The 56,201-nt window shown below is 37.3% G+C and overlaps 1 protein-coding gene across 1 annotated transcript; it reads left to right on the top strand.

The window, feature by feature from the left end:
• The first annotated feature begins 2,422 nt into the window (after window positions 1-2,422).
• Window positions 2,423-54,988, top strand: LOC126767268 (uncharacterized). Its single transcript, XM_050484832.1, has 6 exons — window positions 2,423-2,541; window positions 2,749-2,886; window positions 33,461-33,658; window positions 38,387-38,481; window positions 38,545-38,808; window positions 53,508-54,988. The coding sequence occupies exons 2-6, from the start codon at window positions 2,823-2,825 to the stop codon at window positions 54,552-54,554; spliced, it is 1,668 nt and encodes a 555-aa protein (XP_050340789.1). The 5' UTR covers window positions 2,423-2,541; window positions 2,749-2,822; the 3' UTR covers window positions 54,555-54,988.
• Window positions 54,989-56,201: the final 1,213 nt, after the last annotated feature.

Raw genomic sequence — 56,201 nt, 5'->3', positions numbered from 1 at the left:
TGGACACATAGTTACTAAAAGAAATGCCCCTGTGAAGGGTATATTAGCTTCGGTGCAGCCGAAGTTAACGTTTGTTCTTGTTTTTTTGTTATAAAGGCAATATCGCATACGTTTTTAACAGTTAATCGTCTACATTTGCACACTACTAAGAATTTGACCGCAGCTGTATATATACAGTGTATGCATGTATGTGTAGGTCGCAAAAATTAACTGTAATTTTGATTAGGCTGCGTTTTGTCTATAAACAGGGGAGCTGCATCCAACTAATTTGCGTATATATGTATGCATATGTATGTATATGTGGGGATGTATAATCGTATAGCATATAAGTATGTATGTATATGTTTATATGGTTATTAGATGCCTACTTAAATATAATTCTCATGTGTTTATACATGAACACTTTTCGTAATACAATTGTTATTAATTTGCCGGTGTTCCATTCAATGAGCCGCTTGCATATGTATGTGTGACGTGCATATGTTTTTCAAAGGGGGTTTCAATAGGAACGCTACAAAAATAGACCCATAGGGACAGCAAACAATGCCATATTTTTCCCGCTCTTTTGACATTTATCTTCAGTAAGGTTTGCTATTTTATCATGGAAAAATATACGATCCAACAACGAGTCGAAATTATTAAAATTTACTACCGAAATTCGGAGTCAGTGGCCTCAACTTTAAGAGCGCTACTTTCAATTTATGGACGTCATAAGCGTCCTGTCAGGTCAACAATTGAGCGTCTTGTGGAAAAATTTGAATCCACACGCACAGTACAAAATGTTTTGGTGCCAGTGAGACAAAGAAGTGACCGTAGTGTCGGGAATATTGCTGTCGATGGCGCATCAATTAAGGAAGACTGAAGTCAGTCTCTCACACGTCGTTCTTAAGCGTTGGACTTCTCTGCGACGTCGTTGTGGCGAATTTCGCGAAAAGATCTTGATCTACATCTTTACAAGATCAAATTAACGCAAGAACTGAAGCCGCTTGACCACCAGAATCGTAGTATGTTCGTGAATTGGGCTGAGCAACAATTTGAAAATAATCCGAATTTTCATCGAAAAATCAACTTCAGCGATGAGGGTCATTTCTGGCTGAATGGCTTCGTCAATGCAAAACATGCGTTATTGGTCAAACAGCAATCCACACGTACTCCATGAGTCACCATTGCATCCCGAAAAAATTATGGTTTGATGCAGTTTATGGCCCGGTGGCGTCACTGGGCAGTACTTCTGCCGTAATGATCAAGACCGGCACGTTACTGTGAATGGAAATCGCAACCGCTCAATGATAACTAAATATTTTTGGGCCAAACTGAATGATGTGGACTTGGACAATATATGGTTCCAACAGGACGGCGCCACAAGCCACACAGCGATTGTCACAATCGATTTATTGAAAACCAAGCTTGGTGAAACGTGTTATTTCACGAAATGGCCCAGTCAATTGGCTGCCTCGGCCGTGCGATTTGATGCCGTTAGACTATTTCCTGTGGGGCTAGGTCAAGTCTATGATCTATGCCAACAAGACAGCGACGATTGGTGAACTTCATACGAATATCGCACGTGAAATTGCAGTAGTATCGGCCGATTTATGCTTGAAAACCGTCAAAAATTGGTTTCAGCGTCTGCTGGACTCTTTGGACTTCTGCAAACGTGCCCGTGGTGGCCATGCAAAACAAATCGAGTTCCATACATAATGGCGTCGAATGCACTTTCACAGGAATAAAGAATTTCATTGATATCCCAAACCGTTTTTGTAGCACTCCTAGTGAAAAACCCGTTATATTTCGCTTCTGCATGTCTCTAAATTAGTCAGCGCCAAAAGCTTGTACATTTGTATGTATGTGTGCACATACATTCAACCATTAATTTTTGTGGATTTGAGCCAGCGACTGCATTGAAAGAGAGTGATGAATTAAAATCACTGTTTGTATTGTCATATGGCTGCTAGAGCAAATACACATATATGTATGTATGTATGTATGCAAGTTTGTGTGTGACGTCGCCGTCAGCGCTGACTGTGACAGTGAATGTGCCGGCGCGCACTTTTTTCACTACAACTGAACTTTTTTATTTATACTTTGTTTATTATTTAGCGTTTGTTTTGTTGTTTGTGTTATTGCCTGTGTGCCATACGTTCTGCTTTATTCAATAAACGCGTAATAATAAAACGGAATTGTGAAAACAGAAAGCCCCAACAAAGCTAAGGTGCGGAGGAAGTGAATATAACAGTGCAAAGCGCTGCAGTTGAGCGGGCAAAACGGTGTAACTAGTATATAGAAATATATATAAATATATATTACATACAAATATACAACGAATTGTAGCAAAACACACGTCAGCCGCGCGTCGCGTCGCTGACAGCAAGCAAAGTCGCTGTTGGTGTGGTGACACCAGCGCCGCTTAACGCTTTAACTACTCGCTGCCGTGCCCGGTGCTCGCCATATCGCCATAGACATCAAACGGGTATAGACGAACCAAAGCTTGTGCAGTGCAAACGGTACTCAGTTCTAAAACTAAAAACACTAACTGCTGAACAGGTAGTGTGCACTTGTTATGAAATATTCCAGAAAATTAATATTTAATAAGCGGTTTCAATAATTATCGCCCATAAAAGCTACAAATTATTGTTGTGCTAGTCGCTCGCTAAATTGCATAGCAAAAAAAACAACAACTTTTATATTGTTGTGTAAAATTTTATATTTTTTCTAATTGTGTTTAAACAAATTTTTATTTTATTTTCAAAGTTCATAGTATATAATATAAACAACGTTTGTGTGGCTGTGTTTGTAAAGTGTTGACAAATAAGAAATCACAAACCATGAAGTTCCTCATCGGATTACTTGTTGCATCTCTAGCTGTGGGCGGTGTGCTGTGTCTACCGGGTGAGTAATAATGACTCGAAATAAATAAATATTTAGAAAAATATTATATATGTTTATATTTATATTTATATAAGGATAATGTGATATTGACCTGGTCTACGAAAAGGGGGCTTAGGTGCGAAAACTAGTTTTCTGGGAAAAACTGTTAAAAATAATCGCCAGTTTCTCGTTATCTCATTAATTGTTCTCCTTTTTTTGACACCTAAGCCCCTTTTCGTAGACCAGGTTACATATATAATATTATATAAATTGCTAACTTTTGCTCTCCTTAATCATTTCTTAGTTAAAAGGGGACTTACGCTTAGAAATATTTAATTCATGAGCAGAAAATGGCGCATTGCTTTTAGTTTTATTTTTAGTAATTTATTTAATTCCTAAAAAAATAGCTAAATATATAACAAGTTTCTGAAACAAAGTTCAAGCTATATTTTGCATAAACTAAATATCGTAGAAAACAAGCAAAAAACGTTAACTGCGAAAGCACAGAAATTATATACCCTTCACAGGTGTATTCCTTACAGCAACTATATGCTTAATTAAGTTCAAAAACGTAACCGGCTAACGGTTTACATTGAACAGAAATATTTACTAGTTCTTTCTAACCACGTTCATTGAAATAATCAACCTTGAAGTCGAATTAAGGTTACTTAATAAAGAAAAAATATTTAAAGCGTGATCTATTTTGAGATTCCCTACATTTTTTAAAGAAAAAACGCAGAAATTTCAAATTTAACAAGAAATTTGTTTTTTGAAGATTATCTCTTCCAAATGTTGACGGAGGCTACGTCTCAGGTGGTCGATGCATTGAGTTCAATTTTCGATGTCTAGCTCGAGCATTTCGGCGGGTAACTGGCGAAGGACACTCGCCATGTTTTTTTCCAAGGCCTGAATCGAAGCGAGATTGTCCGCATAGACTTTAGACTTTACATATGCCCACAGGAAAAAATATATCGGTGTGATATCACACGATCTTTGTGGCCAATCAACCGTTCCAAAAAAGTGAAATTATCTGTTCACCGAAGTGTTCTCTCAATAAGTCCATTGATTGATGCGATGTTTTGAGAAATGGCGCCGTCTTGTTGAAACCAAGTGTCGCCGAGATCACCACCGGCAATTCTATTCATCAAATAGTCGGTTATTATGGCGTGATAACAGACGTCAATGACGGTTTATATTCTCACTGGCATCACTCTTCAAATAAAATTGGATCGATGATAACACAACACCACAAACCGCAACTAACCGTTGTTTTTTTCTGGATGAAATGGTAGCTCTTGAATCTCTTCAGGTTGCTCTTCGTTCCAAATGCGGCAATTTTGCTTCTCTACATACCCATCGAGCCAGAAATGGTCCTCATTGCTGAACAAAATTTTGGCTCGAAAATGTCGGATCTTCCTGGAACTTCTCAATAGCCCAAAGAGCGAGGCGATGCCGCTAGGAAAGGTCGAGCGGTTTCAATTATTGCATAAGCTGTATTTTATACGCTTTCAATTTAAGATCTCGACGTAAAATTCGCCGTGTCGTTCCATACATCATACACAGTCCGAGTTGCTGCGAACGGCGCCGAATCGACTCTCAACGGTCTTCGTGTAAACTCTCAGCTACGGCTGCTACATTTTCTTCATTGCGTGCTGTGTTGAATGGAGAGCCTCAAGATTTATTAAGGTGTTGGAAATAGTACGCTCAGTAGGCTGATTATGTTGACCATAAGTTGAGCGATGCGCGCGAAACAAATTCTTTACAGAACGTGAATTTTCGTAATAAAGTTGAACGAACGAACGAACGAACGAACGAAATATAACATGACCGCTTGACACGACTCAGGTGTGATCTGTCAAAAAAAAAAGGTTATTGAAAAAAGTACCCGTACTTGGATTACCCGTTATATAATGTCTCAGAAGTTTCCTTCAAGGTGTTACAAAATTCATGACAGACTAAATATACCCTGTTCAGGGTATATTAAGTGATACTGAATATTAATTAATATAAGGTCATCTACAGAGCACATAATAGTAGTTTTCCTTGATTGGAAATAAACGATCGTAAAATTATTACAAATTAATTTTATGGCTGTAAAGTGACAATATGTGTAAATATGACAATAAAGCTGATAATGAGTGATAATTGCATAAATTTGACAATGGAATAGACTGTAGTGTAAAAAAAATAATTTTAGGCAATATTATTGCACTTTAATGAGGCTTTCTTGCGCAATTTCACATGCGGCAAATAGCTTGAAAAATTCCCACTTTAATAAAGAAAATTAAAATTTACAATAGGTGGCTACCTAGTGCAAAAATATAATTTAATTCACGACTTCTATACTATTTTTGATATTTATAACGCTTATATTGGGTAGTCTAAAAAGTCTTTTCGTATTTCTAATCAAACTTCATTTAATTTTTTATATTTGTATTAATAAATAAATAAACAAATATACACTATTTTGGTCGACCGTTTTTTGCCATTTTTACGCTACAGACATTGTTTCATCTGTGTAAAACGCTCATCAGTTTGAATCGAAGTTTCGAAATTTCCAACGAATTTAATTTCTTTTTGGTTAAATGAAGCTTAAAATCTCACCTTTCCAACACTAGATGGTTATAACATTGGTTATTGCCTTCAAAATAGACTCCTCTGGATATAAAGTTGGGATGGCCTTCAGTGACTTCAGTAAATTGTAGTTTTTTCGGTTTCCGTTTCAAAATTTCGGGGCGCTATACCCTAGATTGTTGGACAGTTTCGAAGTCGTATTCATATACCCTCGTTTCGTCATCAGCATCATCACTGATGCATGACAAATGTAGGGTTCTCAGCTAAGTTGTCGATCATCTCTTTGGCGACCTATAGTCGACTTCGTGTTGCAAAATATTCAATTCTCATTGACACGCTTCATACACAAAACTTTAACCAATATGTGCTCAGTCCTTGGTCCAAGGTCTTGAGGTCCTCTGCTATCTCTCAAATGCCAACACAAGGGTTTTCAAGCACTATTTCTTTAATGTTTTCAATGTTATCGTCAAGTAAAGAAGTAGTTGGACAAATCGCAAGAGATGAGTTTTCGATGACTTCACGATCTTCACTGAATGTTTCGTTGCACTCAAGCATTTGTGTTCGAGATAAAGAAGACTCTCCAAAATACTGCTGCTGTTTACATGGAGAATCAACAGTTTGTTTGGTCATCCTTCGTTATTGAAAAATGGTGGTCGCCGCAAGGTCAATGCCATCTCCAAATTTTCAGGTTTGTCGAGAGAAGTATCTAGTATAATGTTCGCTCGACATCGCTATGCTCTTAGTGCAACGATCACCCTTAATTGTATTATTCTGCTAAGAATATAACAGAGTAGAAATTTGATGAGATTTGTACCGCCAGCTAGAGTCTATTGCGCCCTTTCCTCCATCAAATGTACTCTCATAGACCAAGTACTCAGATGAATTTCAGGTACCTGCTGTGGTTTGGTATTGAGCCTGTGAATAAGGCGTTTTAAAGTTTCCGGTTATCGAATATACCAAGCATAGTCAGGTCTTTCTCCGCCTGATCTCTACACTGGATTGGGGGTCTTTCTCTTCTCTGCTTCCCCCGGCGGGTACTGTATCGTACATTTTCAGAGCTGGAATATTTTCGTCCATACGGACGACATGACTTAGCAGCGTGGCCGCTGTCTCCTAATTCGCTGAACTTTCCGTTGCTGATGGAGCTTTTAGTATTGCTCAACGTCAGTGCATTCAGCTGCATTAGTTTTGCGGGAATATCAAATTCAAATATAGCGGCATAAAGGCAGCTTCTTTTCGTGCTGTCAAAAGCAGCTTTGTAATCGACGAAGAGGTGGTGCGTGTCGATTCTCTTTTCACGGGTCTTTTTCAAGACTTGGCGCATGGTGAATATCTGGTCGGTTGTTGATTTGCCAGGTCTAAAGCCACACTGATAAGGTGCAATCAGTTTGTTGACGGTGGTCTTTAATCTTTCACACAATACATTCGATAGAACCTTATATGCGATGTTGAGGAGGCTTATCCCATGGTAAATGGCGCAGATTGTGGGGTCTCCTTTTTTGTTTATTAGGCAGATATTACTTAAATTCCAAACGTCGGACATGCATTCATCCGACCATATTCTACAAAGAAGGTGACGTATGCTCCTTATCAGTTCTTCGCCGCCGTTTTTGAATAGTTCGGCCGGTAATCCGTTCATTGACCGTCGCTGCTTGTAACTACATAAAAACTCTATCATTTCAAGAAGTAACCCCACAACTTCTGACACACTTAAATTGCGAAACATTTTATGCATGAAAGTATTACATAACTGCACTCGAAATATTAAAATCAGCTTACAATGGACACATTTTTTTTGCCGCTTAATATTTAATACTTTCTGACAAATTTGCAGAAAGTAATGAAAAAACATTAAGCCGTGGCTAAAATCAATAACTTGAAAAAATATTTTCATATTATCATACATCAGCAAAAACATAAACAATAAAATAATGCGACGAGTACCTGTGTAATAGCAACACAGGGACAGGGTAAAAAACAAATAATGATACGACAGCAACAACCTCAACAATTCAACAATCCAACATTGCCATCGATATTCACATTTCCATTTGCATTCACACTCGTATTCGCATTCGTATTCATATTCGCTTTTTGCATTTGCATTTACAGCGGCGAACTCCTGATTACATATCCCCCCCACACACCGTGACGCAGTCGGCAAGCGCTTTGATGCGTTGACTGATGCAGCGATTTACGGTGAATAAATGAACGAGAAATCACCGGAAATTTCAAGTGTGCAATTTCGTACATACATATACATACACATATACTTTTTTTCGATCGTTGATTTTTCATGCCAACGGTACTAGTACTTACCCAGTACTTATCAGTATTTTCGTACTGTATAGTACTTGTAATGAAGTATCTCATTTGCAGTGCACTACAACATTTGGATTACAATGATGGCAAACTGTGCAAATGATTTCCACCAGATAGAATTTTTAAATCCATAATGTTGTTGTTGTCTTCTTCTATTGCATTCAATCATTTATTGATTTTTTTGTTCGCATAATGCTCGCCAGAGATTAAACATTGATGCACTTGTGGACTTACGTAGGTATTTATAGCAGTACAATAGCGCCACTCAGGCGTTGCTTCCGTGTTTAATATTATGCCCATATATTTATATTCATATATATTTAATAAACCGATTTTGTTTGTTTTTTACTAGAAATCAGAGTCAATTTACAGAATAAAGTTCAAAGGTTAGTCATAAAAAGTTGCACAGTTTTAAAGATAGAAAATACAATATTTTGTGATTTACATGTTTTGATGTTTTGTTCCAAGGCCTGAATCGAAGCGGGATTGGTCGCATAGACTTTAGACTTTACATATCTCCACAGGAAAAAAAACGGTGTGATATCACATGATCTTGATGACGAATAGACCGGCACAAAACGTAAAATTATCTGCCCACCGAAGTGTTCTCTCAATAAATCCATTGGTTGATGCGATGTGTGGGAAGTGGCGCCATCTTGTTGAAACCAAATATCGCCGAGATCACGAGCTTCAATTTCAGGCATCAAATAGTCGGTTCTAATGGCGCGATAACGGTCACCATTGACGGTTAGGTTCTCACCGGTATCATTTTTGGAGTAAGATAGACCGATAGTTCCACCGGCCCACAAACCACATCAAACCGTTGCTTTTTCTGGCTAAAATGGCCACTCTTGAAACTTTTCAGGTTCCTCTTCGTCTGGCAATTTTGCTTGTTTACATACCCAACGAGCCAGAAATGGAGCTCATCGCTGAATAAATTTTGGTTTAAAAACGACGTATCATCTTCAACTTTTCAAGAGCCCATAGAGCGAAACGATATCGCTTGGGAAAATCGAGCGGCAACATTTTTAACATTTACATTTTCAATTTAAGATTAGGCCGCAAAATGCGCCAAGTCGTTACATACGTCAGTCCATATTACTGCAAATGGCGCCGAATCGACTCTCCATCTCATGATCTTTGAGACAAATTTGATATTTTTCTCACCCTATTATTAAACTGCCGTTTCAGGTATATGTCCTGTTTTTTTTCTCAACTCTTGGCTTTACTGGTTCTTGTTCGGTAATTAGTACCAATATTAAACTTGCCTAGGTTTCGTTGAGTTTGCAAGAAAAGGCACCGCTCACCGAAATCCATTAGGATATAAACGAATTAGGGTTCCTCAGCTCAGCAAACGTTGGAAAGGAAGCAGCACTTGAGGGTAGCGAAAGCCTTTAGGCACAGGGTGGAAGATGAATGGTCCATTGAACTCTCCTGACTCCAAACGGGAAACTGTCCCATTGGGACTCACTGGGTGAAATACTTTGTTCTCCAGCTTTCGAAAGACTAAAGTTGAAGTATCTCAGTTGCCGGCTAATTAAGGGGTTATTCTGGTCTAGACGCATGAATTTTAGGCATTTTTTAAACTAAGAAAAAAAAAAAATTAAAAACATTTTTACCATCCTTCAATACTTCAAATAAAATTTTTTTGGAAATCCAAGGCAGACACGATAAAGCATTGTATAAAGATGGTATATATCAAATTTCAAAGGAGTCGGTTCAGCAGAACTTGAGATATCATGTCAACCACCTCAAAATAAGTAGTTTCGAGAAAAACGCGCTTAAAGTTTAGGAGACAATTCTAGTGAACACCGACGCCACGTCACAAAATCGGCTGTATCTCCGAAAATAATTCGAATTTTGAAAAATCCTTCCAAGGTCATATTTTTGTAAGTCTAAACTTTCAAAAGATGCAAAAAAAAAAAATCGAGTTTTTCAAAATCCTAGACCAGAATACCACCTTAATTGTCAAGAATTTATATTAGCTGGCTCAATCAAATTGTTGCAGACGCTAGATGTTCTGTTGATATCCGACGTTCCTTTTGATCTATTACTAGGGTCAGGCGTCTCTAGCTGTCCAAGTAGGATTATGAAATATCAGCTTATTTATCTAACCTAACCTGCTCGAAATGACTCTCCTATTTTAAAGATGTGTCAAGAGCTCACAATCGGCGAAATCAGTGGTAGATCATATGGTGTTGACATATTTTTAAGAAGGCTTATTCCTCGACCTGAACTTTTCGCAGCTTTTGTTTTATAGAGTTTAGTAATTGTTTGATAAATTGTAACACAATATCTCTCGTTTTTACTGTCTCTGCCATAAAAAGTTTGGTTATGATACTCCAGAATAATATTTTCAACCATTTCTTTGCTGATATTTGGGGTATGTTAACTTATTTTCAGTTCTGCTGGTTTTTTATTATCACTAGGAGTTTCTCTATAACTTCTCTATAACTTTTTGGTACACAATACTTTACAATCATTATTGTTGACTCCCACTCTCAATTCCCGTATTGACTCTTCTGTGGCAAACCACACAACACTTTGGGTTCTTATAGTCCACATGCGTAAATATATTTGCATGTCTGCACCGCTAACCAATTAATTAAATTAAATGAATACTTGCGTTATTTGCAAACGTACTTACATATATACTTACATACTACATATACACAAGTTTGAGTATTTCCTTTAGAGTCGTGTCTTCCGCTGCCGGCCCACTTCAGCGTGTTGGCATTCATATTTGCCCTTTTTGAAGGTAATTTATGATGCGTTAATCAGTGTGATAATAAAGTGCACAATTTTTGTGAAATGCTTGTCACAATAAAATCCTATAAGCATAAATATCGCCGTCGCCGCGGCACACCAGCATTTCCATGGAAGCCGGCCAAAGAGTGGAATCACTGCCGAGGTGGTATTGGTGACTTTTCGGCTGCGGTAGCCATGCACAATTCATGGCAGGCATTTAAGCAGACAAACATATACATATATACATACAACAACAACAATAACAGCAAGCCATATTTGTTGGGGACTTTAATTCTTTTGCAGCGGCAATTGCTCGCACTGCAGTCTGTCCATTCTTGTTGCTGGTTGTTCAACGGGTTGCTGTTATTGTTGCCGCTGTTGTTCGTCATTGCATTTATTTGCAGATGCCCCGTTTCGGCGTAGTTAACTGCGGATTTCGCATAACGAATGTACTCGTACAGTACTTGTGTGCATGTTTATGTGTGTGTGTGTGCGGACTTTCATACTTGCGCCTGCAGTTGACAACGAAAGCGACAGGCAAATTAACTTTTTAAAATTTATTTCGTAGTTCTTATTGTTGCTTTTATTCTTTATGCCTTGTCCTCGGCATTTTGATGCGCGTACGCCATTGTTGTTGGTCACGGCTTGTTGCTGTTATAATTTGTACTGCTCTAGAGCGGTGTCGCAACAGTTTTTTGGTTTCGAGGCTTAAGATTATAAGTTTATATACATATGTATATATGTAGGTATGTACATAAGTATGCATATATTTAAATAGTTATAACATATGCAAATATGTTTTTTTGCGTGATTTTTTTTTCTCACTTAGATAATTCTTGTTTATCCTTGCGTTGGCTGACTAACGGTACTAATTATAGGCTTATGTATTAACCAACTGCTGCATAGGATTATATGAAGTAATTAAAAATTTTGCTTTATTAGGTGACTTTGTAGCTTGAATAAGTTAAAAATTCAGATAAACAAAAACTACACCTTTATTTGTGATATTAATACATATGTAGATCCATTTCGAGGTTCCCTATTTTTTTTTTAAGAAAAAACACAGCAACTTCAAATATATTGAGGAATGTTTTTTATTATTCGAAAGAACATTCTTTTGCATTTATTTTTTGAAGATCACAGATGGTCCATCCGTTGAGTCCAATTTTCAATGTCCGCAAAGACTTTAGATTTTACATATGTAAGCCCACTGTATGCCTACAGGAGAAACTCAAAGGGTGTGATATCACGATCTTGCTGACCAATCGACCGATCTTGATGATGATTGACGCGAGATGTAAAAAGTGACGTCGTCTTGTTGAAACAAAATGTCGTCGAGGACATGAGCTTCAATTTCAGGCATCATATAGACGGTTATTATGGCGCGATATTGACTGTTACGATCTCACCGGCATCATTTTTGAAGAAATATGGACAGTTGATTCCACCGGCGCAGAAGCCAGACCAAGCATTTGCTTTTTCTGAATGAAATAGCAGCTCTTGAATCTCTTCCGGTTGCTCTTCGTCCTAAATGCGGCAAGTTTGCTTATTAACATATATATACGGGGCCTCATCGCTGAATAAAATTTGACTCGAAAACGTTGGATCTTCTTGGAACTTTTCAAAAGCCCATAGAGCGAAGCGATCTCGTTTAGGAAGGTCGAGCGGCTTCAGTTCTTGCACAAGTTGTATTTTATACGATTTCAATTTCTCGACGTAAATTGCGTCAAGTCAGTCTGTGTTGCTATGAACAGCGCCGAATCTTTGTGTACACTATCAGCTTCGGTTACTATATTTTCTTCACTGCGTGCTGGAAGAGATCTATTCGGTCGAAAATTATCCAATAATGAATGCTGGGTCTCAAGATGGGTGATGGTGTTGCGAATAGTATGCTTAGGAGGCCGATTATGTTGACCAAACGCCAGCGAAGCGCGCGAAACACATTCTTTACAGAACGTGAATTTTCGTAATAAAGTTGAACGATTTGTAAACGCAGCTTAAGTGTAAGTGTTTTCATGATGGTATACCAAAGAATACTGAACAAAAATAATATGAGAGTTTGACACGACTCACGCTGGATCTGTCGAAACAAGGCAATTGAAAAAAGTACCTCTAAAGGATCACGCGTTAGTTCTGATACCTTTTCTACTCGATTATAAATATTGACAATAGTTTTTGCGCATTCTCGATCGAAGAATTTGATTTTGTTCAAACAGTGTATGGAAGCTATATACTATAAAGGTCCTAACTGGACAATTTACTGTACTGTGTACTGTATTGTTGCTTTGGACCAGTCAGTTTTCGTGAAGATAACTCGTTAAATAAAAGAGTTTTCTATACAAGGAGTTGATTTTGATATCTCATTTCATTTTGTCATCCTAAAAATGAGAGACTAGTGGGCGTGTATAGAAACAGATGGACAGAGAAGTGGACAAGAATAAATGGCTCAGCTCGTTACGCTGATCACTTAGTATATGTGACCTGGTCTATGAAAAGGGAGCTAACGTGCGAAAACTATTTTTCTGGGAAACAGCTGTTAAAAATAAACAACTCGTTTCGTCAGTTTCTCGTTATCTCATTAATTTTTTGACACTTAAGCCCCCTTTCCGTAGACCAGGTCACATATATGTATTTTATGGGGTATCCGATGTTTCCTTCTTGATCTCCAACTTCTTGGCGAACTTAATGCATATATTCGGTAAGTGGTATAAAAACCATACATTTTCAAGCTTTGCGAAATATATGTATATACGTATATGTACATATAAATATACATATATATATAGTAGCTATTTCCTCCAAGGTGCATTCATAAAAATTACTGATATATGTAATTAAAGTAATAATGATTGCGTGTTTGCTCAGCGAGGCCTATGCAGTGACAATGTCTCGTGATGCGAGATCGCTTTTGTGGAGACATAAAAATAGATACTTATATACATATACATATGTATGTTTATGTAGTGAAAATATTTATACAAATACTTATAAATTATTAGAAAATCAAGGCAGTGACTCAATTACGAATTATGCAATTGAGAACTATTTCAAATCAACTGTACTAATTGGAGTATGAGTCAATAAACTCAACCTTCATTAGTTATTAGCAAATTGTAGTAAAAATCAGTAAATTATACCCTCCTCGCCCTGTATTGAACGACGTTATTTACATAAGTACTTAAACGTTAAAAACTAAATGTTTTTGTGCTTACGTGTCTATGCGACTAATTTTCACTTTGCCGTTAAAATTTTGAACAATAGTGAATTCTAGAAACCAGTAGTCTTCAAATTTTAATGCCTATTAAAGTCACCGCGTGTTAATTACTTCGTTAATTTTATCGCAAGTCATGTAATGCAAAAATACAGCAAAATAGCAGCGATGAATCATCTCACCACTAATTAGTGAATGCATTCATTAAAAGATTTGCATACAAATATACATATACTTGCATATGTGTTGTGTATGTGTGTCTTTGCATGTTCGTTTGAGCGTAACTACAGGTTTAAATTGAAAATAATGAGATATAATTCAGAGCTAATCGTTTCTGAAATCAGCAGAAATTAATTTACAGAATTGTGGAGATTATTTTATAACATATAAATCTGCATGTGCTCAAAACCGCTAGGCATAACGAGCTTTTCTTTGTACAATTTGGGGGCTCGCAGTGATTCCTAGAGTTATATTGAATGTAATTTATTATAAAAACTACAAGTAATTCTCGCTTTTTGTCGAAATTTCAATGCATTAAATATTTATATATGTGCTGAAAATAATTTTCAACAACTCTAAAATGATAATTTTGCTATTGTCATAGGAATATATGTATAATAAGTATGTATGTACATATGAGTTTATTAGATGCGGCGTTGTACTTTAGTACTTGACTAGCCCTTACTATTGCCACTTTTTATGCTAATTCTTAACTCGAATATTCGTTTAAAACTGTAGCGATGAGACACTCCTTCACTAAAAATAATGTCAATTATATAAACTATAAAATTGAAAAAAACTGAATATGGATTATTCTATGTATATGACTTACTTTTGTTGTTTTAAAAAATGTTCTAAGGGCTAAGTTCATAATTACTTGGGATCAAGTATTAAAATACAATATTATTTCTGCTATTATCTAAGTAATATAATACCAGTTGTTTCCTTTAAAAGATAAGCATATACTACCATGAGCAAAAAATAGTAAGACTTTGTTCATAACTTTAAAATTAATAATTTAGCCTTCAAAATCTATGTCGTCTCCCTCAAAGTAATCCCTCTTGACCCCTATATATCGCTCATTTTGCAAGACCGGCATAAGTCAAAAAAATTTTGCCAATACGCGTTCGAAAGTTTTCAAGTTGTTAAAGTCCATTTCTTCTCAAGCGGAGCATATAGGTATTCATATGAATTTTTCACCCAACATGAAGTATGATATAACGAACAATGCTGCATCATTAACTCAAAAATCACGTTTTTTGATTTATGCCGGTCTTGCAGCAAATGAGCGATATGTACTTTTGCTAACGTTTTTTCCAATACTCGAAACAGTTGTTAAAGTCCATTTCCGGAATAGCCTTCAATGCGCGCAGCGATTCACGTTTAATGTCTTTAATTGACTCAAAACAGTTTCCCCGGAGCGGTCTTTTGAGTTTGTTGAACAGCCAGAAGGCACACGGAGCTAAATCAGGTGAATATAGTGGTAGCGGAACGATATTGGTTGAAAATTTAGCGAAAAACTGACGAAGAATCAATGCAGTATGTGACGAACCAACATCTTTGGTCACATCGCCTTTCTCTTCCGTCTCGGTGTAGGCGCAAATCAGCGATATATTGAAGAACTTCATATTAATGCGGATTGCCGGGGATTGCACCGGGGTGAATGTCAGGGCTCGGAGACGGAACCTCTTTCCCACCATGAACCCAACACCGAATTTCCGCTCTTTTATATGGTCCCTGCAGAAAATGCCACAAAGATATACTCATCTCAGTCCTTTTCCTATCTATCGCACATCTTGGACAGTGGTGACGTCAGTCTTTGAGGATACTAACCAGTTGGGTGCGGCACCTTTTGAATTAGGGGAACGGACATTCTCTTAAATAGTAATCCTTAACATGCTTTCAGTGGTCGTCATCAAAAGGAAGGTTCTTCTTCCGAGGCTGTTTTGTTCTTTTCATTATGGATGGTTTTTTACGTCGCGGCTTCTAAGCTTAGCCTACAAACCTGAAGAGGGATATTTTGCTTTCTCACTTTAGCTCACCTTGGTACTTGGTCTAAGTCAAGAGCTTTCCTCACTTGCGAGAACTTCTACACATGGTTCCATCCTAGTTGAATGGTTAGGTTGGGTCAAATGTGTCGATCCTAATGGAGATCACACTTGGACAGTTTAAAATGCCAGTCCGTTGTAGTACCTAAAGCTGCCATTAAGTTAATCTTAAAGACCAACAAATCGACCAAGTCCGTAGAGGCTATCGTAGAGGTCAATGCCAGTTCTGGCTATGTCTACTGGTTCGTCGAAGGTATAACTGCCGGGATTTTTCAGCTTCAGCCTTGCAAAAGTGAAAATGCCCGGATATTTCCCTTTTATATTAAGCTTATTTGCTGATACAACGGGTATGTAACCGTGCTTAGAGGTAAGCTATTAGAAGTGTCATCTAATCTAACGGCCACTTCAGAAAACGAACAGTTCCTATATAGTAAATAGTCCGAGTTGGTACTCGTCATTATTATAGTCCGAGGTGTTCAGACTACTACGAAAATAATACTCGAGAGGCAACTTGAACTATTCGTCGGCGTTTGAGGATTCTTTGATTATCTGAATCAAATTGATTGTAGAGCTTGACTACTTCTTTCTGTGGCTTCATGAGATTTCATATGTTATTAGTCGTAAAAAAAGTGTATCGTATCTCAGGATAATCGCTTTATATAAATATAATATGTTGTTTTCGGGAAACATTATGAGACTTCATGTCACTGCCTGAAGCGTTGTATTCAAGCTTATAAGCTGTAGATCTATTGGATTAACGCAGAGTTTCAGACTATTTCAATTAGATGAAAGTTATCGATATTTGGGTATCGGTTATAATAAATCTTTGCAAATATATGGATACAGAGTTGTGCCAACTGGATTTTCAATCAGCCTTGCCTTCGTTTAAGGAGAACACTTTAATTGCTGAGCTTCAAGTGTATAAGACATTTAATATAGTTTTATAACCTAAAAATTTATAAAAAAGTTTCAGAATTAGTTTTTACACACTCAATATTTTTATATACCGTTATTTTTTGAAACACAATGTGAAAATCGTACAGTTTCCTGTCACTTCGTTGACACACGAATACATACATATATCTCCCATACACTCAAACGTATCTACATATGACTATCTGTATGTATGGTTGAAGATGAGCACACATGTCCCAGCTGAACATTCGAATATTTGGCTGAAAACCGCAAATTGCTATTAACGAAAATCTAATCATAACCGGAAATTAATTTGACAGAAATCTCATTAAATTTACAACGACCACAAGCGTAGTAACCTCGGCGGCTATGCTAGTTGACGAGGAAAGTGGCAGCGCCGATGCCGGTGACAAATGCCGGAGGGCGTCAGCGTAGCGGGTGACATACAGCTGGTCGGATTGTGCTGACTGACCGACCAACTGGACAAATTCATAGCTAAATACTGCCAACTTTTGCAAGTGTTGCGCAATTCACCGATGCATTTGCAACCGATGCGTCGGATCAATATGCGGATGTGCGAGCTTATGTTTGCGTGTGTGTGTGTCGATAGAATCTAGATTTATTAACACATGTAAATGTATGGAACCATATGTGTACATACATAGTATGTATATATAAAACGGTGTATATGGATTTAACATACACATATAAAGAGGGCGAGGGGCAGAGCATTAAATACAAACATACAAATGGGCTTTGTAACGCACCTTTGAGGATATACAAACCTAAGCACCCACAGACATATATTTGATATACATATATGTATATGTATATATTTACCATATACAAATATATTACTTGTGTGAGTTGCACGAGTTATTATCAGTGATAGCGGTCTTCAACATCAAAAGCGGCTGCCTCACTGTGTTAGCCGCACAGTGTACTCTTCGTTGGTTTGTGGGGATTTTGCTGTTTGTATTATTGTTGCTGGCAATGTAGTTAATGGCTGTGGCAACAGTGGTAATCGAACAAGATACGGTGCATGGCTTAGCATTGATAACGTGACTCCATTAAGCGGCTTCTGTGTCCCTTTGTCGGCAATGTTAGATCTCTATGTATATATCCGATATGAAAAAGGACGCTTATAGGCATTATCAGTCGCTAATAAAGCAAAGAAATTAATTTTTCAAAATCTTATGTTACTAAAACTAAACTCCCGCTAAGTATTATATAAAAAGTCGGTAGAAAAAAAGTGAAATTTTCGAAAAGCTATTTTGTAAATTTTCTATAGAATTTTTGTAGCACTATAAAGAAGACTTCAGTCGCCAGTTCTTTTCTGTGAGCATTCTTTTGAGATCTAAGCACAGAAAAAAGTTTCTGGGATTCAGACCTGAAGACAACGATGGTTTCGGTAACTATTCAAAGTTCAATTCAGGCAATAACGCTATCGGTACAATTACTTTGAGATACTTTTATAGCAAGCTTTTGTGGCTTAAACTTTTAAGGAGCTTTCGCACATCCAAATATTCAAGAACTAGTGAACGAGTCAAAATCATTTTGTGTTCATGTTTTAATGTTTTAGTACCAAAAAACCTCTTTTCGACAGTAGACTGCTTAATAGTCTCTACGACATTCTGTAAACCACTCTCAAATGAGGCCTTCGCCTGGCGTAGTATCCGGTGAAAACTCATAAGATCAATTTTGAAAATTAAGTAAAAATTTTTCAACGGTAAAATATCGATATCAATTTGAAAAGAATATTCTGGTAAAGTTTGTATATTTTTGAAATATTTTGAAATAGTTGCCACCTGTTTGAAGTGTATAATTTTCTTACATATAACCATAAATAGTAGATTTGAAATATAAAGCATTTGAGTAGTATATTTCTGAAAAGTGTTTTGCTAAAAATATAATTTTACCGGAGTTGCCACCTTTCCAAAAAAAAATTATTAAAATGTTTTATAGCACATAAAATCCAAAACTGGTGCGAAATTCCAATGCTGAAAATTTTTTTCAAGAGAGTTGCCACTTTTTTCTAAAGTTAAATTGTCTGAATTTTCGTAATAAAACAGGCAATCCACGCATCATAAAAAGATAATTTACGTACATATGTATATACAAACATACAAATATGTATATTTGTATATTTTTGAAATATTTTGAAATAGTTGCCACCTTTTCGAAGAGTAAAATTTTCTTCTATATAACCATAAATAGTAGATATGAAATGGGAAGTATTGGAGAAATATGTTTCTGAAAAGTGTTCTGCTAAAAATATAATTTCACCGGAGTTGCCACCTTTTCAAAAAAATTAAATAAACATTTTTATTTTACACAAAATCGAAAACAGGTCGGAAACAATGCGAATGCTAATGTTTTTTCAAGAGAGTTGCCATTTATTTCAAAAGTTAAAATGTCTGAATTTTCAATATATAAAAAGCAATTATCGTATCTTTAAAATATAATTTATTTACATACATATGTACATATGTATATACAAATATGAATATTTGTATATTTTTGAAATATTTTGAAATAGTTGCCACCTGTTTGTAGAGTATAATTTAAAATAAATAAAAATAAATAGAAATAGTGGATATGAAATGAGAATTCTTTAAAAAATATATTTCTGAAATGTGTTCTGCTAAAAATATAATTTCACCAGAGTTGCCACCTTAAAAAAAATTCAACATTTTTATTACACATACATACAATCGAAAAGAGGTTCGGAATGTTAATGCCTAAAATTTGTTTCGAGAGAGTTGCCACCTATTTCCAAAGTTAAAATGTTTGAATTTTCGAAATATTAAAGGCAATTCTCATATCATTCAAGGAAAATTTACAATAAACATTCGATTCTCCACTTTTTTTTATGTTTGAGTTCTGTTCTCTTTTGTCACGATATTTATATATGAACATATGTATATTCGGAGGCAACAACAAAGTTCTTCTGTTGAATTCATTACAAGAGTGTATACATATGAGCACTTATACCAGTTGTGTGTTCGATTCACCTTTCATCGCACTTTGGAAAATAGACTTTAGCATGGCTCTCATGGTGAACTACTTATGCGGGCAACAATTTACAATAGCTAGATGGTAGTCCTCATAATCAGTGAATTCTCTAAGCCCCACGAAATCGTGTTTGGACGAAATTTCAATAAAATGTCTTGTATAATCATTAAGAAAACGATATAAGGTCACAAATAGAGTGCTCTGTTCTACATACTCTACAAAAACACCAAGAACTTACACTTTTTTAACCCGAGTTGCCACATGTTTTGCACATACATGTTCTACAAACAAGAATATTTGTACTAAACGGCACATTTGATGTCAGTAAAAGCAAATAATTGCTCTTTTTTTGTATAAACGGCACGCCAACAACATGCAACATGCAACAACCTGTTAGCAAAATTTATGAAAGTTTGATGGCAAAGCCTAAAATGAAATAAACATTTGAAATATTCGATTGTCAATAACAATAAATACACACGATTTGAGTTTTATTATCTTGTGCAGGCACACATACACTCATATACGCATGTATTATGGCATATCTCTGCTTATATCTACATACATATATGTATATGTATGAGTGTGTGTAAATGTGATTAAAATATGTGCGTGTGTAATTGTTTTACGTGCCAATAATCGTGCAGATTATGAAAACAATAACCTCTTTGCGTTTAATATGAATAATAGTCTATTGTTGTTGTTGTTGTTTTGCGTTTTGTTTTTGCCTATCATATTGCTCATGATTTGCCATGCCATGTCAGCGAAATAAAATCGTGCAAAATTGTTTACTCATGATTGCATTTGATGCGATTATATTGTAAGCCACAGCGTCAACACGACGAAAAACTCCAACAACCACCTACCACCCCCACCCAGCAGCGGCTAAATAAGCACACCGTCACCGCCACCCCAACCCTTTTAATGCTCTCCGGCTTCACATGTTCAATGGCCTATATCTCTGTGAGGATAGCCGCAATCGAGTGAAATGTACGCTGCGGCCGCTCAACTAAACTCATAACGGTATCTAAATATAATATCAATGTGCGCTGGTGTGTGTATTTACACATCTCTCGGTGTGCGTGTGCACTTTTCTATGCAACATTGCTTGCAGCCGCAATGTTGTTGCATATTTTGCGGTTCTAATTGCATATCTACAAAGTCAGACTTCCACATCAATGCGTTGCGAACTAATTATTTTGATGGCATATTGAAATACTTTTAAGCACGGGTGGTGCACCATGTGTGTGTGAGGCGGTATTGATGGGTGGTTACGTGTGTAAACATATTGCTTACACCATTTACCGCTACTTATTTGCACGGTAGATACACATGTAATCATTTGGTTTATATATTTGACAAAGGTGTATTTATCTAATATGTATATACATATACGCATCACATATAATATAAGTACTTAAGTACATATACATAAAAGCAGTTGTTCGAAAGTGTTTTACGTTCAATTAGAATTTCTTAGAAATTAAGCAGCAAACGATGATAATGCAAAGCAAATTCAAATTATCAAAGTTTGAACTTAAATTATCTTTTGTGGTCTTTTCAATACTGATGATTGCCACCGCAAGCTCAAACAGACCAAAATTTTTAACTTTTCCTACGTATTATTGGATTAATTTTTGGAAACAACCCTCCTTACTAAGACACTTCCACTTCGTATGTTTCGTAACCTTTAAAATTGTTCCCTTACTTCCGCAATATGACGAGGTCTCGCGTGTTGATGCTCATTAACGAGCAAAGTGGCTCTGCTAGGTGGCACAAAAGCTTTTGCTTGTCGGGAGGTCTTTAAGTGCATCCATTTGTAGGTGTAAAGGCCAGCCGAGATTCACCCAGAACACATTCAGGTTGACTGCACATACAATAACTTGATTTTGAACCGTCAATTTGTATGCCAGATAAAGGATGATCCACTTCGAGGTTCCCTACTTTGAAAAAAAAACACAGAAACCTCAAATTTAGTGCGGAATATTTATTATCATTCGAAGAAAATTATTTGGCATTTATTTTTTGAAGATTATCTCTTTCCAATGTTGGCCGCGGCTACGTCTCAGAACGTCCATCCGTTGACTTTCTACATCCCCACAGGATCTAATGGTGTGATATCACATAATCTTGGTAGTCAACCGACCGGCCCGAAACGTGAGATTATTTGCTCTGCATAGTGTTCTCTCAATAAATTCATTGATTGATGCGATTTGTGGCAAGTGGCGCCGTCTTGTTGAAACCAAATGCTGCTGAAATCTCGAGCTTCAATTTCAGGCATCAAATAGTCGATTAGCAAGGTGCGATAATGGTCGCCTTTGACGATTACGTTCTCAACAGTATAATTTTTCAAAAAATATGGCCCACCTGCTCACAAATCACACCAAACCGTTGAGTTTTCTGGATAAAATGGCAGCTCTTGAATCTTTTCTGGAGGTTCTTCGTCCCGAATGCCATATTTTTGCTTATTTACATACACATTTAGCCAGAAATGAGCCTCATCGCTGAACAAAATTTGGCTCGAAAACGTCGGATCTTGTTGAAACTTTTCAAGAGCCCATAGTGCGAAGCGACGTAGGTTTGGAAGATCGAGCAGCTCCAGTTCTTGTCCAAGCCCTATTTTGTATATTTACAATTTAAGATCTCGACGCAAAATGTGCCAAATCGTTCCATATGTCAGTCCGAGTTGCTGCGAACGGCGCCGAATAGAGTCCTTCACGGTCTTCGTGTAAACTCTCAGCTACGGCTGCTATATTTTCTTCACTGCATGCTGGACGTGGTCTATTCTGTCGAATACTATCCAATAATGAATGCTGGGTGTCAAGACGGGTGATTTCCCTGGATAATAAAGCGTTGCTTTAGATAACAATCTAAGCCAAATTTCGTGAAATAACCTAATGAAGTTTACCACACAAGGACTTGAGTTTCATCGGTCAGTTGTATGGCGGCTTTATGCATTAGTTGTCGGACATCTTCGGTTCTGAGAAATGAGCAGCTTCTTAGTAGAAATAAATGTCGAAAATATTGAAGATAATATAAGTAAGACAGTTACTCATATTTCTCATGGAAATCCCATTACTGACTAGTAAAAATTGAAAAGAAATTAATCGATTGTATTCAGTCTATAAATACTTTGAAGAAAATCATTTGTGAAGGATTTCAAAAGAATAGAGAAATATGGATTGCGACAATTTCTCTACGTATAGTTCGCTTTGTAGAGTTAGTTTGACAGCTAAATGTTTAGGCCATGATGTCAGCGAAGGAAAAAATGACAACAGTCCTGCTGTTTACAACTACTATGAAAGTTTACAGTTTCAGTGTTGTTCCCTCTCATGCTTTCTCCTCTGACGTGACAGATAGATAGAAATCAATTTGCTGGGGCAAAATCAATTTGCTGTGCGCGATTTCTGTCCACGTAGTTGGATCCAAGAGCCTTGAGCCTGCTTCTACAAATTGCTGGGCAAACTAGAATCTCTGACATTCTATTACTGTGTTTGAAATGTAAGGTGAAATTATTGTTTAAGACACCCGGTCGTCAGAAAGGCAGGTATGTTTTATGTGATTGGACTGTCTGTAACATTTGGCAAGCGTTGGTTTGTCAAACGGTTAAATAACCTCCGAGTTGCACGGGTTTTTGTAAACAACCAAATGTGAGAGTTTCGATTTTTACAATGTTCGAGATTCTTTCGTAAAGAACTTGCTTCAAATTTTGTTTACTGAACTGAAAATATTGCTGAAGGTCTTTGATGATCAAACTAATGGCATAAAGAAACGTTTATAAGTGGTAACGGGATCAAAGTGGAACGAAAACAGGTTGAGGACTAACCAAGCGAAGGCCATGTGCGTATTTCGTTCGAATGTGGAATATTTTTTCAAGTAAACGTTCATAGTATTTAATGTTATATACAGCAAATCATCGAGAAAATATTTTAACAAATACTAAAACATATATCTTCCAGCAAATACATATATGTCTGTCGATAATAAGCGTTGTCACGACAGTTCTAGAAAATATTAGCAACAAAGTTATTTTGTAATTAGCAAACATTTCTAAGCAGTCTACAAAAATTTATCACAGTTAATGATAAGAAATATTCCAACAATTTTTGAGCATTACCTCAACTGAACGTCGTCTGTTTTTTTCTAAGCTTCTCTGAGTCAGTCACAGCTCATAAATCATAAATTGTACTTTCGATTTGATAAATTCGGTATGCGCGTGACAAATAAGTGCACGGTTTAATAACTGGGTTGGCAGGTTAGCCAACAGGCGTCTAAAAACAAAAGCTCAACGCAAAAATATTCAAATTATTTGTAATTTTATTGATGTCACCTTTTCACAAACTGTGTTTTTGTACTCGTTCTTATCTCTATATATGGCAAGCAGTGACAAAAACGTAAAACGAGTGCCAAGCAGGTGTTTTCAACCATGACCATACTTATAGTCCGCATGGAAGTAAAGAAACAGCTTCGTGCCCATAAATCAGTTATTCCGTTTTTTCGCCATGCAATTCTACTTCAACGCTGTTCGTAATAAAGTAACACATTACGAGCGTTTTGCGTAATGTAAAGAATATGCTGGAAGACACTTATATAGAATTATCGGTTACAAGGTTCCTCTATGGTGTTTATGTGGGAAATATATTATCGTAAATTTCACTGGTGACTTTCTATTTTATTTAAAACGGAAGGGTCATACATTTTTAGACAGCTTGCTGAGGTAATTTCTAATCTAAGCATGGCGTAGACTTCTTTAAGTACAAATTTTTGATACGATTCGAATTAAATCAGAACTATAATCAAATTTAGACAGATATCTTTAAAATTGAAGAAAGAGTGAGTGTACGTTCAAACAAATAAATGTGACGCCGAAAAAAGTTCAGTCATTCATCAAGTTTTCCTAATCTTTTTCTAATCACTACATTCAAAGGAGTTCCTTATACAGGATTGACTAAGAAAAGGAGCATGAGTTACTAGATCTATACCTGCTTTTCTTTTTTCTTTATATATCGCATGAAATTTATGGAAAACCAAGACAAAACGTTACTTTATTTGGACCAAGGCTAAATGGACTCAACTTGTAAAGCTGATGCTTTATATGTATATATAACGGGGGTTTCAATAGGAACGCTACAAAAGTAGACCGATAGGGACAGCAAATGACGCCATATTTTTTCCGTTCCTTCGACATTTCTCTTCAGTAAGGTTTGTCACTTTTTCATGGAAAGATATACGACCCAGCAACGAGTAGAAATCATTAAGATTTACTACCAAAATTCGGAGTTCGTGGCCTCAACTTTAAGAGCGCTACGCCCAATTTATGGTCGGCTTAATCATCTTGTCGGATCAACAGATGAGCTTCTTATAGAAAAATTGAAGCCACAGCACAGTACAAAATGTTCCCATGCAAGTGAAACAAAGAGGTGACCGAAGTGTCGAGAATAATGCTGCCGTTAGCGCATCAATTAAGGAAGACTGAAGTCTGTTTCTCACACGTCGTTCTGAAGCGTTGGACTTCTCTGTGCCGCCGTTGTGCCGAATTTCGCGAAAAGATCTTGATCTACATCTTTACAAGATCAAATTAACGCAAGAACTGAAGCCGCTTGACTCACCAGAATCGTCGAATGTCCGTGAATTGGGCTGAGCAACAATTTGAAAATGATCCGGATTTTCATCGAAAAATCATCTTCAGAGATGAGGCTCATTTCTGGCTAAATGGCTTCCTCAAAAAGCAAAATATGCATTATTGGTCAGGCAGCCATCCACATCCACTCCATTAGTCATCATTGCATCCCGAAAAAATTACGGTTTGGTGCGGTTTATGAGCCGGCGGCGTCATTGGGCCGTACTTCTTCCGTGATGATCAAGATCGGTACGTTACGGTGAATGGGAATCGCTACCGCTTAATGAAAACCGAATATTTTTGACCTGAATGGAATGATATGTACTTGGAAAATGTGTGGTTCCAACAGGACGGCGCCGCAGGCCGCACAGCGAATGTCACAATCGATTTAATGAAAACGAAGTTTGGTGAACGTGTTATTTCACGAAATGGCCCAAACAATTGGCCGCCTGGGCCGTGCGATTTGCCGTCGTTAGATTATTTCCTGAGGGGCTAGGTCAAGTCTATGGTCTATGCCAACAATCCAGCGACGATTGATGAACTTCATACGAATATCGAACATGAAATTGCAGCACTATCGGCCGATTTATTATGCTTGAAAATCGTTGAAAATTGGGTCTGGACTTCTGCAAGCGTGTCCGTAGTAACCAAAAAATCGTGTTTTATACATAATGGCCTCATAGCGCTCTTGCAAATATCGAATGCAAAGCAAATCGGACCTTCAGTACGATCATACGGTATAGCGCCATCTAGCGGTTCAAAGCTTTACAGTCATACTTTACTTTCCAGTTTTCATATATGTACTTGTATGCATATGTATATGGAAAGTTGGATATTTCAAATTGAAGTAAATTTGATATATGAATGGTTTTTTAGCAAATATTTTCAAAGTTGCATCAAAGATAGCTTAGCCGCTGTGAAGCTTTTTGGTGACATATGAAAATTTTATTTTCATAATTCTTTCTTACTATATTTGAAATGCTCTCAATTACGGCAGTTATTCACTCCTGTCCTCACCCAGTCGTGATATTCTTTCCATCGTTAAAATAGAAAGTGTTATTCACCACAGGGTTTCAGGCAATATATGCAAATTAGGGCACATCAATCAAGGTGGAGTGCGGAATAACTGTTTTAAATGCGGAATTTATTCAAAATCATTCTTCACTTACCCCAAATACATACATACAGACATATTTACATACATAAAAATACACATATACATTCTTATATGTATATACATATGGACATCGTTTTCTTTATATTACAATAATACAGATTCCTGACACAAAAATAATTCACGCCCAAAAAATCTGCATAGCTATCTACCAATCGAACAAAAATATAGTATATGTATGTATATATGTAAGTATAACTGTGCATTTCTTTACATTATGAATGCTCGTTTCATTTAACGGTTTCTTATGTCTATCAAATGGAGCCGCGCGACGCCACAAACGTGTGGTGTCACAAGTGCTGACAGATGACGGTGAGCTGGTGGCGTTGGCGGTGGCAGTGCTCCGGTGTGTGTGTGTGTGTGTGGTGTGTGTCTGTGTCGCTGGTGTACGTGAACGTGACACTTGCAGGAGCTTACATTGGCATTTATGTGTCAACTGCACTTTTAAGCCGATTTAACCAAAAACAAAAGACAAGAAAATCTCTTCGAGATTCCAAGTGTTCGCATTTTAACTGTTCAGTGATAAATTAAAGTAAAGTATGAAAAATGTGGGCCATCCGCTGACACACATGCAAACACCACGCGCGCTCCAGCACATGTTTACATACATACATACATGTGTATGGCCACCGTTTATTGTGCGAGTGGTGCACCTTGCACACCGTTGACTGCAAATATTTGCTACTTATAAATAAAGTGGAAAAATGGCTCGCAATATTTTACTGCTGGTGAATAAAAAGTTTTTGCCCGAATTGCCACTTCAGACATGCGTCGGGATAAAATACGCTAGAAGAATTACTCACGGTGTAGGTGTAGCTGGGTATGTGGCGCATGGATTTACATATGTGTGTGTAGTTATGGGTCTATTATATATGAGCATTTTTATTGAAAATCACGTATCAAACAAACTAGAAAAAGAAAAAAAGTAAGGAAGTGCTAAGTTCGGATGCAACCGAAAATTCAAAGCCAGGGAAATACCTTAAGCTGCAAAACGTCAACCAGAGGATTGGAATCTAAGCAATTATATATATATATCTACATACATATAGTATGTCTAACTTATACACTGACCGACCTATTAGACAAGATTTGTTAGAAAAACGAAAGTCACATATCACATATGGCCCAAGCAGCTCACGATTTCCGATCTTAGACCAAGTATCTTCTGGGTAAGCACAGAACATTCGTTTGAAGGCGAGCTGAAGGGAGAAGGCGAGTCATTCCTCTCCTGGGTTTGGGACCCGCCACGTAAAAGACGCTCCCAATGAGAAGATGAAATCAGCCTACGACGAGAGACCTCCCTTTTTATGACGACCATGGCAAACACATTAAGAATTACGATTTAAGAGCATGCAGCTGAAATGTCCGGTCTTTTAATTGGGAAAGTGCGCCTGCCCAGTTGGTTGATGTTCTCGTAAAAATAAAGGCTGACATCACCGACGTCCAAAAATTGCGATGGACCGGACAAAGACTAAGGCGAGTAGGTTCTTGTGGCATTTACTACTGCCATATAAAAGAGCGCAAATTCGGTGTGGAATTCGTGGTGGGAGAGAGATTTCGTCACTGAGTTCTGGCAGTCCCACCGGTGGATGAACCTCTAGTCACAATCCGCCTCAAAGCGAAGTTTTTCAACATATCCCGGATTTGCGCACACTCCCCGACAGAATGGAAGAACGATCTGACCAAAGATGTCTTCTATATGCGTTTGAAGCGCAACTATAAGAGTTACCCCGCCACGATATCAAAATTGTGCTTGGCGACTTTAACGCCGGGGTGGGCATAACAGTCCGCCAGCCTCCATGATGAAACATCCTCAAATGGGTTGAGGCTAATCTACTTCGCCGGAGCCCGAAATAGGATTATCTGTAGTATTAGATTCCAGCATAGGAAAATGCATCAAGCTACCTGGCTGTCTCCGTATGGAAAAGCCAGCAACCAGATCGCTCATGTCGTGATAGACGGAAGATACGTCTTCAGTGTTTTCGACGTCCTCACGCTCAGAGGTCCTAACGAAAATTTGCGAACATTTCTATAGGTAATGTATTGTCTAAAACTTTAAACTCTTATATAATTTAGGTGTCTTCGATTCGACCAACCAGGAAAGTGGTTAATCGAACAAGTAACTGGCATAAATCAAAATTACCAGCTTGGAAATGCAGATGCAGAGATTGCATGGTAAGAGGTTTATCATTTATGATGTGTCAACACACTTTCGTGCGTTAGATTCAGCTGTCAATTTTATTAGGAGAGAGCTAGACAATGCTGAATATCAATTGATTAATCAAAATGGACCATTATTTTCATGACAAGTGTCCGATTTTCTATTTAGTTTTTACAAAATATTCTGTTTGGAGTCACATAGGGTTCGTCAGTAGTAATGTAACTTAATACTACTTTGGTGGCTTTCTTTTAATTCTAAAAATGAATTTTTTCTAATAGTGAACTCATGACTACGATCTACCTATTATTGAGCTTAAACTTTTTCACATTACGCGAAGAAATATTTATATTTTTCCGAATGATTACTTAAAATTCATAGCCCATTTTGCAGTCCTCACTATATGTGTACTTTATTAGCAAAAAAGCTAAACATGTTCGTAGTGTTATAGTGTTTCTATTTCAGCACTGTAACATGTGGTGACTCTAATGAGGAATGTCAATATTTATAATACAAACAGAGAGTATTTAAAATATAGTTATATGCATATATAAAACACTGATATTGAATAAGGTTTAAATATTATATATTTACATGAATATTTAGTTAGAACAATATGGCGTGAATGTGTGGGCATACCCTGTAAGAAAAGTATAACTATGTGACAACGAGAATGAAACTATGCGCGATATTCCAAAATTTTGAGAGTGGCGATTCAAACAACCAACTGGTTTAGATAAATATCTGTAGAATAAGAAGAGATTATAAAGATAAGAGGTTTAAAATAAAAACTGTGCAACTGTTTGTCGCAGTTGCCTCCTTCATATGCAATATTTTTTAAAAGAAAGTGATGCTCCAGTTTAGTGAAATGTAAGATTTTATTTGGAAAGTGCTGATTTGAACATCCACCTAGTATAAATTACATAATTTATTTATAATTTGGTATAAGGAATAGATGTACAATGGAAGCATGTTATAATGCAAGAGGTTGGAAACAGCGCCAAATTCAATTTTAGCGAGCAACTAAAAATTTAAAAAATTGATCAGAGAGCGCTGATTCGAACATTCAACTGGTATAACTCAAGTAGTTTGGAGTAACAAATAGCTGGAATAGTAAATGATTGTACTTACGAGTTGAAAAGACTAAAGTACTGCATGGCGCAGTTGACACCTTTCCAACAATAGTTTAAAAGGAAAGCAGAGGTCAGTTTAGCTGTCAATGGAGTGGCGAATCGAACACACTTTAGGTTTCATTTGATCAATTCAGTACAAAAACTTAGCTTCAATTTCAGAGTTTGAAAATAGAGCCGAACTGAAGTAAAAAGTTTAAAAAAATGTTTAGTGTAGAGTGCTGATTCGAACAACCAACTGGTATAAATCAAGCAGTTTGGAGTAACAAATAGCTAAAATAATAAATGAATATACGAGTTGAAAAGATTAAAGTACTGCATGTCGTAGTTGACACCTTTCCAGCAATAGTTTAAAAGAAAAGGAACTGGAACTCTACTATTTAAACTGGCAATGAAGTGGCGAATCCAACACGCTTTAGTCTTCATTTATTCAGTTCAGTATAAGGACTCTACTTCAATACAATCAATATTTAAGTGAATTTTTCTCAACTGGCCTTTACGATCAACTCATAAATAATCACCTGCTTAACTTCGGTTGTCTCTATTGTTTCATGTTCAGGTTTTTGTGAGTTTTCATATTGTGATTTTCGTTGTCAGGGTGATTAAATTTGAAAATAGTATGTATTTTGGGCGTAAACAAAGTCTACCAAATACATTTCGTCAACACATTAATACCCTTGAATATGTGAAAATGTGTGGCAACCTGCGATATTTAATTAATTAATTATTTGCAGTGCATTGTGTGCGAAATTCATAATTTGTGAAATAATATTTGTTTTCTGTTAAATTGTGTGTATATAAATACTTAAAAGCTATCTGTGTCGCACAATGCCTTTTTAATTGGGTGCTTAGTTTGATATAATGCACATATTTGTGAAATATTTAACTAACAAACTAACAGAATACAATGCAACCGATGTAGATTTATGATTATGAGTGTGAGATTTTAGTGCTACTAAATGAAGAGGTTTAAATATTTCTATTTATTTAATTAAGTGCATTGACTTCGAACTTAAATTAGTGAATCCAGCTTTTGGATTGAAAATTTTTTAAACAGTTTAATAAAGTCAATCCTTCGTTTTGATTAACTAAAGCCAGAGTAGCATGGAATTTGATCTGGTACTTCTAATTGAATGAGGGTCTTCGTGTCCGTTCTCATCGTAATCAGAAAATCCAAATCTATCCCTGAGAGTGTAGTACTCAAAGTGATGGAACCGTCAAGCGCCAAGGCTTATAAAAGAGCCGGTGCAGAGTCCACCACTACACTAGTCTTACTAGGGAAGGAAAATACCAAGCAAGTTGGTAGAAATATACTAACTTTATACCATATTAGGGCAACTGTATGCTTCGGAATCGCTGGTACCAGCTGGGGAACAGGAAACGAAAGTCGGAAAGTGGTTCAAACGTCAATCAAGCGGAAAAACTCACTTCAAGGAAAAAACTCTCTCGAAAAAAAGACGTGTATGGAAAATGGACTTCACAAGCTCATAAGGTGGTCCGATGAGCGATCTGCAGTTCTTTACAAAGACGCAGTGTTTTTATGGGAGAGATGTGGAAAGGGGCCAGATTGGAGGTGGTAGACAAAGAAGATTTTCCACTGCGCTTTCGTGCTTGGCTCTGTCTCGTACCCGAACTTTCCTCTACAGAATAAATTGAGGAGTTTTTTAGGTATTTTGCGCTGTCCACACACGAATGACGAGTTATACGGCTCGAGAAAATCAAAGAACCTTATCAACAAGCGCTGGTATTGCGCAATGCGGACTCTCTTGGTACTCTCAAGAAGTCCAAGGAGACCCTAAGGTGTGGAGGGGCTCTAAGGATCCTTCATACACACTAGAACGGATGAACCTCAAACTCCTAGTGGGGAAAAAGGAGAAGGAAAGAGACGACCTAGGGAGGTGTTGAGGTATACAGGGTTTTACCGCATGAGTTCCTAAACAAGCTCTTATTTCAAAGTAATATGACGCCAGTTATACGATATTCCTGAAACCCAAAATAATAAACTTGGTGACGACTTCGGACAAGTTCAGTAAATAATCCAAAAAAGAACAAACTCTTTCGAATTTAGACACTATACTAAGTCCAAAATCATTCTAAAAGGATCTATGTAACTTATTTAATTTAATTATATATTTTAAAAGTTTCAGTTTCTGTAGCAATTGTGTCATATACATACATATACGTACTGTATAAGTCTCATAAACAATCCGGACAGAATACTCTTGTCATAGAGACAACTGTAGAGGTCTTGACGTTCACTCATTGTCAACTTGTCTATATCCCTATAAACCTAAAAAATACAGCATTAATGAGCTTACTAAGACCGTCTGCTCGTGGAAAGGTAATTAAAAGCCACAATCTGCTCCTAAGATGATCGAAGTCGGCATCTCTAACTGATTTCAATTTGTTTTGTATGAGTTTTAACAATATATCAGTTGTTACTGCGGTGGCAGAAAAGTTTCTTGGAATAATTTTTGGAATTTCCGGCAACCAACTCAGCAGGCGGACGATAAAAACTCTATTCGACGTTCTTCTTTATTTGTGTAGACACCGCTTAGCGGTTCTAGCCGAGTTTACAACAGCGCGACAGTCGGTTTCCTTTTCTCTATTGGACGCCTTGGTACTGCGGACCACTCCACCGTAGCACCTGTTGGCAAGAGTGATTCTACGTTGGATTTCAAGTCTGATGATGTTGTTCGTGATTTCAAGATAGTTGAAATTATCAACGACTTCGAAGTTATAACTGTCAATGTTGACGTGGAAACCACACCGCGAATGCGGCGACTGTTTGTTTGATGACTGGTCCTCGTTCACTACCAGACCCTTTTGCTTCACTTCTTTGCCCAACCTGTAGAAAGCAGAACTCGACATTATAATGTTGAAAACATCCGAACTAAATGCATTAGATTTCAGCAAAATTGTTTTTATTAGCTGACAGCAGAAGACTTAAGATTTATGAATCCACATAACAATTCCACAACAAGTGAAGCTCGCATAAAAGTGTTTTGAATCACGGTTTCGTCATGTGTGGCTGCCGAAAAATGTGATGAATGGGCCGGAAACATTATTCCTGCGTACGCCTTTCGTTGCCGTTTCTAATTATGCGAAATTTTTGGTTTTGCTAAACACCCATACATATAATCAGGGGGTAATGAGGAGCTGAGACCGCCGCGAAATAATTGAGAGAAATGATGATGCGGAAAAGCCAGTGATTAGAGAGCGGTGTGGGTGCGGCAACACAAAAATCGTTCACATTTAAGTCACGGTAATATTTAGTGCACAAACCGCTGACGTAGCGGCGCGGTACGCGTAACGGTTCGCCAACTGACGGCTGTTTGCCAAGGTTCGCCTAAATTTCGCGGCGTCAAAATGTGCCACAAGCGTGCGAGCGTTACATAATTTGTTAACGCTACATCCCTGGGGAAACGTGGAGATTGCAGGGCGGGTGATTTGATAAATTTTGCTAAATAATTTTTGAATACGCTGACATGTGGCAAATTAAATGTTGTGCATTTCTGCTGAATATTAATTCGGTATAAAGCTCGCACAGGAGCATATAGACCGTTTTCATATGTAGACATACTAATATTGCCGCCATAACAGTTAATTAGCTGTGTTGTGTTAGCTTGATTTGCATTTGCAGGCGTTAATTGATTCTTCTGTTCTCTTTCTCTTTACAGCCGGTTCACCAAGCGATGATGCTGAGGTGATTAATGTGCCGCGTCGTCATTCAACTGACGACTCGGATGAAAGCTCAGCCGGTGAACCTGATTTCAAAGATTTCAGGGGCGTCATCGATACTGGTGTGGGCTATCCGTTCCTGCAGCCACATCCGTTGCCGTTCTCATTCAATTTGGGCTTCTTCGATGCTTTTGAAGGTACGTATTTATTGTCTATTTTGGAAGGGTTTGAAAGTGATACGAAAAGGAAATTTTATGTACATTTTTAGTAAATTTAGGCTTAATATAATAGTTTATTCATATGAGGTCTTTAAGATCTGTCAGACTGAGATTGAAATATCGCGGTAGGCATACTTTTGTCGAATCTAAGGAAGTGGCTGGGATTGATACTAACCGCCTTAATGAATTTGTGGCAAGGTCGAAGCACTATGAATATCTGATCCACGTTTAGCTGTTTATGGATAACACAATCTTGGATCAACCCAATTACCTAAACTAATCATCCATTATAATAATTCATAGCCTCCTCATTCGATCAAAAATATTGCTTTGCGACTGACATTTGGAAACAAAAAGAAGACACACGGTACCAAATCTTGAGAATACGTTATATAGACAAAGCTTCGTGGTAAATTCGACAATTTGGTCATGCCGACGGCTGGAACCTGAGCCGATACGTTATCACGGTGAAATATCACTTTGTTCTATCGTTGGTTAGAGCCCTTTTTTCTGTAATTCGGCTTCAAATTTGATTAAGAACTCGGCTTAGCTTCAACCTTCTCAAGGTATTTGATGCCGATCACTGAAAAGCGGTGGAAGAATATCCTTTATTGTCTGCGGAGCAAATTTTCCGGACTATGTTCACAGTTTCGGTGTATACCGAGTGAGCCACATACCAATTTTTGGACGGTAGCTATGGAAGGAAAAGGGTACCATATACTGCAGCTAAGTGTTGTAAGGTTTCACTAGCAAAAACTATCGAATGAACGAGAGCTGGACAATGAATTACCTCCATTTTCGTACCGAAAGAAATCGATGTTGCCGCTGTCAAAATAAAAAACATTCGATTCGTCTTTTTTGATCACATTCGTCATATACGAGGATTTGCTGTCTGTTAGTTAAGTGTCGTGCGATAATCCGGCCATCCGGCTTAGTAGGCTTCGAAGGAATATAAAATTTTCGAAAATCTGGCTTCAATGATAAACAGTATGTCCAATTTCGTTTTGCGCAAAGCTTTTTTTCTAATTTCTAGAAAGTGCTAGATTGTTGTCGCTGTAAAAGAAATTATCAATATATATTCACACTCTATTTGTCTCAAAGAGGAATACTGTTTCACAAAGTGCACGACTAGAATTGAGTGCTCTAGTGCTTGTCTCATTGGTTCCGATTTTCTTATTACCATATATGTAGTATATACTCTTATGTATTTATATGTTCATACATACATATGTGAGCAATCATGCGGTATACGCCTTAGGTGAAGCCTTCAAACATCCAAATGCCGTAGAAAATTAGCCTAAATAGTTTCTTCTCCACACGGTGTCGTGCAAAATCAATTGTGTTTTGTAAGACGTCCACTGCCGTCCACTGGAAATTGAAAAATAAAAAACGAAGTACAATAAAAATAAGAATAACTAAGCGAAGCATACAATGCAAGCCCTCGTAACCTTTAAGAATACGGTAGACTATTAGGCACAAGGCTAAGAATAGAAACTTGGACATAGAAAGACAACAAATAATCACGCAATGCAAATAAAAAGTCGACAAAACAGCTTGCAAATGTGCACGCAAAGTCCATTTCCTATAAAATATAAATATATATGGTACTACTTTGTACATATGTACATACATACATATGTAATGGACTACGCATTATAGGGTGGGCTGTTTTTGTGACTCAGAATTGTTTACTTGCGGTTTAAAAGAAAATACAATCAGGGGTTTCATATAGACTCATAAAGTTATAAGTTATGACAAGTTTGAAAATTAACGATTTTATGATCTTACGATGCGTTATGACAAGTTGTGAGTCCGCTAAATAAAACAAGAAAAACGTTAACTTCGGTTGCACTACTCCGAATCGCTCTGTTTGTATGATAGCTATATGTTATAGTGGTCCAATATCGGTGGTCTTCACAAACGAGCAGCTTCTAGAAGCAAAAAGACGGGTGCAAAATTTCAGATCGATTTCTCAATAACGGAGGTATAAATAAGTTCGTGTGTATACAGACGGCCAGAGGTCAGGCAGACTATATCGATTCAGCTCGTCATACTTATTAAATTATAACTAACAGTTCAATTGAAAAACCCTCGTCTTTGTTATTGTGAAAAAATTAAAAAAGAAAGGGAATTTCGCATGTGGATAAATATTGCCTTTTGAAGACAACAAATATAGTTCACGAAAAATTTTGGCTTGACGACAAGTTTCCGCATATGGAGCTGTAAACCAGCTATGCTAAATTTGTAAAATATTTTGAGACAAAGTAACTGGTATAAAGTGACATAATAAAACTGAGACAGAATAGCAAGCAATAAATGCTATTTTTGGACTTCAAAACAATTGAAACTCAGAACACATTCCTCATTACTTCAAGTATTGTATTTCGGTGAATTCGTGGTTGCATATGTTATTTGAATTAAGGTCATAAAGAAGCTTCTTCACAATTTTATTTTTTTAACCCATACACACATATATATACATACACGTATGTCTTTGTCTTGCTTCTTGACGTTTTAAATTCTTTTGATTCATGACAATCCTACTGCCCCACATCCGCCAAGACTCAAAATGGGGAAATACTTCTCAAAGTTAACAATGAAAACATTATCAACAAGAAAACAAAGCTTTGGAATAAATAAAAATGTCTTACTATGTACAAGAGTATGACTTTACTCTCTTCAAAATCGGGTTTAGAGAGCACTGCGTATGGTATGAGTAGGTGAATACTCCATTTTTATGTATGTTATATAACATAGGTTTCAAGCTTAATAGTCTTTGGGAGCGCAATGTGAGTTTGTGTACAATAATAAAACCTTCCTTTGAGATAAATAAAATAACTAAGAAATATCCGGTATTCCTGTGAATAATAAATCACAAATTGTTAAATACATACATACATATATTTTAAAACGAAAATATTTGATTAGTCAGCTACTCTTAATGCGTACTGTTTGGAACTTTTTCGAAAAATAATTTGTTATTTCATTTATTATTTACAAAGAAATAATTTCCACTTGTGTTCATTAATCAAATCAGTGTATAATATATTGTTTAGGTATTACATCAGGTTATCTAAAAGCCGTAAATTTTGCAGCAAGCAACTTTCCTTTGTACCAGTTTGAAGAAATTTCGAATAATTTTAGTGAAAAGCTATTTTTTTATTTAACCAGTAATGAACCAAATATTCCCTCCCATGTTTGAATCAACCCTTTCTCACAATAGCTCCCTAATTTAAATGAGTACTAAAAGCTCAATTGAAAAGGCCTACCATAGTTAAACACATTCTTTTGGCAAAATTCGTTTTATTTATTCAAGTGTGATACTCTGATTATAGCGGCACTCCAACTTTCCGCTACCATAATTGTAACTCGACTTGTTCTTTGTTTCAAAATAGGCCTCAGTCTCGGTGTTTCCCTCTTCATTCGACGAAGCAAGCGTTCTATTTAGATCTGAGGACAGGAAATAGGGGCTGTAGGTCAGATCTGGAGACTACGGTGGATACGGAGGCAACTCGAAGCCCAACTCATGGATTCTTATCATCGTTTTCACTGACTCGTGGTGGCGATTTCGTCCTTCAAGCGATCCAATAACACTATGTAATAGTCGCTGCTGATAGTCCAGCCTTTTTCATGTTAGTCAATAAAAAAATATTTTTCTTAACATTGCCAGCCGACTGTTGAATTTTTCTACGCTTAGGAGTGGGTTCATCGTGTATCGTTCACTCGGTAGACGGTCGATTGGACTTTGAAGTGAAATAATGTAGCCATGTTTCTTTCATTGTCACATATCGACGCAAAAACTCGGGTTTATTCCGCCTGAACATCTGCAAACACTGTTCCGAATCATCAACTCGTCGTTGGTTTTGGTCAAAAGTGAGCTCGCGCTATATGCAATTTTGCACAGAGCTCTTTCATACCTAAATATGCGTGAATGATATGATATACACGTTAAGATGATATCTTAAGACAGCCTGCTATCTCGATGAACTTCACTTTACGGTCAGCCAAAATTATTTTGTGGACTTTTTCGATGTGTTTGTCCCAAACAAGCTCGTTTGGGAGTCCATTCTGTTAACCGTCTTCGGTGTTTATTTCACCACGTCTTAACTTAGCATACCAATCCTTGATGTTAGGTTTTCCTGGGGCAGTATTCGGAAACTCGTCATCAAGTCAAGTTTTTGCTGCCACTGTATTTTTTCCCCTTCAAAATGCAATATTTTATCTACACTCGAAAAAATATCAATTTTTTCAAAATAACAAAAGTGCTTTCACTCAAAATGATCTGATTCACAAACTAATGATTCGACAGCTGTCAAATTTTCCGCCTTTTGCAGGTTAGGGCTAACTAAAAATGAAATAGATTCGATTCTAGTAGCGTCATCCATGTGTCAGTCATTCAGTCTGATTGTGAAGGTTCTGTTCTGGGTAGCCAAAAAGTAATGCAAGCTAAAGTGAGAAGACAAAACATGCTCCCCAAGGGTTGTGCGCTGGGTTTGGGACCCGTCACGTAAAAAAAGAACACCCCCAATGAAAAGAATAGAACAGTCCCGGGTGAGAGACCCCCCTATTGCAATTTCTTCGGTTAATTAATATTTAATGTAGCAAAATAGCGTCGAATTGAATGAGCTAATATATAGTATATGTTCTACGTATAGTATATACTGATATCGCAAAAAATATTTATTATATGCTTTTTCGTCCCTGCAGATATTTTCCGTCGCCTGAGCAGCCAAATTTGGTCATCAACCGACGAGTTGGGCGCCTTCGACACCTCGAAAGGCAACACAACTTCAACTGTGAAGGTACCGTTAATTGCATAAGTACACCTTTTTAGTTTGCAACTAACGCTTTTACCGCTACTTTAGGTTGTCGATGGTCATAAGATCGAAGTAAACGAAACCGTTTACGGCGATGCTGATAATCTCTACAAGGTGCGTTTGGTCAACATTCGTCCGCTCGAGTCGGGTGAAGACGTTGCCGAAACACCCAACGCCAAGGCCGGAAATCCTGTAACATCCGCACCAAACAAAAAGAATGACGAAAGCGAATCGGATGAACGTCGCGAACCGTTGGAGAAGAACTCATATGAGAATGAGATCAAACACAACATCGACGATCCCGAGGTAAAATATTAAGCGCTGGAGCAACTTTGCAATTAACGCAAATAAATCTATTAATGCAATAACATTGTAAAGTTTTGTATATTTTCATTATTTTTTCGATTTTCAAACAATTAATCTTTACGCCAAGTGTAAAATTCCGAAACTAATTTGATTTTCTTCGCTGCTTTGTATCATATAAATTTCAATATTTTTTCGATATACTTAAACATATTTACATTACATTAGCTTGACTATATTTGCTTACACATATGTGAAAAAATATGAATTTCCAGATGTGTGTACTTATATACAACATTTATATATATATATCGAATATGACAAAATCTCAAAGAGGCATTTACGAAAACTACAATTTTTTAAATGCATTATTTAGTGGCTTTTATGGTTTTTGAAAATAAAAAAACAACAATTACTAACATGTATGCTTGTATTGAATTCTACAAAGTTTTACCGCAACTAATATTTGTATTATATATTCTTAAATATATATAGCTACTTAATAAAATATATAACTTTGTATAGTTTCATAAAAAAAACCGAAAACGATTTTATTTTTAAACGAATAAAGTTGTTTGTATTGAAGTTATTTTTGAATATTTTTGAACTTGTAAATATGCTTTTGCTGGAAAATTAATTTAAGGCATAATCGCGGGCTTAGCTGATATGCATACATATGTACATATATATACATACATTTAAGGCATACAATAACATATATACAATATACAGAATATATATATATTTACATGGCTGTACATATGCATATGATTGAACGGTTAATAAATATAACAAATCTGGTTTGGGCATAATTTGGTAAAGGTAAGCTGTAAATAGACTCATAACTGTAAATATTTCTAAAAAAATGTTTTTGAAAAGAAAGTGGTGAGTATTGAGTAGCATACTAATATTAGCAAGTTCCAAGAATATACTGGTCTAGTTATTAAGTTAAAAATAACGTTTTCATAAGAATTGCATGATGACCTTTCTTGAAATCTTCAAATTTTTGATTATCTACTATTTGAAAGCTTTGTTTATTTCGGTTTCGCTAATCAGAGGGTTTAAGATGAGTAGGTGATTAGCCTTCTGCATCCGAGCCTAGAGTTCTGTGGCTGCCGGTTTCGCCTCTAGGCAGGCAATGGCGTGGGAATTTCCTCCTCGCAGGTTATACCGCCTTTACTCGGTCGTCAGAGCCTCGTTCGTAGTGAACGGGGGGTACCGCGCGAAGGTGAGGTTGACGTTTGGGAGGGATAGGCTATATATTCGCATCACCAACCCCATGTGCCCATTTTGGTATTTGAATAGCCTTGATTTATGAATGGATAGGATAAGTTTTAGGTTTTGATCCAAATTTTTGGGGCGGTTAATAATCAAAGCCGTGTCTACCAAGATATATCGATCTCAGTCTGGCAAAAGCAGAGTAATACGTATAGAGGTAGAAGAAGAAGTAGGAGGTTAAGGCTGCCATGTCGCCTTTCGCCATATGGCACTGACAAAGTTCATCCGGTCAAATATTTAGTCGTTCTACGTTTAAACCTATTGGACAGAGTCTAGTGAACACACTTATCATTACGGGAAAATTGAATTTGGTAAGAGCCAGTAGTTGGAGGGTCTTATAACGGTTTACTCTTGTCTAGAAGGATCTCGCAGTCGCACAAGTTCTGGTTGTTCCCCAGCGCTGGTTGGGCTCACAGGAGGTTGAAAGCACCAACGCCAAAACGTAAGAAGATCTCAAAATAACGACTCGCTTTAAATCTTCACTAGTAAGCTCAGTAACTGGCGATTTTGCTTTGACCGGGCACCCATACAAGTCTAATATCAAGGAAGCTTGAAGTGATTCCTAATGAGATCATACACTCCTTGACATGTTTTGAGCGCACAGTCAGGGAACTCAAAGCCGGTGTAGTCGCTCGGTTATCGAAGTAAATGCACACTTCTCTGAACTAAATCGCACTTCGGAGAAGTGCACCTATTACTACTTTAATAGCAGCCATCTCCATTTGAGAGATGCTATTGTGGTCTGATAGTCTGAATGAAGAGCCTTCGACACCTCCTACTCTCCGTCTTCACTTCGCGCAATCTGTGGAAAAGCTCACTGCACACCTTCAACGGCTTCGGTCCGCCTACAAATACTTCACAGTTGTGTAAGCTGAGAAGAAACAGCCAGAGGAGTTTCTGCGATGCAGTGATCTAGTGTATCTAACTCTAATAACAGCCTTCGCCGCCAAGCGCCAACCCCACTTCTTTCCAATTCCTCACTCTGTTTTCGATGTTTAGTTTCAAAGAGAACTTCCTATCCTTGGGGCTTGAGATTAGACTGTTAAACTTTTTGAAAATATTTAATAGTAAATTTAAATATTTTATTTGTTAATGCACTATACATTCAGTATAAACTCAAAAGCTTTAGACTCCAGATTTTCGAAAGTTAATGAAGCCGGAAGTTATTATTATTATTTCTACACCTCTGTTTTGGGGTTTATGCCAAGTATTGTTGGGACTGCAGTACATTATTTAGACTAGTAAGAAGGAGGCATAGCTAAAAGAAACATGAAATTCTGTCTAATAGTTATAATAGTCTCAATGCAGTTGATAGAGAACGAAAAGTAACTTTTTGCTCAGAACTCTTTTGCGTTGCACGTGTCGTATGAGTAACATTGCAAAAATATATTAGGAAATTATTGGGTATGTCATGTCGTATGAGTAAAGTTCGTACAAAAAAACCGAATGAATGAATGATTAATACTATATCGCAATGACTGGTAAATCTTTATTTAAAAACATACTTTGAGAAAACGTCGCTAACTTCTTGCACTTGTGTGGTTGTTATATTTGTGCTAGGTGCAATAACCAACTAAAAATCACAATGTCATCCTATGATTCCGTGCCAGAAAATCAGTATCGGTTCAGAACTTCGCCTAGCAACGTATATCGAATATAATGAGAAAATATTTTGCTCTTTTCTGAGAATTTTTTTATATTAAATAAGGACACATGTGCAGCAGGCCAAAGTTAACGAGGATAGAGATAATGAAGTAATATATGCAAACAGAAGTTTTCGTTATTTTATATATTATTTGTATATATTTTTTCTAAGTGTATAAAATACTACTCAGAACTGCGCAAAATATTCCATTTGTATTAAGAGGCGGGATGCACAGTTCGTCAGCTCATATTTTCTTTAAGAAAAACTCTTGACTTTTGTCAAACATGTATTATTAGCAAAATTCGATTTACTTATTCAACATAATTGCCATTGACGGTGATACAACGATAGTATTGACCTTCAAATGTTTCGATACCAGTTCTGATAACAAATTGCCTTCAGTTTCGGCGATATTTCTCTAGCAGCAATTCCCTTAAGGTTTGAGAATAGAAAAATAGTTTGTGATTATCAAGCCTGGAATAGCATATGATAGATCACAGTGACCCAGAATTTTTAAAATCAGCGAAATCGCCACTGATGCATACGGAAGCAATATGAAGTTCGATTTATGCAGCTTTGCTATAGTTTTCATTAATTTGTGAAGCAGGGCTTACTTCTTCCTCAAATGACACCGTCGTTTCCGACCGGACGGGTTTTTCGTGTCCGGTCGTTTGAGTTTGCTGAATAGCTAGAAGTCACGCGGGTCTAAATCAAGCGAATACGTTGGTTGCGGAACGATATTGGTTGAAAATTTGTCGAAAAACTCACGAATGACCATTGCAAAATGCGGCGGTGCATTTTAAGCATGCCCATAATTATGACTTGTTTGTAATAATAGCTTCGCGCAAACGACGCATAATACTCAAGTAGTATTCCTTCTTAACAGTTTGGTCGGTCGGAAGGAATTCGGCGTACACCACACCTCGATAATCGAAGAAATTTGTCCACATAACCTTTGTTTTTGATCAGCTTTGACGTAGTTTTTTCGGCTTCGGCTCATTTTTGCCACTATATTTGGCAGACTGATCATCTGTTTCCGTGTCGTAAGCATAGATCAAAGACTTATCGGCAGTAATTATACGTTTCATGACATCCTGATGGTCGGAACGCATTGTTTCGCAGCCGTTAACGCGACCATGTTTTTTGAAAAAATTGAGTGATTTTGGGAGCAATCACTTTTCCTAGGACCAAATGGTCTTTCAAAATGGTGGTCACTGTTCGTTCCGATATTCCAGCGACGCCGTTAAGATTGCTGACTGTTAATCGTCAATTGTCAATCAGCAACTCCTTCATTTAATTGTCATGTTGATCATGAGTTGAAGTTGATAACCGTCCTGGACGAGTTTTATCGTCATCGCTTTCTCGAGCCTTTTTGAATAGTTTGTAGCAAACAAAATCACTTGCTAGTGACAAACAATCATCACCGAAGGCCTTTTCCAACATTTTGAACTTTTTGGTATCAGAAATTCGGCGCCGCGCAAAAGAATTTAATGGAACTTCTTTGCTGAATAATTACGCTCACTGTAAATATCGCCGAATGAACTTTATATACTTCAGAAAGACAAGCGTATAATAAGCACGACAGATTAGAATTTTAATGAAAAATTTGGCACAAATGTCACTGATAGTCATACCAACCCAAAGAAAAACCTTTCGACGAATGAATTTCTCTTACACTATTTTTCTCAGAGTAGTATATGCACATTTCTTGAACAGCTGCAACTCTGAGAACTGCCAAATTTGTACCCTTGTCATCTGAAGGTTAAAATTATGGATTCATAATTAGTGAAATTCTCTCATAGAAGCGACACGAACTCTTCTCCAGCCTATTATATTTCTGTCTGTGCAAACAATTTCAAAATACAGAAAATTTTAGCTGTCATAAAATGACCATTGTATTAAAATCCATTTTCTATTGCAGAAAAACATTAGTGAATTGCTATTTTTTAATTTATTAGAAATAAAGAATTCTAAAAAGAAAAGGTGGGCGCGAAAGTGCGCTCTGAGACCTTTGTTGCACACAACTATATACATACATGTGTGTGTCTATACATACTAATATTTATGTAGCAACTGGTTCTATATCGATATTTATGGAATGCATCGTTTGGCAGCCGTTATAAAAAATCAAATCAAATTTATGAATCCCCTAATGACAGCATATTTGTAACTGAAATTGAAAACATAGCTCTAGGTGTAACGGTATCGACTAACTTGACTACCAGCAAGTATATCGGAGTATATATGTATGTATATAGTATAAATACAAGGTTTTGAACGCCGCGAATATCCGCAAATGCATGCGCGCTCGTGTATGCCTATGAGACCCAGCACCGACGACTCAGGGAAGGGCTTGTTTGCCGCCCATACGCACCTACAGACATGTGTATTGGCAATTTATTGCCGTTCGCTGGGCAAAAGAAGCAAATTGTTTCAATATGACGGCTGCTGGCGCAAAATATCTGCTGCGTTGTTTTCTCTACAGTTAATATTTATGGCCATAAATATGAAATGTCCATTCGCACAGCGACAAGTACAAACATAAACATAAATTCATATACATACATAAATATGTGTATATTAGGGTGGGGCTATCATATTCATGTAGGTGCATTGCTGCGCAGGTGGCTGTCAGACTCCGGAAAGCTGGACAAGCTGAGGGTCTCAGAGAGAGACATTCTTAGTTCTCGCTTACTTCGACTGCAGCCCTGGAACACTGCACCGCGAAAGAAAAGGCCCAGTCGCATTTCCGGATAGATCAAAGCACAAGGGGAATGTTGGAGAGGAGTTTTCTGTCGGTACCTCTCAATAAACTCTCGTTTCAAACTGCCACACCACTGTAGTAGCTTTCAGGCAGAAGCGACAGCCATCAAGGTAGCAGCAGATAGACTTTTCTTCTCTACTGTTACGAAGGTAAGCATCCACTCCGATAGCAGAGCTGCTATTCTGTCGAAACCTCTCAATAAACTCTCGTTTCAAACTGCCACACCATTGTAGTAGCTTTCAGGCAGAAGCGACAGCCATCAAGGTAGAAGCAGATATGAGTGCTGGCACACACTTCTCTTCTCTGGAAGGATGCATCCACCTTCCGGATAGGCCCATCTAAAAGTACTCTGGGTCCGACACCCTATACAGTGCGACTCCACATTGGACAAATGCCCTTCCTCGTACAAACCACAGCCACACGAATCTGAGGCCAAACCCAATGAGCAGACTGGAGCGAACTCAGGGGGGCTCGGTGACTATGAGCTCAAAGCTCTCCAGGGTCTAAATGACCGCATTAGCAGTAGCAATATATTACTTCCATATTGAACTTGTCTGGCTGCTAGCCACAGCGGAGTCCTAGAAAAGAGTAAAGCCAACGAGCTTTTAAGATAATAACTACCGGATTCCATGAGGTATCTCAGTATTCGAGCGCTGGATCTATGGGCCTTGTGCGAGCTCAGTAATCTTGGGCGGCAACCAGCACTTGTGAGATTGTGAAAGCCTTCTGCCACAGAGTGAGGTCTACTGAACTGCTAGCTTCTGGCAAGGCTCATAAGGCCGCAATCCTAACTGGACACTGTCCCATTGACACCCACGCGTTGGGATGTAGGCAGAGGACGGAGCTTGTCAAAGTTGCAATGAAGATGATAAGGTGGAAATAACTGGAGACTTTCTCGTCCACAGTTCAGTCTTCGCCAGACTTAGGTTGAAGCATATTGGTTGTCATACTTTTAATGAACCCGGAAAGCTAAAGATGGGATGTAGACATAGGATGCAACTTGTCAAAGTTGCAATAAGGAAGATAAGGTGGAAATAACTGGACACTTTCTCGTCCACAGTCCAGTCTTCGCCAGACTTTGGTTGAAGCATATTGGTTGTCATACTTTTAATGAACACGGCGAACTAAAGATGGGATGTAGATGAACCCGCCGAATTGGCTGGTGTTGATACTAGCCGCCTTAATGAATTTGTGGCAAACTCTAGGTGTTTTGTCGATATGCGACGGTCTATTTGATCTGTATCTAAGAGTTCTGACATCACAACGGAGAAGCAGACAGTTCGCCGTTCCATCGACAGTTGGGTCTATGTAACCGGAATGGACCCGGAGTTTTGTTTTTTTGTCAACCCGGAAGAGTTCTGCCTCTACAACAACATTTTTTGCGACCTCACAAGAAATCAAACTATTTACCTAACCTAACCTAACCTATGCTTAAGCCATGACTTCGCTCCGTTAGTTGTCGACTCACCCTAATGCATATACATATGTATACGTATGTGTGCGCTGCTCATAACAGCGGCTAGGTAACAAATCTATACAGCTAGATAAAATGTGAAAAATGTAGGTGTTGCATGCCACAGACAGCGTAAAACATAAAAATGATTTGGTGAGCGCGTTTGCTGCGCTGTGAGTCCGCATCAGAATCCCTTAAATGCTGCCAAAAGGTCAGCAAATGCAAAAAATCGAATCAAAATTTGCTGCAAATAAATATGAAAGGCTAACGAAAAGGCTGAAAATTTCATCTATGCCGAGATTTCAATTGAAGTGTTATTTCATATAAAAATTCGTTAATTTCAGCAGTGATTTATTCATGCAAATGAGCAAATTCAAACATGGAAAAATTTGTATTTTTTTGTAAATAATCAAATCTTTTCAAAACCAACTGTGGACGCGTGTGACATTTAATGTCATTAAAAACGGCGGTTGGCGGCAAAAAATATATAAATTCTATATTATTTTGCTACATTAACGGTTAATATTAAATTAATGTGATGTGTTTATTATGTATGCGCGAGAGTACCGTTAGCACATATTTGCTTGCTGATTGGATTATATACACACTCCTAATGACATAAATAACTCTTTGAGCAAATGCCCGCATGTGTGTGTGTGTGTGCGTAAATAAGTTGGCGCAAAAACAGGTGAAAGAATTCTAAAATATTTGTATAATTAACAACTCACGCCGCAGTAATTTGGAATATGCGGTGAAAAATTTAGAATTTCATTTTATGTACTTTATTTTGTTTTTGTGATTTTGTTGTTGCTGTTCGTTTTTTGCGACATTTGGTTGCAAATTAATTTCGTTTTAATGAGTGTCATTCATGCTTCGCGCGATAATTGCGCATTTACTTAGTACATTTTCATTTGATAATTTAATAATTCATCGCATCGCGCAATTTTTACAGTAATTTTTGACCATTTAATTGCTGGCGATATTTTTTCTGCACACTCGGTGACATTCTATTGCATAGAAAAAATGGTAATTAATTTTTAATACGTCATTTGTAATTGCATTCATAATTAAAGCATTTCATAGTAATATTTTTATTATTGTGGCTTTTGTATGTCATTGCTATAAATCAGTATGCTGCATGGCCACGAAAAAATCATTAACATTTGGCTCGCTAAAGGGTGCATCAATATGGGCGCTTTGAAGCGTGTAAATAGCCGTCATCGATTCGGCATTTTCCAGCTCGCTATTGTGGGGCGGTGCATGCTTGTCAAATTTGCATGGAAAAGCAAACGTTCTAAGAGCACCAAATATGATAGGCGAGTAGAATTCATAACAAGATAGAGGGAGCGGATAAAAGAGAATATAGGATTTAATGAGGTAAAGTGATATAATCTCCATCATCACCTACATCGCAATGTTGCACGAGCGGTGGTGGGATAGTTAGCGAGAGTTGAAGAGGGAAACAAGACGCATATGCAGAGAAAAATCGAAAGAGTACGAAATGCGTGAATATAAACAGTTTGACAAACTGGCTGACAGAGGTAATGTTCAAAAATTATACAAAAAGATGCGGCGACTAACAGAAGGTTATAAGAACGCAGCATACTCTCTTAGAACCCCCAGAGTTGATCTAGAGGTTTTTTTTATTCGGTGCAGATGGAAGTTATGGAAGGAATACTTCTACAGCCTGCTGAATGGAAGTAAAAGTGTAACAATTGTAGATGGCGAACCCGAGTTCCCAGAAGAGGACTATGGAATAGATGTTCAATTGCCCGACTGAAGTTCGATGATAAAGTTCGAATAGCAATTGCCCGCCTGAAGAATAACAAAGCCGTGCTATTCAAATATGGCGGCAAAGAACTAACAAGGTAGATGCATCAGCTTCTTCGCAAGTTATAGTATGGTCGAATGAAAGCATGTTCGAAGATTGAAACCTAAGTGTGCTCTGCCCAATCTACAAAAAGGGGGACCCCGAAATCTGCGCCAACTACTATGGTATAAGGCTCCTTAATATGGCATATAAGGTTCTATCGAGTGTAGTGAGTGAAAGACTGAAGCCCACTGCCAACAAACTTATTGAATCTTATGTGTGTGGCTTTAGACCTAGAAAATCTACTACCGACAGATTTTCCCCGTGAGCCAAATCTTTAAAAATACCCATAAAAGAAAGATCGACACACTCCACCTCTTCATCGATTTCAAAGCCACCTTCGACAGCACGAAAAGGAACTGCCTCTATGCCGCTATGTCTGAAGCTGGGTATCTCCCCAAATATAATACCTTTGTGTAAGCTAACGTTGAGCAATACCAAATTAATGTGGCGAATGAAACACCACAATATTATAAAATTACAGATTATTTATTAAGATAACTCAAAAGACTTCTTCACTTGTTGGCGTCTGTACAAGAAGTGACGCTTCTTAAAACTAAAAGCTTAGAATTCAGTTGAAACTGTAAATTTCCAAGAAGAATATAAAGAGAATGAAATAATAGAATAACTGACAAAAAGTGCTGCCAGATGTGATACGACTTGTCTGTGTGCCCACAGTACTCCCCCTCAAATAAAGTCCTGCTGGACTTATTTAAGGTTGAGTTCCTTTACTAGGTCCTAGTCCCGGTGCTTGGTGCAGTTAGGCTGGTTGATGTATGTAGCGAATTCATTTGCTTGGTAAGAGTACGGCTGTGCGGCGTACTGTTGTCACTAGCCAATTGGTATGGTTAAGTAGTTGTTGCGAATTTATTTGCTCGGTTCAGGAAGGACCTCTCCGCGCCGTACTATAGCAAGCTATGTTTCAGACAATGAGATTTTCTATCGTGTGACTTCTTCAATCAATTGCTGGAGAATATAATACGTGTTGCAGAACTAAATATGGAAGGTACAATCTAAGATTGATGAAATTGATATTATTGGCCTCAGCAACCTCACTGTCAGTTCTGTTTTCTCTCGACTGGACAAAGAACAAAAGCGTATAGGTCCGTAACTGTCATCGCATTCGCGACTTGGTTAGCACGCCACTGTTGGCAGCCATAACTTTGAAGTCATCGATAATTTCGTCTATCTTGCAATCAGTCTCAGCACAAATAACAATGTCAGCCTACAACTCCCACGCAGAATCATTCTTGCTAACAGGTGCTAATTTGAACTGAGTGAGCAATTGAAAAGTAAATTCCTCTCTCGATGAACAAAGGCCAAACTTTACAATTTACATGTCTATCAAGCAGTCAATAAGATTTTCCATTTCTTGAGTTTCCGAAGTACATACTTTTTCTGGAAGCAGCAAACTCAGTTGAAGTCCAACCAATACTTTTCTAGAAAAGCACGTCTTCAATTCTTCGCCGAATTTGAATTCACTAAACTTAAAACCAACTGAAGTCTCTTACACGATATCACCGGTTAAGTATTAGTTCGTCGTAGTGGCAAGACAATTTAAGCCTCTTCAATTACTCGAACTGACGGATGCAAATCTGTTGAAACAGGCTCAGTTTTGTCACGGTGGCTATTTTTCTCGCATAGTTATAGTTTGATTTCTCATTATTACTGAGTGCATTACTTTTGGTAATAGAGTAATTGCTTTTCGTGACTGCAGTTGTGGCTGTGAAGTAATCTCAAACTTCCCTATGGGTGATCAATATTCTTTCTTTCACATACCTGGTGCTTATGAGCAAAACTTTTGTTTTATGCCCAGCCGATTCCAGGTGGGTGCGGTTCAGGGTCAACGTAGCCCAAGTATTTAGAATTGATCTAGGTTAACCCATAATTCGCTCGACGATTCCTGCATTCTTCTTCTAGGGCATCATTGTGGAGTTGTTGTCCGTATCTGGTGAAGTACGCTTCGACGAGTAGAGGGATGCTGTCAAATTCAGTAAAAAAAAAAAATCTATTAGATTATTTACGAAAAATTTTTCCTTAAAGATGTTTTAACATTCAATTAATTTACTTTCATGGTGCCATGACTGAAGACTTTTTAACTTTGTTCAGTTTAGATGTTGTCTTTCTAATTACGATTGCCAATTATCTATGTCGCAGTAGACGAGTACATCGACGATGTCGTCTTGTTAGATTTGATTAACATTTTCGGCTTAGAAGTTTTATCTCCAAAGAGCATCTTCTTCATAGGTAAATCGCTATTTATCGCTTAGTAGCCAGATCATCTCGACGATATTGATATAGTCGAGATATCTATAACGAGAAAACCTATGACTGACCTGACCATGTGAAATGACCTGGATAAGTCAAGTTCTCTTAGAACGTTGCAATCGTAAGGTCATTTTTGATTGATCCTAGTGATTATTCGTGACATTTTGACTTTAAAAGATTGATATTATTATTGTTGTCTCTATTGCGGATCTGAATCTAGTATGAGACAAATGCAACTGATGGGAGGAGAGTATCTCTATAGCCGTATAAATAGCGATCAGTGATATGGCAGCGAGAGTTCAGTTGTCATTACCAAACTTTGTTCTATTACTAACAAGCTACTCTCAGCTTCTTAAATATCTCTTTGGATTAAACTAAATAAAATGTATTGAAATAGACATAGTACCATATGTATAGTTCTTTTAAATTCTTGACTTCCAAGAGGAAAGAGTCGAAAATTCGATCAACAACTTAATACAATTAAAAAGCAACGATTGTCCGGTCGAAAAAAGTAATAATAAGGTTGTAAGAAAGGCTTTTTAATAAAATATTTCCCAGTGAGTCCTCTGCAAAATACTTGTAACTACAAGTAGCATACGTAGCGGGCTCGCACTTACGACTAGAACTTCCAAAGCTATCAAAGTTGCTATGGTATATATTGGATAGGTTAATAGTATACTACATCTGAAGAGGCTGCCGCTTATAGAGCAGAAATGAGAGAAACCGTAAAAATAGTTCAAGCCTCATAAAATGAAAAGTTTCCAAAATAAAAAGGCGTTTTAAAAATACGAAACATCTCATATATAGTACCGCTCTTTTCATAAAATATGTATATTTCTTAGTCTAAAGTCCATCCAGCTTCATACTTTTAATTTTCACAATTCAGTCGCATGCAATTTTTTTTGCACACGTTTTATTTTGCGCAAGCCGCAAATCATCAATATTTGTCTTTTATTTTTGTTGTGCTGCTTACGTCCAAAAAAATGCCGGTGATTAATTTGAAAAAGAACGATATTTTTATGATTCCACGAAATTATAACGAGAAATGGGTGAAAAAGCAACTAAAATTAAAATTGCTCTCAGCTTCTCAGCTACGCTTGTAAACGCGCTTGTAGCACACCTACTTGTAGAGAAACATACGTATAAATGTATCATTATTTTTGTTGCCATACACTATATACCCATATGCATTACGCATGCCTACCCAGTAGAGAATGACTGTGGCTTTGGTCAATTGGTGATTGTTAACTCATAATCATATTACTTTGATCAAAAAAGAGTAAGACTTTGTTCAAAATTTTAAAATTCTGAATTTATTTTTCAAAATTTATGTCATTCATCTTGGCTCCAATAAACTTGTGCCAACATTTGTTTCAATTCTCGAAAGAGTTGTTAAAGTCAAGTCAGTTTCCGGAATAACATTAACTGTATTCATGTTCATGTTTTGTTGTTTAATGTGTTCAGTTGACTCAAAACGGTTTCCTCGGAACGTTCGTTTGAGTTCGCTGAATAGCCAGAAGTCTCACTGAGCTAAATCAGATGAGTATGTTCTTTGCGGAGTCCTCCTTGTTGACGATTCGGCCAGTCGGAAGGAATTCGGAGTACACCACATCTCGATAATCGAAGAAAACTGTCTGCTTTGACGTAGTTTTTTGGATTTGGCTCCCCTTCACCACAATATTCAGCCAATTGTTCGCCTGTTTCCGGGTCGTAAGCATAGATCCAAGACTCGTCGCTAGTAATAATATGTTTCATAACATCCTGGTAGTCGAAAAGCATTGTTTTACTGACGTTAACGCGACGCTGTTTTTCGAAATATTTAAGTGATTTTGGCACCAATCGTGCTTTGACTTTACTTAGGGGCAAATGGTCTTTCAAAATGGTTTCCACTGATCCTTCCGATATTCCTACGATGCCAGTGAGATCTTTAACTGTTAATCGTTGATTCTCAAATACCAATTCTTTTATTTTATTGACGTGTTGATCGTCAGTTGATGTTGATGGACATACTGTTCGCGATTCGTCGTCAACGCGTTCTCGACCATCTTTGAATATTCTATAACAATACCAAAAACACTTCCTCGCGACAAACAATTGTCACCGAAGTCCTTTTCCAACATTTTGAACGTTTTTGCACCAAAAATTTGATTTCGCACACAAAATTTAATAGAACTTCTTTGTTGAATAACTTCACGCTTCGTAAAGATCTCCCAATGCACTTTATATACTTCAGAAAGACAAGCGTATACCAGATAGTAATGATTATTTTGATGTGACATATGACATAGATGTCTGTTCTGTGTTCTGTGAATAGGTTTTCGCGTGAATTTTATACTCAAAAGTCTTACTATTTTTTGCCCAACGTTTTAAAACCTAACGCTTTTCTTGCTGGGTACAGCATAATAGCGACAAAGCACTTGTAAAGTGATCTGTCGCTTGAAACGTCATACTAAGGTGACAGCTAACAGCTACCAGCCAGCGGCATAAGTTACTATACGACGCGACTGTGGTTAGCACTTGGCGCGTAGGATTTTTGAAATTCTTGACTGTTCAGGAAATATGGTAATTCGGCGTCGTTGAAGGTGACTCACGGCAACGCAGCGGAATCTTAATGAGTAATGCCAAGAGTATTAAGTGCGCTACGCAAAAAATTTTGATGAAACAATAATAGAGAGTGCAAATTGACTACAAGTATAGCTTACAACAATAACAAAACAACTAAGAGCAACATTGAAGCGTTGTTTGATGACTCAAACCTGCTAAGAGCGGTTTTTTTCAGATGATGGCATTTGAAGTGTATTTGAGTGTACAGTATATTTGAGTTTTGAGAGTGATTGCTTGTGAGCTATGCTGAGCGTAAATAATTTTTATTTTTTGTAGAGCGTAGGTTTTGTTTATCAATAGTGAATTTGCGGTTTTGTTGGCCATATATAAAGAGTGGTCGCGCTGGTTTAGCAATCATTCAAGTATTATACCATAAACAATAAGCTATCTAGTTTAAGTCTCGATTTCAATTTTATTGCGTGAGTATTATTTTTAAATCAACTAATTTGCTCAGCTGCTTCATACGCTCATTCGTACTTCATTTAAGGTTGCTAAACATAAATACTAACCTAAAATTAACCTAAAACTAACCTAAAGCTTACCTAAAACTAACCAAAAACTAACCTGAAACTTACCTAAAACTAATTGAATTTCGCAAAATCTTTTCTTATCGTTTCATGCACACACACATACACACATTGCAAACGAAATTTCAACTATAATTTCAACTTTAATCCCACATTTTGGCACATCAACCGTTTTCTTGAATCCGCATTGTCACCACCACCTATCAACGCGCTGAACACTCGCCTTTCCCATCCGCACCACACGCTCACATGGCATACAATACTCTTGACTGCACTGCGCATTCGACACCGCTCCCCAGCCACTAGCGCAACTCATACAAGACACAATGTTGCCAATAACAAATGAGGACAATGCCGCCAACTTAAATGCTGCATTTGTTACAGACAATAGTCTTGAAGTGGCAGCGAGCGAAGGAAGCGTTGAACAGAGTTCGGAAGAAGAAATCGCCGAGGTAGTTGAAATAGACGGAAATATCGAAGCGGAAACCAATAAGTCTGTTAACAACAGCGAGATAAAAGCCGGCATGGAAAACCTCGAAAATACTACAACTGCTGTGGAGGAGCTAACAACAACAGCAGCAACACCAACGACACAGGATGCTGTTGAGGACGAAGCGCTTACAATTGAAAATAATGAGGAAACGGCAGCGAATAACAGCCCAAATGAGTCATCAAATACTGATGATGATGCCGCAGCAGCAGAAGCAGCAGCAACTGAAGCCGTAGCAACCGATGATGATGCAACTAACGTTGAAGAGGACGCCGCCGCCAACGAGTCAACCACTGAGACTGCGGATGATTTGCGTGCTGAATTGGATGAGGAAAATATTAACGAAACAGCTAGTGGTGAAACAGCCGGAATCGATGAAGTAACTGAGCTGGCGAAATCTGTTGATGATTCGGCTGAGTGGTTGGGTGAAGATGCTGGTGTGGCTGCGCAGTCTGACGCTGGCATTGATGAAGTTGACAACGAACCAAATGAGAAACGTTACGCAAATTATGCAAACAACAAGAATCGTGAAGATCTCTCATCATCCGATGACGAAGCGGAGGGCGACGAAGTGGAGATGAATCCCGGTTTCGACTCGGAGTGGGGTGACTTGAAGGCAGATCTGGCGCGCGCTTCCAATGAACAAAATGATTTGAGCAACGACATTGATGCCTATGATGCGGTGCCAGTGGATTTGTCCAATGACATTGCCGTCAATGACTTAGCGGCGCAGAATCCCGATTTCGCCATAAATCCCGATGCTGAAGTGTTCGATGTGAATGCTTTGAAAACACTCGGCGCAGTGCCGATGTTTGAAAAACTGACCATTTCGGAGCCTGCCAGCCCTGCCAAATAGGAAGTGTGCGTCTTGAGTAGCAATCTAAAATTAGTGTTAAACATATCTAGTGCCAAACTCCCAGCAGTAAGTAGGCTGTTGTGAAAATTTGCGAGATTTTTAGGTTAAGTTTAAAGCTTTAGCAAACTATTTACGAAATTTGTGTAAGACTTCCCGCTGTTAATATGCCGCAATGCACTCGTGTGCTATGTGGTTCACCGCAGCGCTCGGGTAATATGAGTCATGCTCCAAGATTTCTACGCAGATCTAAATATATTGTATTTTATTGATATTTAATTAAGTAAAAATGTGCGTTAGTGCAGTCAAAGCTTTATGAGAGTATATATGTAAGCATTATTTAGTATTCGGCGTAATTATTTTTATGAATTCTGATGAAATATGTATTTACAAGTCTTGCAAAATGCCTTAATATAATACTCATCACCTGTTGCATATTCTATATATTTTATTACAGTTACTTATATACATCACAGCGCATTTAAAATAATGGTTTACACTTGTTTTAACTTAAAAGACTAAAAGAAAGCTTCATACACATTGTGTTTTTAGATTTTACACTTATTTATATATACATACATATACAGATATGAAATATAATAAATTATGATATAATATATCTCTGGATAAACAGCTTTATATTTTTTGTATGAAATAAAAATAATTACTGCTTCAAACTCAGTAAACTACTTGAGATGAAAACCCTTCTATATTAGTTTTACTCAAAATAGCTTCTTCCACTGAAGTCAAGATCAAGATGATTATGTCTAATTTAGTTCAACGTTCCGTCATCTAAAAGTATCACCGTTAAGTTAAAGTAAAGCTCGACATTTGTATTTCTCAATGTAAATCGTCAATTATGGCTAAAATGTAAGTTCCAGTAACAATTTGATGTAAATCACTGGTAGGAATAGAGTTGACCGTATGTGAGCGGATATATACATTAATGTTCATTCCGGTTATGTAGGCCTTACTATCATTGAATGGAAGCAAAATAGTATAATCTTCAGTATCTGTTAGTATTATCTCTGGAAACTAATATATTCAGAGGTATTATTTGGAAATCGGAATCCCGATTCCTAAGGTACGTATAAAATATGAAAAAGTTCACGTTTCAGGAAACTTACGAACCGCATGACATTCGTTGATTGAACTCAGTTAGCAAATGGTTGAAATTTGTTAACTGACTCAATTATTATTAATAAATCCGAGCCTTTGAATTTAAAGACATTTGTTAAAGGTGAGCAAGTGCTGCAGACATGTATTTAATTCATCCAATTAGAAAGCTCTCTACATTAGGTAGTAAGTACCATTTAATAAAAATGTTAATTGACTCAATTAAAAGGCTATTTGAAATACTTAATAATCGAATTGTTAATTGATTGCTTTCTGGTGATCTATTTCCATATTTATTATCATTCGAAGAAATGCCATAAAATTTATTTTTTAAAGATTAACTCTTTCAAATGTTGTCCGTGGCTACGTCTCAGATGGTCCGTTGAGTCCGATTTTCGATGACTCATTCAAATATTTCGACTGGTAACTGGCATGATGTTTTGCTTAATGGGTTCGAAGCGAAATCGTCCACATAGACTTTAGACTTTACATGTCTCCACAGAAAAATGGAAACAAGGTGTGATATTACATGAT

The sequence above is a fragment of the Bactrocera neohumeralis genome, unplaced genomic scaffold (genome assembly GCF_024586455.1).
Source record: "Bactrocera neohumeralis isolate Rockhampton unplaced genomic scaffold, APGP_CSIRO_Bneo_wtdbg2-racon-allhic-juicebox.fasta_v2 ctg49_3, whole genome shotgun sequence".
Lineage (NCBI taxonomy): Eukaryota > Metazoa > Arthropoda > Insecta > Diptera > Tephritidae > Bactrocera > Bactrocera neohumeralis.
The sequence above is the reverse complement of the archived record's forward strand: the minus strand, read 5'-3'. Positions and strand labels throughout refer to the sequence as shown.

Excerpts from the sequence above, each read along its gene's own strand:
- LOC126767268 (XM_050484832.1), top strand. The coding sequence starts at position 2,823 with ATGAAGTTCCTCATCGGATTACTTGTTGCATCTCTAGCTGTGGGCGGT. Across the intron at positions 2,887-33,460 it reads CGGTGTGCTGTGTCTACCGG|CCGGTTCACCAAGCGATGAT; the intron begins GTGAGTAATAAT and ends TTCTCTTTACAG. Across the intron at positions 38,482-38,544 it reads ACACAACTTCAACTGTGAAG|GTTGTCGATGGTCATAAGAT; the intron begins GTACCGTTAATT and ends CCGCTACTTTAG.